The sequence below is a fragment of the Pseudorca crassidens genome, chromosome 15 (assembly GCF_039906515.1).
Source record: "Pseudorca crassidens isolate mPseCra1 chromosome 15, mPseCra1.hap1, whole genome shotgun sequence".
NCBI classification, from domain to species: Eukaryota; Metazoa; Chordata; class Mammalia; order Artiodactyla; family Delphinidae; genus Pseudorca; species Pseudorca crassidens.
Window position 1 is genome coordinate 65460684 of NC_090310.1, and position 59679 is coordinate 65520362.

At 42.7% G+C, this 59679-nt stretch overlaps 2 protein-coding genes across 7 annotated transcripts; one reads left to right on the forward strand and one right to left on the reverse strand.

The window, feature by feature from the left end:
• Positions 1–1469: 1469 nt before the first annotated feature.
• On the reverse strand, positions 1470–50456 carry EDEM2 (ER degradation enhancing alpha-mannosidase like protein 2). Of its 6 annotated transcripts, XM_067707926.1 has the most exons (14): positions 50312–50456; positions 33821–34032; positions 32132–32272; positions 28778–28986; positions 28433–28543; positions 26549–26588; positions 24448–24553; positions 19206–19331; positions 17027–17238; positions 14721–14862; positions 12957–13081; positions 7039–7183; positions 4121–4242; positions 1470–2036 (listed from the first exon to the last, which is right to left on the reverse strand). In XM_067707926.1, the coding sequence occupies exons 4-14, from the start codon at positions 28882–28884 to the stop codon at positions 1536–1538; spliced, it is 1737 nt and encodes a 578-aa protein (XP_067564027.1). In that variant the 5' UTR covers positions 28885–28986; positions 32132–32272; positions 33821–34032; positions 50312–50456; the 3' UTR covers positions 1470–1535. The 6 variants fall into 6 exon arrangements, with proteins under 6 accessions (XP_067564027.1, XP_067564029.1, XP_067564028.1 ...); XM_067707928.1 differs by lacking the exon at positions 19206–19331; XM_067707927.1 differs by lacking the exons at positions 28778–28986; positions 32132–32272; positions 33821–34032; positions 50312–50456 and adding an exon at positions 28638–28658.
• PROCR (protein C receptor) lies at positions 47686–52175 on the forward strand. The gene is made up of 5 exons (XM_067707932.1): positions 47686–47830; positions 47951–48101; positions 50301–50552; positions 50945–51223; positions 51478–52175. The coding sequence occupies exons 2-5, from the start codon at positions 48023–48025 to the stop codon at positions 51594–51596; spliced, it is 729 nt and encodes a 242-aa protein (XP_067564033.1). The 5' UTR covers positions 47686–47830; positions 47951–48022; the 3' UTR covers positions 51597–52175.
• The last annotated feature ends 7504 nt before the right edge of the window (positions 52176–59679 follow it).

Here is a 59679-nt window from a genome sequence, read left to right on the forward strand (position 1 = left end):
AATAGACATTTTTCTAAAGAAGACATACAGATAACCAACAAACACATGAAAAGATGCTCACCATCACTGATCATCAGGAAATGCAAATCAAAACACAATGAGATATTACCTCACACCTGTCAGAATGGCTATCATCAAAAAGACAACAAATAACAAGTGTGGGCGAGGATGTGGAGAAAAGGGATCCCCTGTGCACTGTTGGTGGGAATGTAAATTGATGCAGCCACTGTGGAAAACAGTATGGAGATTCCTCAAAAAAATAAAAATAGAACTACCATAAGATCCAGCGATTCCATTTCTGGCATTTATTTGAAATAAACAAAAACACTAATTTGAAAAGATTATGCATGCCTATGTTCATTGCAGCATTACTTACAATAGTCAAGATATGAAAGCAACCTAAATGTCCACCAATAGATGAATGGATAAAGATGTGGTTTGGACGAAGTGAGAGAGTGGCATGGACATATATACACTACCAAATGTAGAATGGATGGCTGGTGGGAAGCAGCTGCATAGCACAGGGAGATCAGCTTGGTGCTTTGTGACCACCTAGAGGGGAGGGATAGGGAGGGTGGGAGGGAGACCCAAGAGGGAGGGGATATGGGAATATGTGTATACGTATGGCTGATTCACTTTGTTGTACAGCAGAAGCTAACGCACCACTGTAGAGCAATTATACTCCAATAAAGATGTTGAAAATAAAAAAGATGTGGTTTGTGTACACACACACACACACACACACACACACGTGTGCACACGCAGTGGAATATTTACTCAGCCACAAAAAAGAATGAAATCTTGCCCTCTGTAAAAATATGGATGGACCTAGATGATATTATGTTAAGGGAAGAAAGTCAGAGAAAGACAAATACCATATGATTTCACTTATGTGAAACATAAAAAAACAAAACAAATGAACAAACATAACAAAACAGAAACAAACTCAAACTGGTGGTTGCCAGAGGGGTGGTGGGGTGGGGGGAAGAATGAAATACGTGAGGGAGATTAAGAGGTACAAAATTCCAGTTATAAAATAAATAAGTCACAGGGATGTAATGTACAGCACAGGGAATATAGTCAGTAATACTGTAATAACTTTGTATGGTGACAGATGGTAGCTAGACTTATCGTGGTGATCATTTTGTAATGTATAAAAATATCTAATCACTATGTTGTACACCTGGAACTTATGTAATTTTGTAAGTCAACTATACTTCAAATAAAAGTAAAAAATGAAAATCCCTCCCCCCCAGAAAAGAACTAACAAATACATTTATAACACCCTCCAGAAAATGGGAACTTTGAAAGGAAGGGAGATTCAATTATCAACCCCTGGAGTCTTTTATGTTTAGCTGTTTCTCCAACTGTATGAGAAAAACAAACTAGATTCGCAATTGTTTTTAGCCATGAACCCTTTCTTTGAATGAAATCTCATGAAATGATCCAATATGTAAAATAGAAAACCATGATCATCAAAAGCAGATTTATTGTTATAGTTTAGTTTCAAAAACAAACAAAGTATCATCCAGTGGTTATGAGGAATCTAGGAAAACCTGTCCCAGTAATGCCAACTTTGAGGTAAAGGGCTGACTAGGGCAGCTAAGAAGTGGGATTTTCTGCTTGGTGGGCTTCTTCTCCCTTGCCCGGTCATAGTTTTCAGGGGAGGACAATGTCCCTGGCCCTGTTGGGGGTTCCCATGGCCCTGAGCTCATAGTTTTTTTCTGAAATCTCGACCTATTCCGTTTGAGAGAGTAGAATTCCCTCATCAGATCTTCTACTTCCCACTGCTCTTCCTTCAGCCTCCGGCAACAGTGCAGGGCGGCGGGGTCAATGGGGTGTGCTTCAGTGTTGAAGATGTAACCCCCGGCCCCCAGGATGCACTCCCCGTAGGGGGTTACCACCACATCGAAGGTGGAGCCATTGTTGTGGATGAAGTTGGTCGGGTCAAAGAGCAGGTAGAGGTATTTCACGGTCTCGGCCAGGAAGAAGGACTCCATGCGGTTGTCAAGCTTGTGGTCTCGCAGATCTTTGATCTGCCACGTGGGGGAGGGAAGCAAGTCAGACCAGCATCACAGTACAGCAGAAAGGGTCAGGGGACCCTGTCAGGCATTCCTGCTCTGCCACTAGGTGACTGCAGGCCTTTGGGCAAATCACTTAACTTTCCAGAACTTTGTCCCTAAAGTATATTTATATCATAAATCTTACCTGTCACTCCTTCACGGAAAACCCTCTGTTGACATCCCATTGCCCACAGACTAAAATCAAAGTCCTTATCGTGGCCTAACAGGTCCTTGGTGATCTGGCTTCTGCTCCCTCCCTGACCTCATCTCTTCCTGCTCTCTCCCTGGTTCTCGCAGGTCCAGCCACATGGCCTTTCTGTCTGTGAACAAGCACATGCCCAGCCCAGTTCTTTTCATTGGTGTCCTCGCAACCTGGAACACTCCTCCTTCAGATGCCCTCCCACTCTTTCACTTCCTTCAGGTCTCTGCTCAAATGCTACCTCATCAGAATGGTCTTCCCTGGCCCCCCTACATGATACAACAATCTCCTAACCCCTTTACCTTACCCTTTTGTGACTCTAAACATTGATCTAATCATTCCCTTCTTAATGATGCAAAAATGTAGCATCATTTACTTAGCTAATCCTCCCTTGACAGACATTAAGGAGGTTACCAAGTTTTTTGCTCTTATAAACAACTAATTAGGAGTCTTTATGAAGAGAAATTCATACTGAGTTTACAGTCAGGGATGAGTAAGTTTACTTGCTACAAATATTTATTTTAGCTTCTCAGAATTAGCAATACATTTTCTTAAACGAAACTAATTCTCAGTAGACATCTATTTTACACCAAAAAAATGTGACTAAAACATGGACTTGATGTACCAAGAATTATTATTCTCTTGCCCTGTTTGCCAAAGGCCAAGGAGTCAGTTGCCTGTTCCCATCATTCGCCTTGGAAGGGCTCCAAAAGACTTCATTTTCATGGAAATAAGTCAAGAGTTCCTAAGGGCCCAACGGGCTCATCCACTTTGGCTTTTCATAAAATACAACATATTAGAAACTAAAACATATCATTGCTGTATATTTCTCCTACACATATAGGTCTTTTCTTTAAAAACATGTATCTATGTTTTACTTATAGAATATAATCACATTACAACTTTTTGAAAAAGAAGGTTTTTGTTTGTTTTTAATTCCTTACCCTAAAAAAAACCTCTGCAGGCTTTTTGGCAAATAGGCTTCCAGGCTATTTGCTTACACATTTGGTTTTTACATGTCTGTAACCACTGTTTATTTCTGTCTTGCCTGCCTGGGTCCTCTCAGGATGTGACATGGCTCTCATCCTTAACCCTTTCAGTCCATTCCCCACAGAGCAGCCAGAGTGCTCTTTCTAAAATACAAATCAGAGCACGTCACTGCTCTGCTGAAAATGCTCCCAAGGCTTATCATTCCAAGCAGAACAAAAGCCAAACTCTTCCCCACGACTTATACAAAGCCCTGCACAATCTAGCCGCTGCCTACTTCTGGGGCTGTATCTCCTCCCACTTTCCTCCCTGCTCACGCCCTCCAGCCACACTGGCCTTCTTTCTGTCTTCCAGATACACATTCTTTATTTTTTCTACTAAAATGTCAGCTCAGGGGCTTGGTCTTTCTTCATTGCTATAACCCTCAGCCTAGCACAGTGCCTGGCCCGTGAAAGACGCTCAGTAAATATCTGTGAGATCAGTACAGCTGTTCCATTAAGGATCCCTGGGTTTGCAAATAAGGCTATGGGACTCTGTAATTCCCTTCTAGAATCCATTTTACAAGCCTTTTCGCAAAATGTTTCACAATACTCACCCTTGCCAAGTAGCCTATTCTGACAGCTAAAGGATCTATGAAGCAGGGAGAACGCCAAGGGCATGGAGTCAAGACCCCTGGGAACTAATCCTAGCTCCACCTCTACTAGCTCTGTGACCTTTAGCAAGGCTCTCAGCTTCTGCTCCTCAGTCTCCCCATCTATAAAATAAAGGCATTGCTTATATCTCTAAGGTTCCTTCCAGTGCTAATATTCCAGAGGCTCTTTAGCAGCAGGGGGAGACATTTCCCAATTCTTGGGCCCGTGGAAACACTTACTGTGGCAAATCCACATTCCACCTTGCTGATTTTTTCGATGGATTCCACAGCATCTCTTCCGAGTTCTAAGAGGGTGGGGTCCCCCGTGGCACGGTAGAGGTACATGGCGCTCTCAATGAGTTCTGCAAAGTTCAAAGTAGACCTTCCTTCACCCAGTGGCTGGGCAGAGAAGGCTTGGGGACTGCCTGGGCCAGTGAGAGATTCCTTCTCTCCACACCATGTCCACAGGGTCCAACTAGGGGGAACATGGGACAACTCACTCAATACTGAATCTTCAGAGCCAATATACCCAGTCTGAAGCTTAGTGGACTTAGTGGACCATGGAATCCCATCCCAAGGGAGAGACAGGCAGCCAGGTTCTGGGATAGGGAAGGTGGCAGAGGCGGCTGCCTATCTCCCAATATCTGTTCCCTCCTTCTTCCTTAGTAACAGAAGAGCTAACTTTATCCAAGCACATGGACGCCTAGACTAACAACTATTCCCAGCAGGCAGGTGTGGGATTAAGGTCCCTGCCACCAAAGACAGTCATGTAAGACCAGAGAAATAAATTTCTATTTTATCTAAGCTACTACTTTGTGTCTGTCACTTACAGCCTAACCTAATCCTAAAACTTAAAAGAGTATGAGCCTGTCATTACAAGGCCCTTTCCAAGATGGGATAGGCCAAAAGATAAAGGTTAAGATACTCAAGAATCAACTTTCAATCTAACAAAGATGCAGCCATCAGTTCTCTGTGCCCAGAACAAGGCAACAGTCTTGCCCTGTTCTACACCACAACTGGAATTTGACGTTCACACATGGGCCCCATCATAAGATGAATATTCGCCAACTAGTCAACAGGAATTGGACCAGATGGGAATATTTATCCCAGAGAAAAGAAAACTTAGCAAAATGTGTTTGTTGCTTTCAGATATCTAGAGAGCTGTTATGGAAAAGATTTGATTTCTAGGGTGGGCCCAGTAGGCAAAAGCTACAGCTCAACAGACTTTCCTACTTCTTCACCTCTTTTTTCTCAGAGAGGAAAGAACACCTCTCCCCTCCCTATACCAACGTCTCCTCCTGATGTTCTACATCCCGTTTCCTCCTAGCCCTTGATCAGTACTTTTCCCCCTTTTGATTTTTTACTGCAAACTCCATTACTTATTTTTGGAGAAAAGATCGCTGCCTATCTCTCCAGTTTTCTCCTACTTCTCTCTCTGTTTACCCCACAGGCCTCTAGACACTGGCTAATCTAATCACTCGTATTCTAAGCAAAGATTGGGGCACATTTACTGGTAGATGAACACACTGTGTGTGTTCAAAGACAGAAAAGATGGTGTCCTCATGGGAAGCCTCTCCTTATGCTTCTCACAGCTGGCTGACTCAGTATACTCAGTAAACAAGATACTCAAGTATCTTGTTTCTTGTTTTCTCTTCCTCACACATGGGCCTGTGTATGCTAGTAAATGCTTTAATTTCCTGTATATCTAGCCAACTCTCTAGAAGAGGGTGACAGCCCAAGGTTTAGATTTGGACTTAGGTGGAGGTTAAGCCCTTCAGAGGCTTTTAGGCTAGGTTCTGTGCTCCAGCACTGCTGATCGGATACATGCACCAGAGCGTCAGGGACTGGCCAATCTAATCATAGAATAGTACCTTATCTCCCATTTGCTATTGTTTTGGGATAGGAAGGGTGACTGGTCTAAGACATTTCTGGATTCCTGGCTGTGGTACCTTGCTTTCCACTGAGCATTCCTGCAAACAAAACATGTTGCCTCCTTAAGTAGTGAGCCCCCTGTCACTGGTGGTAATCAAACAAAGATGAGATAACCACTTGACAGGGCTATTGCAGGGGGATTTCGATTAGAAGACCTCTCAGGTTCCCTCTAACCTTGAGAATGCACATGTCTAAGTCTTACATTTAGTCCCAATCTCTGTCTTCATTTTATCTATTGGTAACATGGGATCCAATACCATCTGAGTATTTTCTCTTTAAAAAAAAAAAAATGCCATGAGAATAAATGCATGAGAAATACTAAAAACAGCAGCCTCTAAGGAGTCAAAAGTGACTAATTTGCTGCTTCCAGTTGCTGCTTTACTCCCGCTTCTGGTCCCCCTCCAAGACTCCTACAGCAATCACTTAGAGGACTACAGGGTTAGAGGAGGAAGGAAGTGGAGCCGAGGATGGCAGGATGGGCAGAACCCATTAGAAGGCCCATCCCACAGCTAAAAGGCATTCAGGTAGGAAGAGTCTAAAACAATGGGAATGTAACCTATTTTAGGGGGGAGGGGAGATGACTGTGTGCTGACTCAGCTTCCTTCCTCTGTCCCCCTTTCCCTTCCTCTCCTCACAATGTTTAACTTTCCTTCAGTGAGTCATAAGATCGGAGCTGGAAAGGAACTTAGAAGAGTTCTCAAGTGTGTTGTCCCTTTCTTCTCTACATCTTGACTGCTGACCTGCAAGTGAGGAGGTGGACGAGAAGAGATGATTCACTCCTAAAGTCCATTCCAAAGTTCTAACGTTCCATAGATGCACAACTTATCTGACCTGACCCACTGACTTAACAAAGTGTGCCTCCACATCTGAAATCCCAATGGCAAGAACTCAAAAGGCGTCAGCCTGGCTTTTTCCATCTCACTTGCTTGTCTGGGTTTGAAAGAGCATAAGATGTAATTAGGAGACCTGGGTTCCAGTCCTAGCTCCTATACTTAACAGCCTTGGGCAAGCCATTTCAACCCACTAGGCTTCCGTCTCCTTCTCTGAAAATAAGGGGGATAAATAATTCCTAGAAGGAAAACCATCCAGAGCCACTGGAAGAAGCAGATGGGAAAAAAATGGAGCTGTGAGCACTTGTGAGGCATGGAGCCTCATAGATATGCGAGGGGTTGGGATTCTGAGAATCAGAGCCTGTGGGCTGGCAGTAGGCCAGAGATGCTGCTTACCCGGTCGAAGCGGGTAACCCTCTCGCTTCTCCACTGTATATCCCTGAGGAATGTTGTAGAATTCCGGGAGCCCCCCAAACTGCTTCCAGACGGTGTAGTAGTTGAGGAAGGTCCTCATGGCATTGTCAATGTCCCCAATGAGGGTCTGTCGGAGAGAAGTGGTTGTCAGGCAAGCAGCCACCAGGCAGGAAACCCACATACAAAACCCCACACACGGGCTTCCCTGGTGGCGCAGTGGTTGAGAGTCCGCCTGCCGATGCAGGGGACGCGGGTTCGTGCCCCAGTCCGGGAAGATCCCACATGCCACGGAGCGGCTGGGCCCGTGAGCCATGGCCGCTGAGCCTGCGCGTCAGGAACCTGTGCTCCGCAACGGGAGAGGCCACAACAGTGAGAGGCCCGCGTACCGCAAATAAAAAAACAAAACAAAAACAAAAAAAAAAACCCACACACAACCTCAGGGAAAAGAGGAAGCGAAGGCTTTGGAGCCAAAAAGACCTGTGATCAAACCCAGAGTCGGCCATTTACTCAGTGTGCTGCCTCAAACCAGACACTTAACTTCTCTGAGCCTCGTCTCTAACATGCAAAATACAACGTATATTTTACATTGTTGTGAGGGACAGAGGCTGTATACAATGTCCCTGCCTACCAGTACGTGCTCAGTCAATACTGGCTACTAACTGCTTTTAAGTAGGTAAGTCAGCCATCTGATTCAAAATTCTAAGAATAAGAAAAAGATTGATTGTACTTAATCTCACTCACACCCTACCCCCCAGCAAATAACCATTTTGCATTAGTTTGTAAACATAAGCAAAGATGCATGAGTATGTATTATTTCCCCCACATTAAATACGTCTTATTAAATATACTTTTCTGTAGCTTCCTTTATTCATTTAACAATACATCTCAATTTTTCCATGTAAGTACATAAAGCACTCCCTCCTCCTATTTATACAGTTGCATAGTATTCCATTGCTTGGACCACAATTTAATTAGTTCCCTATTGATAGCTAGTTGGCTTGGTTCCAATTTTTTGCTATTTGCTACAATAATCAATGCTGCAATAAATAACCCCATACATATGTCACCTCAAACATATGTGAAGCGTGTCTGTAAGACACATTTCCAGAGTTGGGATTGCTGAATCTGAGACTATATGCACTTGTAATTTTACTAGGTGCTTCTATGTAGCTATTCGTATTACTGTAAGCTCACAGGGAAACAGCTGACCTTCCTGACATCTCCACTGGATGTCTCAAGGATAGAACAAACTTGACAGTTTCCAAACAAAACTATCGGTCCCTTCACTCTCCCGCAAAGCTGCCTCCCTCCTCTCACCTCTCTCCCTTTTCAGTAAACGGCACCACCTTCCACTGATTCCACTCTGGCCAGATACCTGCTGGCCATCCTTGACTCCTCCCTCTTCCCCCACTCCCACATCCATTCCATCAGCAACTCCTATCAATTCTCTCTCTCTAAAACATCAAGAGTTTTCTCTTTATCTCCAGAGCCACCACCTGTTCACCTGCATCTTGCACTGGGATGACCTCAAAGGCCTCCTCACTGGTCCTACCACTTGTCTTCTCCAGTCCACTCTTCCCAAGGCAGCCAGAGTAACTGTCTTACTCAGTGGCTTTCCACGGGCTCAGCTTAAGGTCAAGACACCTCACCACGGCCCTCAAGGCCCTGAGCAATCTGGCCACTGCTGACTTTCCATTGACTGATCTTTCCCTTCCCTGGACTGTGGCCATGCTGCTTTTGTCTTTGATAAACACCCAACTCTTTCCTGCCTCGGGACCTTCACACATCATGTTTCCTCTGCCTGGAACATCGTCCCCCACCCCAGTTCTTCACATATCAGCTTGAGCATCACCACTTCTGAGAGGCCTTCTTATCTAAAGTAAGTCCCCATCCAATAGTCTCTCTTTTAGCCTCTAATTTGTTTCCTTCATTGCAACTTATTATTTTATGAATATGTCTAAGTTTTTCTTTGTGTCTCACCCTCTATAAAGTTCACGAGGACAGGGCCTGGAATACAGCAGGCACTCAAATATTTGTTGAGTAAATGAACAAATTTAATGTCTATAAGCCTCCTTTCTTCATCTATGAAACATCGTTTACCTCGGCGTGTTGTGATGATTCTGTGTAAAATGCCCAGCACATAAATCATTCTTTCATAAATATTTATCACCTCTATGTGCCAGACAGACTGTCAGCTAAATGTTAGTTATTAGTGTTATTATAAACTCATAGAGAAATAACCCCAGGACCCGTTCTTAAAGCAGGAAAAGTGCCACACACAAAGCACACAAATCCTATACAAAGACGGCAAAGTGTGGTATATACATACAAAGGAATATTATTCAGCCTTAAAAAAGAAGGAAATTCTGACACATGCTACAAGCATGAACCTTGAGGGACATTATGCTAAATGAAATAAGCCAGCCACAAGAAAACAAATACTGTATGATTCCACTGATATGAGATACCTGGAGCAGTCAAAATCATAAAGACACAAAACATAATGGTGGTATGACCCAGCAATCCCACTGCTGGGCACATACCCTGAGAAAACCATAATTCAAAATGAGTCATGTACCACAATGTTCACTGCAGCACTATTTACAATAGCCAGGACATGGAAGCAACCTGTCCATCCACAGACGAATGGATAAAGAAGATGTGGCACATATATACAATGGAATATTACTCAGCCATAAAAAGAAACGAAATTGAGTTATGTGTAATGAGGTGGATGGACCTAGAGACTGTCATACAGAGCGAAGTAAGTCAGAAAGAGAAAAACAAATACCATATGCTAACACATATGTGGAATCTAAAAAAAAAAGGTTCTGAAGAACCCAGGGGCAGGACAGGAATAAAGACGCAGACGTAGAGAATGGACTTGAGGACGTGGGGAGGGGGAAGGGTAAGCTGGGACGAAGTGAGAGAGTGGCGTGGACATATGTACACTACCAAATGTAAAACAGATAGCTAGTGGGAAGCTGCTGCATAGCACAGGGAGATCAGCTCGGTGCTTTGTGACCACCTAGAGGGGTGGGATAGGGAGGGTGGGAGGCAGACGCAAGAGGGAGGGGATATGGGGATATATGTATATATATAACTGATTCACTTTGTTATAAAGCAGAAACTAACACACCATTGTAAAGCAATTATACTCCAATAAAGATGTTAAACAAAATAATAATGATGGTTGTCAGGGGCTAGGAGAGGACAGAATGGGGAGTTATTGTTTCAAAGGTATAGAATTTCAGTCTTACAAGGTGAAGAGAGTTATGGGGATGGATGGTGGTGATAGCTGCACAACATGAATATAAATACCACTGAACTGTACACTCAAAATGGTTAACACGGTAAATTTTATGTTATGTGTATTTTACCACAATTTAAAAAAAGAAAAAAATACAATCATTTATTTTTTCTTCCATTACTGGGCATTTGGACCATTTCTAGTTTTTCTTTGTCATGAACTTTGCTGCTGGGAATATCCATGTACAGGTTGCATCTTTCCCTGGTCAATTATTTTCTTGAGGAACATGCATAGAAACAGAATCATGCAAAGTCAAAGGGTGTGATCAGTTGTATGGCTGGGTGGTACAAGCAGGTTTTCCAAGAGGAATGTAGTCACAAATAGTTGTAAGGAAATAGATTTCCTGATCCTTAATTTTCCTAAAATGGATCTGCCTGAAAAGATGCTTACAACACAAAGGCAGGCTACCCATTCTATCTCTTCCACAACTGTCCTACCATCTTATAAAAGCAAGGTGTACCCACCAACAATCTCCAGCCTTACTGCGGAACATTGTCCTTGGATATAAAAATGTCCTGAGCACTGAACTAGGTTAAATTTAAAATATTAGTGTAGGTGTTGAGAAAAATGAATGGCTCTAACCACTGGGTAACAAATCCTTCTGCAAATCAGACGGCTTTCAATTCTTTGCCTTCAAAAAATTGAAAGAGGAACTGGTCAAGTTGTCAGCAGCGACATCATTAAAAATAATTTTTGATGACAGATCATTTGTGATTTTTTTTAACCATATAAAGAGTGAACCATAAAATACTGCCACATTTGCAGGTCAAAAATGGTTGATGCTGGCAATTTTATATGGTTCAATCTATTAACTCAATGATTTCAAAGAACTGAATGATATTACAATATCAAACTCCTTCCATCTCCATCTACTTATTTATGTGCATAGGCTCCGCGGCACTTACATCTAAAAAAATGAAAAGCAGGAATAAAACTGATGCTTAACAGTGCTCTGTTTTAGCAACATGTATTATTCATGCACAAATACATGAACTACTTAAAAACTTTAAAAAGCCCCAAAAATCTCATTAAGAAATGCACTTCCAATAAATTACTTCCAGGTTTATAATCATCCAAAATTGTAAGCTATAAATGTTGTTTTAATCAGTTACATACTAATGATAACTAAATCCAGAAGAAAACAAATGTAATACTCAGAGCTTATGATCATGGGAAATTTAAAAACATTTTAAATTTCTATGTATGAACAAATTTTGTCACAGAGAAATATGATACGGTGAACAATAAAATGCTTTCAGCATAAAATATAATAACTAGGATAAAATCCTGTTGGAGTGGTAGAATGGAAATATGAGTTGGAGGAGAAAAAGGAATGGTATGCAACTATTTAAACTCATAAGATTAAAAACATGCATGGGGCTCTATAATTTTTCAAAATTCTTTTAGGGGACACTCAGCTAAATTTGAAGATCTTAGAAGAGTTGAACCAATATTTAATGTTATCAACAAGTTCTCTCTGAGCTTCTTTCCCCATCTATAAAATGAGAGGGTTGGCTAAAAGTATATAATGGGGAACAACTTAAATGAATGACAATATATCTATTCCATGGAATATATGCAACTGTTTAAAAAAGTAAAATTGATCTTTATGCATCAATAAAGAATGATCTCCAAGATACATTCAGTGAAAAAGAATAAAAATGTTCCTATTTACTTAAAGAAAAAAGGGTGCTATAAATACGCATATACCTATGTACATGGATTTCTGGAAAGAGGTACAGAAAACTGACAACAAGGGCTGGATTGGGGAGAGAATCTGAGGGTGGGGGCTTGAGACTTATCATTGTATTCCTTGTTGTGCTTTAAAAATTTACCACCAGGCTTCCCTGGTGGCGCAGTGGCTGAGAGTCCGCCTGCCGATGCAGGGGACACGGGTTCGTGCCCCGGTCCGGGAGGATCCCACATGCCGCGGAGCGGCTGGGCCCGTGAGCCATGGCTGCTGAGCCTGCACGTCTGGAGCCTGTGCTCCGCAACGGGGGAGGCCACGGCAGTGAGAGGCCCGCGTACCGCAAAAAAAAAAAGAAAGAAAAGAAAAATTTACCACCATCTACATGTTACTGCCTTTTCTTAATTTCTTAAGATTAAAAAGAAGTTGTTTATAAAAATATTAAAAATATTTTAGGACACATAGGGGCTGGATTAGATGGGCTCTAAGATCCCTTCCAGCTGCAACTCTATCAGACCACGTAATGGACACACATAATGATGGCAGACAGAGCAGTCCCAGATGCTGTCACGCCCTTTCCTAGGCCCGCTGTCAAGAATGAGGATACGTGACAGAAATGTCCAGTGGAGAAATGGTCATTGCCAATGGCTATTACCGCCCTGTCTACTTTAAGTGGTACAACATTCCACAGCAAGCTGGAAGTTCAGTTCCTGACACCTTAAAGGTCCCCTTGGAAAATTCAGTTTGGCAGAACTTTAAATCTGTCTCACTCTAAGCCCCTCTCCCATCCCCAATCCACCCCTCCAAAAAAAAGTGCTCAAGCACTTTTTTGACTCATACATTAGAATGAGCTTGCTTTGCCGGTTCCATAGAAAAAGGACCACCCTCTCTGATCGTTCCTACCTGAAGACCAGGCCAGTAGGCCTCCAGAGACTGGAAGACTGGCATGGACACAGTCCCCTTGTACATCTGCACCCACAGGTACCAGTCATCGAAGCGGGTGTAATTCCGAATGGCTTTGTTATATTCTGCAGAGGAGATAAGATGATGGACACATCAGTGATGAGGGACACAAAAAGCAGGCTTTGGCAACAGAAGGATGGACTTAAACATTTGCAAGACCCTAGGGTGGCCCAGCCTCAAAGCAGACTAGGATGCAAGGAGGCACAGAGGAAGGAGCATGGGTTCTGGAGGCAAACTTCCAGGCTCAAATTCCAGCTCCAGCTTTACCACTTGTTAGCTGTGACCTCGGGCAAGTTTTTTCCTCGTAAGCCTCAGTCTTATTATCTGTAAAGTGAGGAGAGTAATGTTATATACCTCATGGGACTGTGCAGTCATTTATTCACTCAACAATATTCACTGAGTGCCTACCGGGTGCCAGGCACCTGGGGGGTGGCAAATAAGACAAAGTCCAGCCCTCAGGGAGCTGGCGTTCTAGTGGGAACTTGAACTTATAACTCCCCCTAGACTGTAAATCTATGAGAGCTAGGACTTTGTTTTGTTGATTGCAGAATCCCCAACAGGAAGATAGTACATAATAAATATGCACAATAAGCATTATCTGAATGAACAAAGTACCAAAAACATGCAAATAAATAAGACAATCTCAAACAGTGTTGTACGGATGAAACGAAATAGTCCATGTTCAGTGCTTGGCACAAAACTTAACACATCAATGGTACTCAGTAAATATTTGCTGAATAAATGAATGGTAGCTATAATTATTATTAGGTGCCCAACAATTCCTCAGTATCATTACTACTAGTGTCTAAGGGCCTGAAGGGTAAACTGCTTTTATTCAACAGGCATTAATCTACAGCTACCGCCTGCAAAGCACTGTGGGGAGTACAGAAGTATAAGGCCTGGATGCTGCACTCAGTTAGAAGAGCTGTAACTGTGATGATAGCTGACTGCAAAAATGATGCCGGGCTTCCCTGGTGGCGCAGTGGCTAAGAATCCGCCTGCCAATGCAGGGGACACGGGTTCGAGCTCTGGTCTGGGAAGATCCCACATGCCGCGGAGCAACTAAGCTCATGCACCACAACTACTGAGCCTGCGCTCTAGAGCCCGCGAGCCACAACTACTGAGCCCACGTGCCACAACTACTGAAGCACGCATGCCTAGAGCCCGTGCTCCGCAACAAGAGAAGCCACTGCAATGAGAAGCCCGTGCACCGCAACGAATAGTAGCCCCGGCTCGTCACAACTAGGGAAAGCCTGCGCGAAGCAACGAAAACCCAACGTGGCCAAAATAAATGAATAAATTTATATATTAAAAAAAAAAAAAGATTCTGAAGGCCCTAAATTCTGAGGAAGAATCAAGCTATTTTCTGGGCAAAGTGACATTTAAGCTGGGCCTTAACGGGTGGACAGAATTTGGACACATAAAGGCAGGAAAAAAGGTATTTTAGGCAAAGGAAACACCATGTGCAATGGCCAGGAAATAAAAATCCAGGGCTGCATGTAGAGAAGCCAGCATGGTTCAGTTGGCTCTTGCAGGAAGGCATGAAAAGGTGTAGCGGGCCTCAAGTGGGCAGTGTAAGTCCATGGTGCTTTTGAATGCAGAGCTGATTCTGTAGGCACTTGGGAGCAACTGAAAGTTTATAAATAAACTACATGTCAATAGGGAAAACCATGGGGAAAAGCCCCCTTACCCTGCCCTTTTTACCTAGGAACATGGCCATGAGCTTCTTATCCTGAAGCAGGATGGCTCCTTTTACCAGGTACTCAAAGTAGGAGTCCACGCCAGCCCCAATGCCCGCGTCCTGGGCCACCCACTTGCCAGTGAGCACATCGATGTGGTTGCCGACCTAGGAGAGAGACATTTGGTGTCAAAGGAGGGCCCAAGACCAAACAAGGATGTCCCCACACCCCTGACTGTCCCGTGAGATACAAGGCAGGCACCCCAGTGCTTCTTGGGAGACATGCAGGCTATCGGGGTACAGGGTTGGGGGGCAAGGCTGGATCATGGCCAGCTCTCTTGCATATATGTACAGTGGAGACACATCTCATGCACGTTTAGGAGGACTTAATTATACACACTGGTCAAAAATTGAAAAAAGAACAATGACTTGGAGTGTTCATGCCCTGTCTAGAGTGAGTGTGAGCTGGGAGATGAGAACGTGCTGTTCCCACAATCTGTCTCAGACTTCTCAGCCTGAGAATCTGCATGCGATTCCAGTGTCTAAAGACATAAGATATACTTTCCGTATTTCCATAAATCAACTTGGGAAGGACATCCAAGAAACTGATAGAGTAGTTGCTTGTAAGGAGAGGAACTGGGTAGCTGGAGGACGGGTCACAGATGTCACTGCGTACTTTTTTGTATCCTTTGACTTGTGAACCATTTAAAAATAAATTTTAAAGATTTAAATGAAGAGATATGTTGTCCATATAACTTAGACCCCGATGGAAGCTGATAACTTCACTTGGTACTCATTCAAAGAAACAGCTAATTGTCCTGTGTTAGTTTGGGCAGAGCCCCAGCAAGGAAGCCAGGAAGTAGTTGATTTGGACGGTGAGTCCCTGGAAACTCTGGAAGAGGAGGGGAAAAGTGAGGCAGGGCAGGGAGGCAGCCCTAAAGGGTGTGCTGTCAGGCAAGTTACCACCATGGGAAACGGAGCTCCATCCCACCGGGCAGCTCTGGGAGTCAGTGTAGAGCACGAGCCTCAGCATGGTCCCACCCGAGGGCCGGGGAACAAGGGTGATTGTCCATAAACTCCCATCAGTATCAGCCACTGGTTGAGAACTGCTCTGGGGTAGCATTTAAGACCTGGCGTTTCCAGCCAAGTGCAAGCAGAGCAGGATCCAGGCACCAGAAAAGGCCCGTAGCCAAAAAGACATGGGTGACGGCAACTGGAAGACAGGCCAGTGTGCACGGAAATGATAAAGGGCTGAGAGGATGTGGGCAGGGTGGTCACGGAGTCACTATGGCTCCCGAGCTGGAGAAAAAACTGCCTGTGTTGGACACTAAGGGGGTTACTCTAGTTCTCCAGAGTGGCACCTTCTTAAGGGACTGTCAAGGAGTCCTCACACAAGTTTCACTTTTCAAGCTGACTTAGAACCAGACTTTGCATAAAACGTGCCTCCACCTGAATCACTTTCGGACAACACAGTCTTTATAAGTCATAATGACTCAGCAAGGAGGTATTAATCCATCCATATTATTGCTGAAGTAACTGTGGATCAGAAAGGTTGAGTGACTTGGCCAGGGTCACACAGTTTCAACATAGTAAGGCTGGGGCTCAGTCTCAGTTCTGACTAAATCTAGTGCTATTTCCTGGACAGCTTTGGCTCAATTACTGTTAGTTTCACTGGATCATCTAGTTTAGGAGCCGAAACCGACCTTAAATTTCCATAGGTGAGTAGGTTTGTAGGGGAAAGAAAAACTCTGGGGTCAAATAAGTTTGTGAAACGTTGAGTTAAGCAAAGTTAAATAGATGAATTTATCATAGGATTTGATAACCTTTAACCTGCTCGTGTTCATTATGACTCTCCAAAAAAAGGATACTATTTATAGTGTTGCCCAAGTTTAATTGACCAGTAATCATTTCCTCATGGAACAGCCATTCAACATCTCTCAAATCTTTTGGTTCTAAGAAACACAGTTTTACAAACAAAAATATGTAAAAATGAGGGCCAGACAGGCTGACGATCTAAGGTCACCGAGTGAGTCAGGGGCATGAAGCATATGACCCGCTCCCTAGATCAGAGAAGCTCAAGGAGCCAGAGCTTATCATGGCCCCTTTTCCTGCCAGAGGATGTGCTCTCATGCTCTCCTCCCCTCTGTGCCAAAGCATGAACTGGAGGCTTGGTCTACTTTTGGTGTCGTGAGCCTAAGCCTTGGATCACTCCTGAGGTCACCCTTAGTTTCCTTCGGCTGGACCGCAACTTGTTGCTCAGAGCCCTGAGCCTCATAAGCAGGGGCCAAGGTGGCCAACTTGAGCTAGACAGGAAGAGTGGCAGCGGACCTACCAGCCCAATATCTGACCGGCTCTCCCAGAGGCGCATCAGGGCCACTCTGGCCACGTCTTCGAACACAGGGTCACCGGTGAGGCTGCTCAGGGTGGCAAATTCCACGATGAAGGTCCCGATCCCTGCTGTGCAGGTGACAGGAGTCTCTCCTGGGTTCACGCCATGAAGCAGGTTCACCGTTCCATACGGCATGCCAGTGGGGGTCTGAAAGGCTGAACAATCGCAAAATTAAGAACCCAGATAGGAGCGGGGAGGTGGGCATGGGTGGACACAGGATCAAAGCCTGAGGCCTTGGCCAGCACTTCCCTTTTGTCTCCTGGGTGACCTGCTAGAGACTGAGCCAGAGAAGGATAAATGTCACAACTGGAGGGCCCTCAGTGGCCACCTAACCCAGATGCTGTCAAACACTGCTCCTCATGCCTTGGGCTCTTGCCTGTGGTGAGCAGGGAAGCAGCAGGCTGTGCTCTGGGGTATCACACTCCACACATGCTCACTTTAGCTAGAGCAGCTCTACTTTTACTTATTTTATATTATGCCTCAGAGCCCAGGCAAGTAACTGAGTGTGAAGCAGGCAGGGCTTAAGCCACAGGCAGTGGGGGAGCTGGTGGCACAATGAAAAAGCCATTCATCTACTTCTTAAAACACCATTCTGACCAAATGAAACACAACTGAAGACTGTAAACAGTCCCAGAGCAGCCAGTTTAAGATCCCTGCTCTAAATAAAGAGTTTCAGGGGCTACGTTATATTCTTTAAAAAGGATATAAACCACAAAACTGCCAATGTGGTCCAACCCTCAATTCACAGGTAGGAAAGCTCAGGCTTGTGAAGAAGTGACTCAGAGATCACAGAGAGAGCCAAACGGAGCTGGGATGGGAATGACTATCACGTGCCCACTCCCCTTCCCCCCGCAATGGGCCCAGAGCCCTGTCCACCTCACCCCAGTGCCTTCCAATTCAAGGCAAGGAACTAAGACAGCAAGTCAGAGGCAGAGATTTCCTCTCCAGGCTGAAAGGTCAAACAACCCCAAAGCAGCCTGTGCGTCACCAAACTGTGAACAAAGTTGTCAAAACTTCCAAGAACCACAAGGTCCAGCAACTTTACTGTAAGAAGAGAAACTTGCTATCTGGCAGACATGAGTGGTAAGCAAGGAGGATTCAAGTCACAAGCAAGAAGGGCCCAAAGGGATAGTTCAGAGAAGTCAGGCAGTATTAAAAAGGGGGTGGGGAGGTGACAAAATCCTGTTTCTCAGCGTGACTGCACTTTTCAATATGTATATTTCTCAATACAAAAAAAAGAAGGGAGCAACCAGACAGTTTCCCTCCAGGGATGAGTCACACAGGACATGACGTTTGTAAGGAGACATTCAGGCCGTGAGTGAGACCTGAACCCAGTTCGCTCACTCTCCTCAGCTCTTCCCCAAGGATGAGAGGCAAGTCCTGGGTGAAGGGGAGAAGTGAGACGGCCAAGAGGTTGGTGGAAAGCACAGTGTAACGTGTTTGGGTGTGAACAGCTCTCAGAGCCTCCACCACACCCTGAAGAGAACACAGCGTCCCGCTGATGCTGCCGAGCCCAGCTACTGCCCCTCTGGACAAACACTGCAGCTTGGCCTGCAGCCCTGGACATGGCTCAGCTACAAAACAAGTCCCTCTCATGTCTCAGTGGTGTTTGAGGTTCTCCAAGAACTTTCTCCTCTCTGACCTCATTTTACGTCTCCCCAGAGGGAGGCAGGAATTATGACTCCCATTTGATAGACGGGGAAATTGAACCAAGGAGAGGAAGAGCGGCTTGGTCAAGCTATTGGTTGTCAGAGCCGAGTCTAGAACCAGAGGTTCCGAATGCTCAGACCAAGGCTCTTCTCTGGAACCCTTTCATTCCAGTGGCGTGTGGGCCTGGGAGGGGGCAAAAGCACTCACTCAAATAAGGGCAAGAGCCTTCCAGCCACCAGGCTAGCCTTCAGCGCTCCTCGCAGACATTAATGAGGTCAGCTCATCCATCCTAGCCTAGCCGTCAAAATGCCAAGGACTCTCCTGTTTTCCATGGTGGGCGCCAAGAGGTAGAAATACCAAGTGTTTGGGTGAGCAACACGAGCAAATAATTCTGCACAGCCACTCTCTTCTCCAGCAGGAGCAGCAGGACCTACCGGACTTCATCTCTGCCCCATCTCCATGTGGGTCTTACCTGGGAGGAGTTTCCGGGCTGCCTCCTCAGCCATCCTCAGGAGAGGTCCCGAGCAGGGCCATCCAGCCTCCACTTCTACCCCAGCCCTCTTTGATAGCAGGTGAGCAGACAGAAGTCCTCCTACTACTACAGATGGTACAAAAAGCAAGTGTCAGAATCCTAAGGACCAGTCTTTCCCTTGTACAAATTAAACTTAATGCTCTGTTCAGTGGCTCACTGGGAAGGGGCTGGAGCCATGTAGCAAAAGAAGAGTCCTTAACCCCACACACTGGTACAGTGTTAAGTTCATGAAGTTTTTTTTTCTCTTGGTGGGTCACAAAAATAATGGTTATCGGGCTTCCCTGGCGGCGCAGTGGTTGAGAGTCAGCCTGCTGATGCAGGGGACACGGGTTTGTGCCCCGGTCCGGGAAGATCCCACATGCCGTGCAGCGTCTGGGCCCGTGAGCCATGGCCGCTGAGCCAGCGCGTCTGGAGCCTGTGCTCCGCCACGGGAGAGGCCGCAACAGTGAGAGGCCCGTGTACCACAAAAAAAAAAAAAAAAAAAAGGTTATCATTTTTTTGCAGTCCCTACTGTATACCAAGCACTAGGTACTACTGTGCCCTCTTCAGACGGAGATACTGTGGTTCAGAGAGGTAAACTGACTTGCCCAGGGTCATCCATCTAGTAGGTGGTAGGGCCAGGTCTGTCTGACTCCAAAGTCCACGCTCGTTGCACTTGGTCACTGTCTCCCCATCACCCCAAGACCAAGGGAGGATACTTATTACCTTCACTTTATTCATTTATCTATTTCAATTTATTACATAGTATTTAGGACTTATAAAAAGATACAAAGGTTATCTGGAAATATGGCTAAACAGATATCCTGAATGGCCCTCCCACTGAAAAAACTGGTGACCTTGAGCTTCAGTTTTCCCCTCCTCCTGGCAGACCAGGAATAAGAGACAAAGGCAGGACCTACCCAGAGTGGGAAGTCTGATAGAAGATCCCTCCATGAAGTTGGGATCTGGAAGAATTATATCCCCTGTGTAAAGATGAATTAAAAATAACCCCTACACACCTCCCCTAGCATAGAGTAAGGAAAACTGTATACCTCAAATCTCAATGCCAAGTAAAGTGAAGAAAAAAAAAATCTCTCCTAAGAATTAATAACCACAAACTGGTACCCACTAAGTTTTACAGACTGAATTCACACTAACTGTGTAGTCTAGAAAACCTCAAATCTTTAGCCTAAGGTGGTTTTAGCAGATAATGCCTCCAGCCACATGGCAAGAGTAAACAAAAAATATATCTGGAAAAACCCACATTCAACCCGGGCCTCAAAGAATCCCACAGGTAAAACCTAGGCAATAAGTGTTCATTAAAAAATAAATAGGGACATTTAGAGAAGAGCTAACGCCTATCCTTCTCAAACTCTTCCAAAATATAGCAGAGGGAGGAACACTCTCCAACTCATTCTACAAGGCCACCATCACCCTGATACCAAAACCAGACAAAGATGTCACAAAGAATGAAAACTACAGGCCAATATCACTGATGAACATAGATAAAAAATCCTCAACAAAATACCAGCAAACAGAATATAACAGCACATTAAAACGATCATACACAATGATCAAGTGGGGTTTATTCCAGGAATGCAAGGATTCTTCAATATATGCAAATCAATCAACGTGATACACCACATTAACAAATTGAAGGAGAAAAACCATATGATCATCTCAATAGATGCAGAGAAAGCTTTCGACAAAATTCAACACCCATTTATGATAAAAACCCTGCAGAAAGAGGCATAGAGGGAACTTTCCTCAACATAATAAAGGCCATATATGACAAAACCACAGCCAACATCGTCCTCAATGGTGAAAAACTGAAACCATTTCCACTAAGATCAGGAACAAGACAAGGTTGCCCACTCTCACCACTATTATTCAACATAGTTTTGGAAGTTTTAGCCACAGCAAACAGAGAAGAAAAAGAAATAAAAGGAATCCAAATCGGAAAAGAAGAAGTAAAGCTGTCACTGTTTGCAGATGACATGATACTATATATAGAGAATCCTAAAGATGATACCAGAAAACTACTAGAGCTAATCAATGAATTTGGTAAAGTAGCAGGATACAAAATTAATGCACAGAAATCTCTTGCATTCCTATACACTAATGATGAAAAATCTGAAAGTGAAATTAAGAAAACACTCCCATTTACCATTGCAACAAAAAGAATAAAATATCTAGGAATAAACCTACCTAAGGAGACAAAAGACCTGTATGCAGAAAATTATAAGACACTGATGAAAGAAATTAAAGATGATACAAACAGATGGAGAGATATACCATGTTCTTCAATTGGAAGAATCAACATTGTGAAAATGACTCTACTACCCAAAGCAATCTACAGATTCAATGCAATCCCTATCAAACTACCACTGGCATTTTTCACAGAACTAGAACAAAAAATTTCACAATTTCTATGGAAATACAAAAGACCCCAAATAGCCAAAGCAATCTTGAGAACAAAAAATGGAGCTGGAGGAATCAGGCTCCCTGACTTCAGACTACACTACAAAGCTACAGTAATCAAGACAGTATGGTACTGGCACAAAAACAGACATATAGATCAATGGAACAGGACAGAAAGCCCAGAGATAAACCCACGCACATATGGTCACCTTATCTTTGATAAAGGAGGCAAGAATATACAGTGGGGAAAAGACAGCCTCTTCAATAAGTGGTGCTGGGAAAACTGGACAGGTACATGTAAAAGTATGAAATTAGAACACTCCCTAACACCATACACAAAAATAACCTCAAAATGGATAAAAGACCTAAATGTAAGGCCAGACACTATAAAAACTCTTAGAGGAAAACATAGGCAGAACACTCTATGACATAAATCACAGCATGATCCTTTTTGGCCCACCTCCTAGAGAAATGGAAATAAAAATAAACAAACGGAACCTAATGAAACTTCAAAGCTTTTGCACAGCAAAGGAAACCATAAACAAGACCAAAAGACAACCCTCAGAATGGGAGAAAATATTTGCAAATGAAGCAACTGACAAAGGATTAACCTCCAAAATTTACAAGCAGCTCATGCAGATCAATAACAAAAAAACAAACAACCCAATCCAAAAATGGGCAGAAGACCTAAATAGACATTTCTCCAAAGAAGATATACAGATTGCCAACAAACACATGAAAGAATGCTCAATATCATTAATCATTAGAGAAATGCAAATCAAAACTACAATGAGATATCACCTCACACCGGTCAGAATGGCCATTATCAAAAAATCTAGAAACAATAAATGCTGGAGAGGGTATGGAGAAAAGGGAACACTCTTGCACTGTTGGTGGGAATGTAAATTGATACAGCCACTATGGAGAACAGTACGGAGGTTCCTTAAAAAACTAAAAATAGAACTACCATACGACCCAGCAATCCCACTACTGGGCATATACCCTGAGAAAACCATAATTCAAAAAGAGTCATGTACCAAAATGTTCATTGCAGCTCTATTTACAATAGCCAGGACAAGGAAGCAACCTAAGTGTCCATCATCGGATGAATGGATAAAGAAGATGTGGCACATATATACAATGGAATATTACTCAGCCATAAAAGGAAATGAAATTGAGTTATTTGTAGTGAGGTGGATGGACCTAGAGTCTGTCATACAGAGTGAAGTAAGTCAGAAAGAGAAAAACAAATACAGTATGCTAACACATATATGTGGAATCTAAGGGAAAAAAAAAAGAAAAAAAGGGTCATGAAGAACCCAGGGGTAAGACGGGAATAAAGACACAGACCTACTAGAGAATGGACTTGAGGATATGGGGAGGGGGAAGGGTAAGCTGTGACAAAGTGAGAGAGTGGCATGGACATATATACACTACCAAATGTAAAATAGATAGCTAGTGGGAAGCAGCCGCATAGCACAGGGAGATCAGCTCAGTGGTTTGTGACCACCTAGAGGGGTGGGATAGGGAGGGTGGGAGGGAGGGAGACGCAAGAGGGAAGAGATATGGGAACATATGTATATGTATAACTGATTCACTTTGTTATAAAGCAGAAACTAACACACCATTGTAAAGCAATTATACTCCAATAAAGATGTTTAAAAATAAATAAATAAATAAATAAGGGACTTCCCCGGTGGCTCAGTGGTTAAGAACCCGTCTACCAATGCAGGGGATACGGGTTCGAACCCTGGTGCAGGAAGATCCCACATGCCGCGGAGCAGCTAAGCCTGCGAGTCACTATTACTGAAGCCCACGTGCACAGAGCCCATGCTCTGCAACAAAGAGAAGCCACTGCAATGAGAAGCCCATGCACTGCAACGAAGAGTAGTCCCCACTCGCCACAACTAGAAAAAGCCCACCCGCAGCAACAAAGACCCAACGCAGCCAAAAAAAATAAAGTTAGTTAATTAATTTAAAAAAAAAGAATCACTGGGTCAAAATTCATTGAAATGTGTAGATCTGTGCATTTCAGTATATGTAAATTTACCTTAATAAAATGAATGATTCATTAAAAAAAAAAAAAGATTCATTGGGAACCTGCTAAAAATACTGACTGTAGGACCCAACCCAGAGATCCCAATTCATTAGATTTAGAGTGGAGTCTACACAGCTGAACTTTTTAAAATGTCCCAAATGCTTCTGATGGGCAGCCAGGTTTGGAAACTAATACCCTAGCCTTGCACTATGTAACACAGTAATTAGTAACCACATGTCACTATTTAAATTTAAATCCATTAAAAGTAAATGAAATTTAAAATTCAGTTCTTCAGTTGCAGTAGCCACCTTTCAAAATGTTCAATAGCCACATGTAGCTAGTGGCTACTGGACTGGACAACACAGATATAAAACATTTCCATCAACAATGCAGAAAGTTCTAACAAACTTTCAATAGGCAATAAGCTACAAGAAGGCAAGGATTACATCTTTCTTGCTCTTGGCTGAAAGCCTGGTACCAAATATATGTTAAATATGTGAGTAATCCTGGCATATTTCTTTTCAGTCTTTTCTCTGTCCCCTGCTCACTTTCATGTCTGAAACTGATGAGGGATCCCGAGACCTCCCTACCCAACCCTACAGGAGGGAAGACTGTCAATCTGGCTTGAGTCAAGTGCCCTGGCAAGGCTGGTGCTTAAGATCCTGTTTATCACCTCTTGGTTTACACAGAAGCCAAAATTTCACATTCTCCTTTCTTCCAAGTGCCCTAGAAGGCAGCCCTCACCTCGGATGTTGGTTTCAAACACAGAGGCGTTCACATCAATATCAAAGTCCACGTTGTCCTGGAGCACTTCAACCACTCTTTGGAATTCTGAGACATTCCCCAAAATCTGAAGGAAAGAGAGACCTGACTGTGAGGCTCTCAGGCTTGTGGGCACTGAAGATGCTAGATTCAGAGTCTAGGATCCTATGCTGGTGTGAATCCTACTTATTCAACTTCAGACCTACAGTTTCTGTTCTAGGACTGCTGGTAACAGGAGAAAACACTGAGAGCTGGAAATCACACAGACCCAGTATCAAGAGACTGGTAAAGTAAATTCTTTGGTACCAATTTAAGAATTTTTATGTACTCATTTAAATGAAACCAATATAAAGACTGTAGACCACATAAGGAAATCTTAGCTTGACATTTACGGTGGATATTTATTGTTTTAAACCTTGTCACATTCAGCCTTACAGAAAATACTGCAGGTTGGTTGGCCCAACATTGATTCTCAATCTTCTTTACCCTTGTAGCTCCCAGCCATAGAGGCTAGAAATCCACATATTTGCTTTCTCAGTCTCATTTGCTACTGGGTGATTGTGTTACCCAGTCAATTCTGAGCTTTGTAAAGTCTACTAGGGGCACTTCTCAGAAAGCTCCTGTTTTCCTAACAGAAAGGGACAAGACACAGTTGGCATGGCTTTTACTCTTTTTCTTTCTGCTTTGAAAGCAGACTTGATTTCTGGAGCTGTGGCAGCCATCTTAGGCCATGAGGTACTAAGCATGAGAATGAAAGTCAGTATACTAATGATGGTAGAATGGAAGGATACAAACAGCATGGGGTCTCTGATGGCGCAGTTGAGCACCTGATCCAATGCTAGAAATTACCTTCATTCAGATTTTCTTATACTTGAGAAAATTAAACTCTTCTGTTTAAACCATCAGTCAAATGCAATCCTGATGCCTTTTATTCTGATATCAGTGTTCCAATTTTCCCTTGAGGAATCACCCTTCTTCCACAGTCACTCCTGTAATTTGAAGAAGCTAACTCCATCCCTTCAGCTGCAAGAATGGGCACTTCACCTGGACCAGCCAACGTACTATACCCCTTGGCCAACTGATTGATTCAAGGATAGATGTGTAACCCAAGCCAGATCAGTGAGACTCAGTCCACGGAATTAATGGAAAAGGACTAATTCTCTCCACACACAGGTTACTAAATGAGTGGGATGTGCGTCTGGAGTTACCATTGGCTACCCTGCCAGCTTAAGGAGAGCCTGAGAATACAGCCAGCAAGGAAAGCAGAAATAAGAGATGGAGAAAGAGATTCCTAATGACGTTATTTAAATGTCTGGAACCAGCTGGGTTTGAGGTCAGTCTTTACCTGGACTTTTTAGTTATCTGACTCAGTAAATTTCCTTCCTGTCTAAATCAGTTTGATCGCTTGCAGCTGAAACAATCCTGACTATCTCAGCATTCAAAGCCCTCTATGATTTAGACCTAATCTATCCTTCTAACCATGTCTCTCACTGTTCTTCTGTCGACTTCAGTACCCACTATTCCCTGATTTTCTGCCCTCAGACATGCTGTTCCCTCTACCAGAAATCTCACTCTGTGTCTTCCCATTTCCAAATCCAACCTATCTTCGATTATCTAAATGTCACCTTCTCTAGGAATCCTTCGATTCCTCCAGCTGAAATTAACCTCTTCCTCCTTTAAAAGACTCCAGCAAGTTTATCCCCACAACTCTCAGGGCATCTATTTCTTTCCACATTACGAGAATCTTTGCATAGGCAGGAGCCTCCCTCATTCCTGCACTCCCCCAGAGGGCTGAGCACAGTGCATGAAGCAATTACTCACAAAATGTTTGTTAAATGATGACATGAATCTGTCTCCACATTGTAGCCAGTGATCTTCTCAAAACAGGAATCTCATTTCCTACCCTCTTCTTGAAAAAAATTCCACTGGCTTTCCACTGCCCCCAAATTAAAGATCAAAATGAAAGATGAAAATAAAAAGCCCAGGTGAAGAATTCATTTTTCACCCACAGTCAAGCTACCAAAAGAAGAAGGATATTGGTCATGCAATGTTGGAGAGGAAAAGGAATAGATGAGACACTTACCAACAAGGTGTCCAGAGCATCAATAAGAGTCAGAGAAAAACTGTAAAAGGACAAAAACCCCAGCTGCTTAGTAAGAAAATCAAACAAACACCAGTTATTAAGGCTGCCCCAGATCAGAGACCCCAAAAACTAATAAGTGAAGCACAGCGATGCCTCTGCCAGTCCCACCTGAAATCACAACAGAGAAGCCATTGTGAAAATCGCCAGGAACCTCTGACCCATTTAACGTACCTGGGAGGTGGGCTGATGTATAACATCTCATGCAAATAGCTCGACTGTAGTTAAACACATTGCCTATATTCTCTGGCATTCTTCTCCACCATAGGGAGGCAGTATAAGATTGTATCTCAGAGCGCAGGCTTTCCACATCTAAGAATTTATCTCGCAGTGCACAGAACTGTAGCCTTGAGAATGCTCATGGCAATATTGTTTTTAGAACAGCAAAAAGCTAGAAATAACCCAAATGTATACCAGTTGAAAAGTGATTAACCAAACTGTAATACATTCAAACAATGCGAAACTATGAGGTGGTCAAAAAGATTGTTATCAAGAGTTCTATGGGCTAAGGGGAAGACATTCAAATTATATAGTTAAATGAAAAAGACAAGGTACAGAATAGGCACTGTCGTGTGTCGTATTCTAACTGCATTTTTCAAAAAGAGACAATATAGACAGAAAGCAGATTAGCGGTTTTTTGGGCCAGTGGTGGTGGAGGGATTAACTATAAAGGGCCACCAGGGAACTTTCCAGTGTGACAGAAATGTTCTCTATCCTGTGATGGTGCTCACTACACACTTAAAATGGGTGCATTTTATATAAGTTACACCTTTAAAAGGTTATTTTAAAAGATACACATATACATACCTATATGATGGTATAAACCAAAAATATTTCTGGAAGGATACACAAGAAGGTTAACAGTGGTTGGAGTCCTAGGGTATGGGAGATATTTATTTTATTATATGATATTGGACTGCTTGAATTTGCCATTTACTTGTATTACTTTTTTCAACTAAAAAACGAAAACCAGCACAATTTGTGTTGAGCTTAATTTCTCCAGTCCCTAGCATATTCATTTGTAAAACAGAGATAACAGCAATTAACTCCTAGCGGTGTTAACTAAATGAGATGACACAAGTAAAATGCTTCGCACAGTGTTTAATCAAGGTTAGCTTCAGCTAAATGCAATGATTCTTCACTTACTCAGCAAGGAACAAGACAGAGAATTCCATCTCTCACAGATTTTTCTTCTAGTGGAAGTGAGAAAGACAAACTAACACATAAGTGAAAATGACAGTATAAGAGTGAGAAGTGCTACGAAGAAAATAAAAAGGGTGGTTTGTGAGAGTGACCTGTTGGGGTGGGTATTTAGGGGAACTGATGCTAAGGTGACAGTTTGAGCTGAGATCTCAAGAAGCAGTCAGGGATGTGAGGGTAATGGGGGAAGTGGGTTTCAGTTACACTAACAACAAAGGCTCTGAAATTTCATGTTTAGGAGAGTTACATCCCCTCCTAGGCCTGTTTGCCCACTTATAACATGAAGGGGTTGGGTCTTCTGACTTTTTGAAGCCCTTCCACATATCCTAAGCCTCCAGAGATTTGCCCAAGTCCTAACAGCTGGTGTCTGTCACTGCTGTGGCCAGAGCCCGGAGGTCCAGACCACCAGGCTAACCCAGCCTTTTTCCACTATGGGAATCCAACTTTCCAGGAGGCTGGGTGGATCCTGGTGGTGCTGGCCTGAATTAGGGGGAACGCGACCCCACGCTAGCTAGGAGGTTTTTCTGGAACCGGTGAGATCATGAAGCCACCAGCTCCAGCATACCCGCCCGCCTAGGACCGGACTGCCAGACCCAGGCCGCCCCCTTGCTCCTCCGCTCGCACTACCTGCCCCAGGTGTCGTGCCCGTCACAGGTGAGAGGTCGCAGCTCGTCGTAGGGAAAGGCATTCTCCAGGTAGCTGTCGTAGGCGTGGTAGAACATGGCCTTGACTCGCGCCCTGGTGCGGGGTACGAGAAATAAGTCAGAGGACCACCAAACGAAACCAGGCAGAGGAAAGGACAAGAATTAGGGCGGAAAATGGTCATCACCACCTGATTTCTGCGAGGAGCCCAGTGGCGGGGTCCCAGCAGGTCGGGGGGGGGTGGTCTGGGATGGAGGGAATGGGGAAGGGACCAGGTCTGGGATTCCCATTCCCCAACTATGGAAGGGCAGGGAGCCTGACCCCCTTCACCTGTAGTGGGCGGGGTCGGGCGCGGTGCCATCCGGGCCGGGCGCACCATGGTGCAGGGGTAGCAGCGCACACAGGAGGCCAAACGGGACGAGCAGCCGGAAAGGCATAGAGCGCGTGCCCTGTCAGCGCCGCCGCTGCAGCAGCAGCCGCAGCCACCCGCACATCCTGCGACCCTCTGCTGGTTCTTCCGGGAATTAGGAGCAGTGCGCCTGCGGGCCGATGAGTCATCCATTCACTTCCGGACTACAAGCCCCAGAATACAATGGGCGGTGAAACCCAAGCAAAGAGCATCTTGGGACATGTAGTCTCTGAAGCGGAGATCAACGTGTCTTAAAAGACAGTGGCTAGTACAGCTACTATTATTAATTAATGTTTTAGCAACAGCATTTTTAAAATATTTCTTAAATTTAATTATTTTTATTTAAGTATAGTTGATGTGCAATATTATATAAGTTACAGGTGTACAGTATAGTGATTCACAATCTATAAAGTTTATAACTCCATTTATAGTTATTATAAAATATTGGCTATATTCCCTGTGCTATACAATATATCCTTGTAGCTTATTTGATACGTAATAGTTTGTACCTCTTAATCCCCTACACTTATGTTGCCCCTCCCCCCTTCCCTCGCCCCACTGGTAACCACTAGTTTGTTCTCTATATCTGAGTCTGTTTCTTTTTTCTTATAGTCACTAGTTTATTGGTTTTTTTAGATACCACATATAAGTGATATCATACAGTGTTTGTCCTTCTTTGTCTGACTTATTTGACTTAGCATAATGCCCTCCAAGTCCATCGAAGTTGTTGCAAATGGCAAAAGTTTCATTCTTTTTTATGACTGAGTAGTATTCCATTGAATACATATACCACATCTTCTTTATCCAGTCATCTGTGATGGACACTTAGCTTGCTTCCATAACTTGGCAAATGCAAATAATACTGCTATGAACATTGGGGTGCGTGTATCTTTTTGAATTAGTGTTTTTGTTTTTTTCAGATATATACCCAGAAGTGGAATTGCTGGGTCATTTGGTCGTTCTATTTTTGTTTTTTTTGAGAAACCTCCATACTGTTTTCACAGTGGCTGTACCAATTTACATTCCTACCAACAGTTTACAGAGGTTCCTTTTTTTCCACATCCTTGCCAACATTTGTTATTTGTGGTCTTTTTGATGATAGCCATTCCTTCAGGTGTGAGGTAATATCTCACTGTGGTTTTCATTTGCATTTCCCTGATGATTAGCATTGTTGAGCATCTTTCCATGTGCCTGTTGGCAATCTGCATGTCCTCTTTGGAGAAATGTCTATTCAGATCTTCTGCCCATTTTTTAACTGGGTTTTGTTTTTTTTTTTATATTGAGTTGTATGAGCTGTTTATATATTTTGGATATTAACTGCTTATTGGTCATATCATTGGCAAATATTTTCTTCCATTCAGTAGGTTGTCTTTTTGCTTTCTCGATGGTTTCCTTTGCTATGCAAAAGCTTTTAAGTTTGATTAAGTCCTATTTGTTAATTTTTGGTTTTATTTCCTTTGCTATAGGAGACTGATCCAAAAAAACATTGCTATGATTTATGTCAAAGAATGTTCTGCCTATGATTTATTCTAGGAGTGTTATGGTTTCAGGTCTTACATTTATGTTTTTAATCCATTTTGAGTTTATTTTTGTATGTGGTGTTAGAGAATGTTCTAATTTCATTCTTTTACATGTAAGTGTCCAGTTTTCCCAGCACCACTTACTAAAGAAACTGCCTTTTCTCCATTGTATATTCTTGCCTCCTTTGTCATAGATTAATTGACCATAAGTGTGTGGGTTTATTCTGGGCTCTCTATTCTGTCCCATGGATCTATGTCTCTGTTTTTATGCCAGTAGCATACTATTTTGATTACTGTCTTTGTAGTATTATCTGAAGTCAGAGCAAATGGTTCCTCCAGCTCTGTTCTTCTTTCTCAAGATTGTTTTGGTTATCCAGGGTCTTTCGTGTTTCCATACAATTTTTTAAGATTATTTGCTCTCGTTCTGTGAAAAATGCCATTGGTAGATTGATAGGGATTGCACTGAATCTATAGGTTGCCTGGGGTAGTATGGCCATTTAAAAATATTAATTCTTCCGGGCTTCCCTGGTGGCGCAGTGGTTGAGAGTCCGCCTGCCGATGCAGGGGACACGGGTTCGTGCCCCGGTCTGGGAAGATCCCACATGCTGCGGAGCGGCTGGGCCCGTGAGCCATGGCCGCTGAGCCTGCGTGTCCGGAGCCTGTGCTCCGCAACGAGAGAGGCCACAACAGTGAGAGGCCCACGTACCACAAAATATATATATATATATATATATATATATATATATATATATATATATATAAATTCTTCCAATTCAAGAACATAGTGTCTCTTTCCATCTGTTTGTGACATCTTCAATTTCTTTCTTAGCAACAGCATTTTAAAGGACTTGTGTACTAAGACTGTATGAGTACTTTAAATATATTATCTTTTTTTAAAACCACCTTATTAAGCATGAAGGCAGAGACCAGTGGGGCCTCAATATTTATTAGTGGATGTATTTAAAGATGGATGAAGAATGTTCAGCCTTTATCATAATTAGAATTTTATTGAGTTTCCCAAACGAGTTCCTTGCTAATCATGTAAGAGACAACTTACTTCCAAAGCTGCTACTCTCAAGATTTTCAGAAATCCCTTCAGTTCTAGGAATTCATGAAATCTTGACATTCCTTTCCTCCCATTTGGGACATGGTCACATCATCATGGTCTCTTCAGTCTCCATCCCAATGCAGAAGCTACCCCCTCCCAATCCCCTGGACCATCTCAGCCCTGCACCTCAGGGCTGCAGCCCTGTAGGTTACCCCATGTGAGAATGAAGACCTGGGACACTATAGCTTTGAGAAGGTTGTGACCCATTTTTCCATTTTCCTTCTTGCAAGTTCCCAGAGTTTTGTCAGCCCTTTGGACCATAGCAACACACATGACTTTGGGCAGTGTGATGTGCAGTAGAATCAACCCTAGATTTGAAGTGCGACCAGGACTTCAATCCCAACTTTATCACTTAAAGCCTCTATATGTGACCCTAGGCAGGGCCCTCCCCTTTTGTGAGCCCAGCTTCTTCATATGTAAAATGAGGAATTTGAACAAATGGATCTCTGAGGTCCTTTTAACCTGAGCTTTCTGTGATGCTAGGATTGGCCATCCTCTGCTCTTTGCTAAAAAATGGCAGCTCAGTGCCTTGAGCTGCAATGAAGGCATGTTTGGTCTCCTTTGGTCCAAAGTCCTTGAAAATATCCCTCAGATATATATATCCTGAAATTTCGCCAGTAGATACGAGAATTAAAACCTTGACTTACCCCAGAGATCTTGAGGTAGTACAGTACAGAAGTTAAAAGTGTGGGCTTTAGATTTGAGCAGACCTGAGTTGGAATACTAGCTCCATCACCTGTTAGGAGTGTGGCCCCACCAGCTTTTCTTCTGAGCCTCATTTTACTCATCTGTAAAATAGGAATAATATTAGTATTATATTCACCTAATAGGATTATGAGGGTTCAGTGAGCTACTGCATATAAAGTGCTTGTCACAGTGCCTTTCAGAAGAGACAAACAAAAGATATTAGGATGCTTTTGGAAACTCTTCTTGGAAGTGCCAGATGGAAGGGAAAGGAGATGACAGTAAATTGAGACTTGGATACCAACACAGGGGCACGGTGTTAGTTTTCTGTGACTATGCTAACAAATTATAATTACCACAAACTTGGTGTTTTAAAGCAACAGAAATGTATTCTCTCACAGTTCTGGAGGCCAGAAGTCTGAAATTAGTTTCACTGGGCCAAAATCAAGATATTGGCAGGCCCGGAGCCTCTAGGGAAGAATCTGCTCCTTGCCTCTCCAGCTTCCCAGGGAAAAGAGAATGTTACTGACATGCCTTGGCCTGTGGCCGTGTCACTCCAATCTCTGCTTCCATGTTCACATCACCTCCTCCTCTGTGGATTAGTATCATATCTCCCTCTGCCTCTCTAAGGACACTTGTGACTGCATTTGGGCCCTACCTAGATAATACAGGATAATCTCCCATCTCAAGATCCTTAACTTGATCACATCGGCAAAGACCCTTTTTCCAAACAGGGTACACTTAAAGATTCCAGGAACTAGGACCTAATTGTCTTTAGGGGGCCGTTTTTTTTCAGCCTAGCATAATAGGTACTAAGCATTTTTTGGGTCTGGGCCCTTCCATGCTATGAAACTCAGCCAGGCCTAAGTGTCCTTCTCTACATAAGTCCTGTCACTTATCTTCTTGTCTCCATTCAAAACTCTCATGTGGATTAAATGTTTGCAGGGAGAGTGGGGCCAGGTTGCCTGGATTGGGTAATGATCAGTCTCTTTTGATGAGCAAGATTGAAATACTCATAATTTTTCTTTGTTTTCTGTTTCTAGCTTGATAAAAATGTGCATTTCCACACTGTCACAGAGCAAATACAATCATGACTTATATTTTCACAATTTATATGGTTGATTTCGTCGTTTTTCACGAGAAAAACTCTTTTTTTTTTTAACCTTTTGGAATGTATTAGGTCTCTTCCTTCTTGGCTTTACCTCTCACTCTGTGATTATAATACTAGATTCTAAAAGGTTGTGGTCCATCAGAGAAATGTCAATCTTGAATATTTACTCATGAAGACTCAGAGTAACCTTAATTTCCTGATTCAAAATCTGGAAATCGACAATGCTACAAAGGGTGTCTGGGGATTAAATGGGATAGTGGTGAAAATTCTAGCACAGTGACTAGAACGTATTAATTTCTTAATAAATATTCTCTTCCCTGCGCCCCATTCCTCTTTTTTAAAAAGTGGGGGTATGTTAATTAGTTCCATTTATTGGGCATCTGTCCCTAATAATCCCAGCTGTTATAGGCAATAATTTCTTCCCTCAAGAACTTGAAGCACAGTGCTGGGTATACAACGAAGATTACAAGTCAAGCCACCGAACTTTCCCTTGAAATGCCTGAAATTTTGCTAGAAAGGAAAGACATCTTTTGGAGAATACCTGGAATCATAGAGTGTTCAAGTTTTCCTGTGCATGTTTGGAGGATGGGCAGAGTGTATTAATACCCCAGGTCAGTATTCTTGAACTCTGTGTCGAGTGGAGCAAGCCGTGGACTCGTGGTCAGAAGTCCTTCGTTCTATTACTGGTTTAGTCATTGTCTCTGTGTGATCTTGGGCAAGTCACTTTCCCTTTTGGGGATTCAGTTTCCAAATCTGGAAAATGAGAGAATGAGACTACCTTTCATACAACGAAAATGTTAACAGATTCATAGAGTTATTGCAAAAAATCAAGAAGCAGAATTCAATACACATTAACTGCAGAAATTTTCCCCCAGAAACAATTAAGAAGCAGAATAAAACTGTAGGATGACACTCCAAATAAAATTTGATTATTTCCCAACTGAATAATAATAATAATAAAGAAGAGGAGAAGGAGAAGGCCAAAATGTCTAGATAATAGCAAGAATTTATATAGCAGTTACTATGTCCCAGGCTCTGTTCTTGGGACGTTCGTCCTCACCACGATCCTCTGACACAATACTATTATTATTACCATTTTAAAGATTTTAAAAATTGAGACACAGATTTTAAAAATTGAAGAGAGGTTTAGTAATAATCAACGTCTCACACTGAATAAGTTGTAGAGCCAAGATTCAGACCTAGTCTATATTCTACTACATTGATGAAATTAATGACAATTGTATAAATAAAAGTCCAAAACAGAATTAAAACGTGGGGATCTGGGCTTCCCTGGTGGCGCAGTGGTTGAGAGTCTGCCTGCTGATGCGGGGGATGCAGGTTTGTGCCCCGGTCCGGGAAGATCCCACATGCCGCGGAGCGGCTGGGCCTGTGAGCCAGGGCCGCTGAGCCTGCGCGTCCGGAGCCTGTGCTCCGCAACGGGAGAAGGCCACAACAGTGAGAGGCCCGCGTACTGCAAAACAAAACAAAACAAAACAAAAAGTATGAAAATTTGTGACTTACAAAAATAAAATGAAGAAAGGAAACAGAGGCAATTTGATTCCAAGTCTAATTAGTCAATATCACTGTCTTTAAGTATTTAAATAAATGTTTAAAAAAAAAAAAGTGGGGATCTGATTGACTTCGGCAGTATCCTCTAACTTTAGCTTCATGCGATTCTACATTCACCATTCCCTTCCTTTTTGCTGGAAAGTCAGAATAAAAGGTTCAATTCCCTGAAGCTGGAAGCCCAGGCATTTTAGTTTTCCTTTGACCCAGTACTCTTAACTACTTTTAGCAGGGAAGTATCTGGAAGTTCCTTTTCTAGCATCTGGAGGTCATATGGTTCAAGCAGATTCTCTCAACTCCCAGAGCAGAGCTTGCATACTACATACTTTTGGACTGCCAAGAGATAGCTAGTTTGTTCCTGGGAAATTTCCCATCTGTTGCTTTGTAGAAATGCTCGAATTTCCCGTCCCCAGTATATACAAAATCTAGAGCACGTCAGAGCCCTAGAACACGTTTTTTTTGTTTGTTTGTTTGTTTGTTTTGCGGTACACGGGCCTCTCACTGTTGTGCCCTCTCCCGTTGCGGAGTACAGGCTCCGGACGCGCAGGCTCAGTGGCCATGGCTCACGGGCCCAGCCGCTCCGCGGCATGTGGGATCTTCCCGGACCGGGGCACGAACCCGTGTCCCCTGCATCGGCAGGCGGACTCTCAACCACTGCACCACCAGGGAAGCCCTAGAACACGTTTTTAATGCTCATATTCCATGTAAACATTCTCTAGGCTAAATCTGCCTAGAGAAACTTAGTCATCCTGGTTATATTTAGGCAAAAGTACAAAATCAAGAAATGACCACCCACAGATGTTCTCATAGTCTGGTTAGTCCCAGGCCCTGAGCCAGATTATAATCTTTGAGATCTCAAGCCTTGAAAATGGTATCCATCCCTCATATGCAATTCAAAACAAAAATAATCTTATTCTATAAAATAAAGGGAGGTGATAGCCAAAAGATGGAAGCAATGCAAGCATCCATCAATGGATAACAGGATAAACAAAATGTGATATAAATACAATGGAATATTATTCAGTGTTAAACAGGAAGGAAATTCTGACACGTGGTACAACTTGGATGAACCTTGAGGACATGATGCTAAGTGAAATAAGCCAGCCACAAGAGAACAAATGTTGTATGACACCATCTATATGAGGTACCTAGAGTAGTCAAATGCATAGAGACAGAAAGTAGAGGGTGGTTGCCAGGGGCTGGGGGAAAGGCAATGTGTTACTGTTTAATAGGTACAGACTTTCAGTTTTGCAAGATGAAAAGAGTTCTGCAGATGGATGGTGGTGATCGTTGCACAACAATGTGACTGTACTTAATGCCATTGAACTGTACACTTAAAATGGTTAGGACGGTAAATTTTATGTTATATGTATTTTACCACAATTTTCTAAATTGAAAAATTGAAAAAAAATAAATGGATAGTGGTCCCCAAAATTTCTGATTTTTTTCCATGTTGCCTACTGCACTGCCTTTTTGGAAATATCCAGTTCTTTCAAAAATATATATACATGTTCTTACGGAGGGGAGAGATATGTGCCTGCTTTGCTGATGCCCAAAGCAGATACTTCTTCTGCCTATTTAATGAGACAGAATTGGCATTACAACACCCCAGGCTGAAGGAAGGAAGAGCATAGGGTCCTGCAGGGTTCCCCACTCAGTCTACCAGTTCTATAGGTCCCAACTCTGATGCTGGGGAGAAGGAAAAAAGCCTAACAGAATGAAAATCCTTTCAGCAAATATTTATTGAGAGCCTTATAATAATAACCGTATCTACTAAACTAAACTTACCAGTGTTAAGAAAAACTAACTAAAACATGTTACTAAAGTAAAAAGATGATTATGTGACCTTTTGATGTCACAATAAAGCACTGATCAGCAAGTCTACTTAAGAGTCATCTGCCTCTGAAGAGCAATTTAACATTATTTACACAACTGATTAGGGCCCAGACATTTCACAATTCTGTTAAGTAATAGGACGGGATGATTTCCTTTTCTGTCTAGTAGAGAAGATAATCCTTAAGGTTATGGTTTTATTACCCTGTAGGACCTTAATCCATTTGAATATAATTTAGCAATATCATTTCAATATTTTTCTTTCCAGTGACTATAAAACCCCCAGTTTTCGGGAGAGGGAGGTGGCCGTGGTGGGATGAACTGGGAGATTGGGACTGACATGTATACACTAATATGTATAAAATAGATAACTAATAAGAACCTGCTGTATAAAAAAATAAAATAAAATTTAAAAAAAAACAGTTTTTATATTCTGTTTTGAGCTAGCTTTGTCATCCTGCTAGCCCCCTTACTAATGAGTTAAATGAAATTTTGACCCATGCTCACTGTTTGTATGAGAATTATGTGTTTAACATGCTGAGAATTAGCCTTTACACTAAATGTCAGATCCTAGGTTAAGCAATTCACAGACCCATGATACCCCTTTGAGGTAGTTTCTATTTTTATTCCCATTTTCCAGATGATGAAGCTGACGCACAATAAAAGATTAAATACTTTTCTAAGGGCCAATTATGTGCCAGGCATTTTACTGGTCACAATTTTCTCTCCTTCCCTAGATGTTCTATTTATTTGTTCATTCATCCAATAAATATCTATTGAGCACTTACCATGTGCCAGGTACTCTACTAGCCTTGTGTTACAGAAACGTTAAAACCCATTCCCTGCCCTCTTACAGCTTTTGGTATGAAGGAGAGATGATGCTTAAACAGATAATTATCATGGAAAGAAGTTAGCTGTGACGAGGGGAGAGGGCTACGGTAGAACAGAGGGAATATCCAACACAGATTTGCGTGACATCAGGGAAGGCTTCCTGGAGTAAGAGACACCTACTCTAATAGGTATTAGGTGCGCCAAAAAGGGGGTGAGAATTATCTGAAGATAAAGTCTCCATTCCTTAGTATAGTATGACAGACTCTTCATCGGACTCCTACTTACCTCTTCATATCACTTTGCCCTCCCCGCTGCCCACCTATTCCGTTTTGGCCACACTTAAGTACTACTAATTTCTAAAGCATGTTATATTCTTTCTCCTCTCATATTACATTCTTTTGCACCTTCTTCTCCCTCTATCTGAAAGAACTCTTCCCCACACCTTCTGCCCTTCCCCCACTGCCATCCTTCATTTGCCCTGCAGGACCACCTTAGGCATCACCTCTTCCAAGAAGACTTCTCTGACTCCCAGGCTAAGTTAGAGGACTCTACTCTCATAAGCGCGATCCCCCTCATGCTCCCCAACCCCAGTCCTCTACGTGCTATAGACTAAGATAGCAAAAATACCACGTGCCCGGATCTGTACTAAGTGGTTCACTTATATCATTTCATTCTCACCACAACTCTATGAGACAGGTATTATTATTCTTCCTATTTAACTGATGGGCTCAGGGAGGCCAGGTGGCATGCCCTATATCCCACAGCTAGCAAGTGGCCAAGCTGAGATGTGAGCCCAGGCAGCTTCACCCCAGAGCCCATGGCCTCATCCTTGGTGTTACACTCAATACCACCTCTGCTCTGGGTCCTGGGAGGAGGAAGCAGGCTGAGAAGAGAACACAAAGATGCCTTCCAGGGGGTTACAGTCCAGGAGAGAAGGGGATAGAAGGTGACAATATAGCTACAATGAAGCTACCAGGGGAGGCAATGTTCCATTGGTTTTGTGAGTAGAGTGAGAAGTCAAATATAGCTGGGGTCATCCTGCAAGGCTTTCAAAAGGAAGTGGTATCCCAGCAGGGCTTTGAAGGAATGGAGAGGACATGGAGAAGTCTAGAGAAAAACAGCAGGAGAGTAAAATATATATAACAAGGATAATACCTCATGAAGAATTGTCTTCAACAGCGCAAGGTTAGTTTAACACTAGAAACAATGCATTTGCCAGATTAACAAATTAAAGATGGAAAATCATATGATCATTTCATTAGATGATGATAAAGGATTTAAAAAACTCGAAACATTTATGTTAAAAGCTCAGCAAACTGGGAATAAAAATAATCTTCCTAAAGAAAAAAAGATTCTTCCTTACTCCAATAAACGGTATCTGGTTTTTTTTCAATATAGCAAACATCATAAAAGCTTTCCTTTTTTTTTTTTTTTTTATTCGGGACGCGGGCCTCTCACTGTTGTGGCCTCTCCCGCTGCGGAGCACAGGCTCCGGACGCGCAGGCCCAGCGGCCATGGCTCACGGGCCCAGCCGCTCCGCGGCACGCGGGATCCTCCCGAACCGGGGCACAAACCCGCGTCCCCTGCATCGGCAGGCAGACTCTCAACCACTGCGCCACCAGGGAAGCCCAAAGCTTTCCTTTTTAAGCCAGGAAAATGAAAAGAATACTCACTTATATTTTCTATCATTTCTATTCAACATTGTACTAGAGATCAGAGCCAGAACAATAAGTTAAGAAAAAGAAACTATAAAAACGAAAGGAAGGAATAAAACTATCACTATCTACTAATGATGTGACTATGCATATAGAAAATCGAAAGAATCTACAAATAATTACTGAAATAAATAAAATAGTTAAGGTTTCTAGATACAAAATCAATGCAATAAAATTATCAGTATCTCTATATACCAGCAATAAACAGAACATGAAATTTCTTGTAATTACCATTGTCAATAACATTTTAAAATATGAAGGACCTAGGGAAAAAAATCTAACAAAGGATGGGCAAGATGTCTAGAAAGAAACTCATGTAACTCTGGGAGACACCAGAGGAGATAGAAATAGAAATAAATGAAGAGATATACTCTATCATGCGTTGGACAATTCAATATTGTAAAGATGTCAATTTTCCCCAAAGCCATTAACACATTAAATGCAATACCAACTGAAATCCCAACAACTTGACAAAATGATTCTAAAATTTATGTATAGAAATTCAAGACTCAAAAATAGCCAAGACACGGGAATTCCCTGGTGGCCCAGTGGTTAGGACTCCTGCTTTCACTGCCGAGGGCCCAGATTTGATCCCTGGTCGGGGAACTAGAATTCCGCAGGCTGTGTGGTGTGGCAAAAAACAAAAAACAAGACACTATTGAAGAACAAGGTGGGAAGACTTGATCTGCAAGAAATGAAGATATATTATAAGTCTATACTAATTGAGAGACTGTGACATTGGTGCAGGGAGAGAAGAATAGGCCACTGAAACAAAAGAAACACATTTACTATAAGTCAGAGATGTCACTGCAGATCAGTAAGGAAGGGCAGACTTTCAAGAAGTGGTGCTGGGACAATGGGCTATCCACATAAGGGAAACTAATCTTTTCTTTTTTTTTTAATTTAATTTATTTATTTTTATATAGCAGGTTCTTACTAGTTATCTATTTATACATATTAGTGTATATATGTCAATCCCAATCTCCCAATTCATCCCAACACCACCACCACCCCACTTTCACCCCTTGGTGTCCAAACATTTGTTCTCTACATCTGCGTCTCTATTTCTGCCTTGCAAACTGGTTCGTCTGTACCATTCTTCTAGATTCCACATATATGCGTTAATATACAATATTTGTTTTTCTCTTTCTGACTTACTTCACTCTGTATGACAGTCTCTAGGTCCATCCATGTCTCTACAAATGACCCAATTTCGTTCCTTTTTATGGCTGAGTAATAGTCCATTGTATATATATACCACAACTTCTTTATCCATTCGCCTGTTGATGGACATTTAGGTTGCTTACATGACCTGGCTATTTTAAATAGTGCTGCAATGAACATTGGGGTACATGTGTCTTTTTTGAATAATGGATTTCTCTGGGTATATGCCCAGTAGTGGGATTGCTGGGTCATATGGTAATTCTATTTTTAGTTTTTTGAGGAACCTCCACACTGTTCTCCATAGTGGCTGCATCAATTTACATTCCCACCAACAGTGCAAGAGGGTTCCCTTTTCTCCACACCCTCTCCAGCATTTGTTGTTTGTAGATTTTCTGATGATAGCCATTCTAACTGGTGTGAGGTGATACCTCATTGTAGTTTTGATTTGCATTTCTCTAATAACTAGTGATATTGAGCAACTTTTCATGTGCTCCTCGACCATCTGTATGTCTTCTTTGGAGAAATGTCTATTTAGGTCTTCTGCCCATTTTTGGATTGGGTTGTTTGTTTAATATTGAGCTGCATGAGCTGTTTATATATTTTGGAGATTAATCCTTTGTCTATTGATTAGTTCACAAATATTTTCTCCCATTCTGAGGGTTGACTTTTCATCTTGTTTATGGGTTCCTTTGCTCTGCAAAAGCTTTGAAGTTTCATTAGGTCCCATTTGTTTACTTTTGGTTTTATTTCAATTACTCTAGGAGGTGGGTCAAAAAAGATCTTGCTGTGATTTATGTCAAAGAGTGTTCTGCCTATGTTTTCCTCTAAGAGTTTTATAGTCTCCGGTCTTACATTTAGGTCTTTAAACCATTTGGAGTTTATTTTTGTGTATGGTGTTAGGGAGTGTTCTAATTTCATTCTTTTACATGTAGCTGTCCAGTTTTCCCAGCACCACTTATTGAAGAGACTTTTCTCCATTGTATATCCTTGCCTCCTTTGTCATAGATTAGTTGACCATAGGTGTATCGGTTTATCTCTGGGCTTTCTATCCTGTTCCATTGATCTATATTTTGGTTTTTGTGCCAGTACCATATTGTCTTGATTACTGTAGCTTTGTAGTATAGTCTGAAGTCAGGGAGTCTGATTCCTCCAGCTCCATTTTTTTCCCTCAAGATTGCTTTGGCTTGGGCTTCCCTGGTGGCGCAATGGTTGAGAATCTGCCTGCCAATGCAGGGGACACGAGTTCGATCCCTGGTCTGGGAAGATCCCACATGCTGCAGAGCAACTAAGCCTGTGCACCACAACTATGGAGGCTGCGTGCCGCAGCTACTGAAACCCATGTACCTAGAGCCCCTGCTCTGCTACAAGAGAAGCCACCACAATGAGAAGCCCATGCACCGCAACAAAGAGTAGCCTCCACTCACCGCAACTAGAGAAAGCCCGCACGCAGCAACAAAGACCCAACCCAGCCAAAAATAAATAAATAAAATAAATACATTAAAAAAAAAGGGCTTCCCTGGTGGCGCAGTGGTTGAGAGTCCGCCTGCCGATGCAGGGGACACGGGTTCGTGCCCCGGTCCGGGAAGATCCCACATGCCGCGGAGCGGCTGGGCCCGTGAGCCACGGCCGCTGAGTCTGCGCGTCCGGAGCCTGTGCTCCGCAACGGGAGAGGCCACAACAGTGAGAGGCCCGCGTATCGCAAAAAACAAACAAACAAAGATTGCTTTGGCTATTCAGGGTCTTTTGTGTCTCCATACAAATTTTAAGATTTTTTTTGTTCTAGCTCTGTAAAAAATGCCATTGGTAATTTGATAGGAATTGCACTGAATCTATAGATTGTTTTGGGGGTATAGTCATTTTCACAATATTGATTCTTCCAATCCAAGAACATGGTATATCTCTCCATTTGTTTGTGTCATCTTTGATTTCTTTCATCAGTGTTTTATAGTTTTCTGAGTATAGGTCTTTTACCTCCTTAGGTAGGTTTATTCCTAGGTATTTTATTCTTTTTGTTGCAGTAGTGAATGGGAGTTTCCTTAATTTCTCTTTCTGATCTTTTGTTGTTAGCGTATAGGAATACAAGAGATTTCTGTGCATTAATTTTGTATCCTGCAACTTTACCAAATTCATTGATGAGCTCTAGTAGTTTTCTGGTGGCATCTTTAGGATTGTCTATGTATTGTATCATGTCATCTGCAAACAGTGACAGTTTTACTTCTTCTTTTACAATTTGTATTCCTTTTATTTCTTTTTCTTCCCTGATTGCCACAGCTAGGACTTCCAAAACTATGTTGAATAATAGTGGTGAGAGTGGACATCTTTGTCTTGTTCCTAATCTTAGAGGAAAGGCTTTCAGTTTTTCACCATTGAGAATGATGTTTGCTGTGGGTTTGCCGTATATGGCCTTTATTATGTTGAGGTAGAAGGAAACTAATCTTGACCTCTATTTCCCACCATACACCTAAAGGTGAAAGACAAAAGTATAAAGCTTTTGAAAATAAATAGGAGAATATCTTCGTGATCCCAGAGTAGGGAAGGATTTCTCAAACAAGGAACAAATAGCATGAACTAACAGAAAAGACGATAAAGTTGACCATCTTAAAATTAGGAATTTCTGTTTATCTAAAGATAAGATAAAGAAAGTGAAAAGATAACATTTGTGTGCTCTGTGTTCAGGAAACCAGAAGGAGCAGGTTTGGCTGAGACTGGAATACTTGGAAAGATAAGGCTGGAAAGATAAACAGGTACCAAGCCAGGAATGCCAGGCTCCCACCACTTGCTAGGCAGGCAGGAGCTGGAATCATCCTACTTTAGGGGCTTCTTTTGGGGTGTGTGAGTGTGTACAGGGGAAAATCTTTTTTTTTTTTTAACGTCTTTATTGGGGTATAATTGCTTTACGATGGTGTGTTAGTTTCTGCTTTATAACAAAGTGAATCAGTTGTACATATACATATGTTCCCACATCTCTTCCCTCTTGCGTCTCCCTCCCTCCCACCCTCCCTATCCCACCCCTCCAGGCGGTCACAAAGCACTGAGCCGATATCCCTGTGCCATGCGGCTGCTTCCCACTAGCTATCTACCCCACGCTGGTCAGTGTATATATGTCCATGACTCTCTCTCGCCCTGTCACAGCTCACCCTTCCCCTTCCTACAGGGGGAAATCTTGAGGAAGATTCATATCTATTCCTTTGCCTCTCCTTCAGGAAATCCTACTTAATGTCTGCCCTCCATTCTTCCTGTGGCACAGTCAGTTCTGTTTGCTGCCCCCAAAGCCAAGTTTCTTTCTTCTCTCTCCCACCTATTGAATACGTACTGTGTTCTGGCACTTTGTACGAGTCATCTCATTTACTCTTTCAGGATGGCCTGATAGTTAAGAAAACATATTTGGGATACAAGTCACTTGGATTTGAGATCTGTCTTTACTAGTTGGGTGTCTTCCAGCAGGTCAAGTAACTGTTCTATGCCTCTGTGTCCTCAACTGTAAAACGGGAGTAATGGCTATGTCTTCCTACTTTTCATAGGGCACTAGTGAGAATAAAACACAAGTACTCTGCTGACTTAATACCATGCTTAGCACATTGTAAGCTCTCAATACATGTTATTGTTATTGCTTCACATCCTAAGGGGTAGGTGATCTCTGAAGGGACCACACTCCGCTGTTATCTGTTGTTATCCGAGTTGGGCCTGGTTGCTTCAACTGCCTCTCTTCAGTAGCTAACAGGGAGGGAGAGGGCTGGTCCTGTGAAGTCCCGCCGGGCACTCTGCCAGTCCCCAGCTCAGCCTAGCTCCTACGGACCTGGCAGGGCCTCTCCTCACCTACTGGGGCTGCACCGGCACTGGCCCCTGCTCAGCTTCCTGTCTCCCTTATCTACCCCCCACATGTGCGCTCTGCAGTGGGAAATGCTACCACTTGCTTCCTTTACTCAACAGGACCTTCATTCTTTAGGCCGTAGTCAAATCCCAGCAGCTGGCCCTGTGCCCACTCTGCTCAGTGGTTTTCTGCCCCTCAGCCACCCAGGCCAGATGCAGCAGAGGCTCTGCCTCCAACCCTCACCCCTGGCTTTAGAAAGGGAATGGGGACACCCCTTAAGCTGCCCCCACTTACCAGCTTCCCCAGCCCCGGTACTCTCTTTGTTCTCCCTGTACCCAACCCCATACACCCATCCTCTTTGAGTTCCAATCTCTGCTCTGAACTTCTCAACTCTGTGACCCTGGGCACGTTAATTACACCTTCTGTCCTTTAATTATCCAATCAGTCACATGGAGACAACGAGCCTGGTGCTATCTGCCCCAGAGGAAGCGATAAGGTGTAGCACTTAGCATAAATTTTTGGCACATTTTATATTATACATAAATATTCAAGCATGTTGGAAGTATGTGTTCAAAAATATACTGATGGAGAGTTATCTCCTCAAATTTTTGAGATACTATGTGGTGGTTAAATTCACAAACTTTGGCATCAGAGAGATGTGAGTTCAGATTTTAGCTTTTGCTCTATGACCTTAGGTAAGTCACTTACCCTCTCAAAGCCTCAGTTTCATTAGTAAAATGATGTTAATGAAACCCACCTGGTAGGGCTGGCATATGAATGTGAGATTATTTGTGTAAAGAGCTTAACGCTGTTCCTAGCCACGATAAATGTTACCTATAATAATTGTTGTCTCTCCTATTTAATTTTCAGGACACTGGTGTGTGAGGAGGGTGCTTGGGAAACAGCTGTAGCTGCTGCCACTTCTGTCCATGACAGATCTTAGCTTGGTGGGAAAGATCTCTCTGTAATTAGCTCTGTGCATATTGGTGTGGATCCACCTTAACCCCAGTGACCCAGGCCCTATCTGCTTAGATCAAAGACTCACAGCTCTCAGTTGGTTCAATCATATGCTTTATTACCCTCCATCCCAAAGTACCCTTCTAAGCCCCCAAGGGAGAAAAAAGGCAAAGCAAAAATGCACAAACTCACCAGGAATCAGATAAAGCAAAGTAAAACCAAAACAAAGTGCCATTTTACATCCAACCATCTGACGTCAATGGCTAGCAAGGAAGTAGAGCTGGGGAACTCTCACACACTGCTGGGGTGTAAATTGGCCCAACCTTTTTGTAAATCAGTGTGGCAATATCTAGTAAAATTGAAGGTATGCATATACCCTATGACTCAGCAATGCTACTCCCAGGTTTGCACCTACAAAAACTCTCCCACCCATGCACAAGAAAATGTTTATAAGAACATTCATACCAGCACTGTTTATAACAGCAAAAACCTGGAAAAAAGACTGTAATGTCTAACAACAGGAGAATGGATAAATAAATTGTGGTATAGTCATAAGATGGCATATTACAGAGCAGTGGAAATTAATGGACCTACACAGGGCAACGTGAATGAATCATTAATATGTCAGGTAAAAAAAGCACTTCAATACTATTTCTATAAAGCTCAACTTATGCAAAATACCACTATATATTACTTAAGGATATATGCATATATTGTGCAAGTATACAGAAATGTAAGGATATAAAAAACAGCAAATTCTGATTAGTGGTTACTTTGGTGGTGGGGCACGGGGGAGAGAGATGCAGTTGGGGAGGAGTACAGAGGGGGCTGCAATTATATTGGTAATATTGTATTTCTTGTGCCGAGTAGTGGGGCCTTGTATGTTTGTAATAAAATTCAAGCGTGAATTAATTCTTCAAATATGAATTATTTCATAATATTTTTTTTACAAAAGGCAAGACAATATAATTGGCAGTGATTTAAGTCCTTTTGCTTTCCTGAGTCCCAGTCCAGGAAAACAAGGCCCCCATTCTCCTTCTAACTAGACCACTTTGACGAACTGGAAAAAACTTTGTTATTTCTATGCTGGTTTATAACAACTGAGAGGTAAGTATGGACACTCTTGTATATTTTCAGCTCAGAGACTGGGAGTCTGGTATGTGCCTAGGGTTTGCCCCAATTCTACTACGACATCTACTCTCCCTCCAAGAAACAGTGTATAAAATAAAAAGTTAAAGTCCCCCCTCAGCCCTTTATCTAATCCCATTCCCCAGAGGTAATCTCTACTGACAGTACCCTTCCAGGCATTTTCCCTATGCATATATAAATACATAGATACACAAATAAAGTTTTTTTTAAATATAAGAATGGAATTAAATATGGATTACTTGGACAGAAGTAAAAATTTTAAACTAAAAATAGATGGAATTTTACTATATGTATCGTTTACTATATAAATCGTTCTGCAGTTCCTTTTTTCATTTATCAGTGTCTCATGTCAACACATCAGTTCATAATGTGTCTTCTACCACAATCTGTTACTTAAACTTCTAGTTTTAATCCAACAAGAGATATATGATCACATTCTAGATGCAAAATTTTCAAACAATACAGATAGAGTGATAAAATCCTTCACAAAATAGAGAAAGCCTTTCACAAGATTGTCACCCCTAACGCATACACCAAACACACACACACACACACACACACACACACACACACACACTTACTCTCAGGCCCCTCCCTGGAGATGAACTACTGCTATATTTGGTGTACATCTTTCCAGATTCCTTTACTCGCATAAAGAAATAGGTTGTTTAGTTGTTGTGTGCGTGGCTGGCACATAAACGGTTCTAAACTGTACATAATATTCTGTAACTTACTCTTGGTGATTTAGGCATATAATCACTATCTCACTGAGTCATCCATTAGCTGACATTTATTATTTATTATGCTATTATTTATGATGTGCACTGTTCCAGGCACAGTAGCAAATAAGATGGACAGCCTCTATCCTCATGGAGCTTACATCCTGATGGGACATTCAGACAATAAACATGTAAATGAATAAGTAAAATCATTTCAGGTAGTGCTAAGTAATATGATGAAAACAGAGTGGGCATTGGGCAGAAAGGGGTTTTTTTTAACAACTGCATAGTATCCCACAGTATAGATTAACATAGTTTGGGAGAGTGACTTTCAAATTTTTCTACTTGCTTCCTAGAGTAAGAAATAAACTTCACACTGCTACCCAATATCCACCATAGAAATATACACACACAGAACCAACACACACACATATACAACTGAACAAATATTTCATGAAATAATGTTTACCCTTATTAAGGGTGATGCACTGAAAACTTTTATACTGTTCTATGTCATTCTTTTATTTTTTTTTTAATTCCTTACATCTCTCTGGGCCTCAGTTTCCCCACCAGGAACATGCTGATCTCAACATCCTAGAATCTGCTCTAAGTTGATGCCCCACCCCCTGACTCAGCGAAGGCAGGACTTCTCTCTGGCCCTTCTCCCCCTTTTCCGCTCCCTGTTCCTCAGAAGTTGCCCAGGGAAAAGGGAAAAGGCAGGTCCCTGCAGGCAGGAGAGTGTGATTCAGGGTGGGGCAGAGGGAGGGAAAGAGAGAGGCCCGCCTCCTAGTAGGAAATGTGACTGGGTAAGAATAACAGTTTATAAGCCTGCCGACCTCTTTCTCTTCCCATGCCCTGGCCACCTTCCAGCCTCCTCCGTCCAGTCTCCTCCCCTCCCAGACAGTCCTCACTTCTTTTTCCCCTAGGCTGCAGTCAGCCGGAGCCCCCAGCCTGCCAGAGCCAAGAGCCCAGGTGGGGTCGAGAACCTCAGCTACAGGATGTTGACAACACTGCTGCCCCTGCTGCCACTACTGCTCCTGCCCTGCTGGGCCCTCTGTAGCCAGGAAGCCTCAGATGGTGAGTCGAGGGCACATCTCGTGCCCCGGGATGGTTCTGGAGACTCTCAGCCTGTCTGGGTACACAGGCAAGACCAGAGGGGAGCTTATCCCACAGTGTCTGTGTCTGCAGCCGGCTGGATCTCTCCAGCAGGCAGGCAGGTCCTGGGGACTGGTTCGTGTCCCAAAGCCAAGGTGAGGAAGCATAGTTCAGCCCCTGGGAAGGGGGAGATGCAGGAGGCTGGGGGGAAACAAGACTGGAAAAATGGGAAAGGGGCTTGTAGAAAGGGTGAGAGAATTAGCCATGGGGAGAGAGGAAAGATGGGGCGAAGTCTGAAGAGGGAGGTCTGAGGGTGATGGTGGATGGAGGTGAGTTTAGGGAAGATGGGAAGAGACTTAGGGATGAGACAAGAGATGGAAGGAATGAGAGACACTGGGAGAACTGACGGGAGACTTGGGGAAAGACTGGGGCTGAGACCTGTGAGGCAGAAGAGGAGACTAGATAAGGTGGAGGAAGACTGGGGGCAGGCTGGTGAGGGGAAATCCGGGGGAGAGACAAGCTGCGGTTGATGGGAGAACTTGTGAAGGATCAGGCTGCCACAGTGGCTCCATTTAAGCAGGGAAGGGGAGTTACTGCCTTGCACTGTAATTGCACAGGGGCCTCGTCTCCCCTCTCCCACAGCCTCTGTAGCTTCAGTCTCCCCCTCAGAGAGAGAGCAAATAATAACCAGTATTCAATCAGTGCTCACTATGCTTAACACGTGTATTGACTCATTTCACTCCCACAAAATCTTTACAAGGTGGGTGATATTATTATCTCCATTTTACAAAGGAGGAGACTGGTCAAAGCAGTTAAGAACCTTGTCTGGGGGTGACCCACACAGAAATACTCGTTCACATCTGCAGACACAGAGCACAACTTCTCAGATGCAAACGTGGACAAGACACACGTCCCCAAGGAGATTTACATCGCCAGGCTCATTCCCCCCTCAGACATTCTCTGGGCACCAACTCCATGCCAGGCCCTTAGTGGGTGTAGGAGGCAGAGATAACCAGACATGATTCCATAGCCTAGAGGAATGGAAGCCTGTGTGTTTGGAGACAGTTATGCAGAATATGGGATCGCTGAAACTGACCCACTGTATCTGAGAGGGTAAAGAGAAGCATTAGGAAAACTTCTTCAAGGAGAGGGCAACAGCTGGGTCTTAAAGCATGAACAGAAGTTTGCCAGGAGGCACAGCAACCCTGGCATGCTATTCACATGTCACCTGAAAGGCAGCATGACGGACTCCAAATACTTTGAGGTACTATCTAAGCACAGGGAAGAGGACAAAAAAGGCAGGTGGGGCCCAGTCTCCGGCAGCCTTGAATGTCAGGCTAAAGACTTTGGACTTGATTCTACGGACAGATATCCTATTTGGAGACAGTATAGTTGAGTGGCTAAGAGTGCTGGGCTCAGACTGCCTGCATGCTAACCTTGACTCTGCTATGCCACTTTCACCTGTTTTCCACATGGACTGGGGTTAGTAATAGTAGCGACTACATCAAGTTAATGGAAGGAAAGCACAAATAGGATAATGATGCATGTAAAGTACAGTGCCCAGGTCATAATAAGCACTTAATGGCTATTACTATTGTTGTTGTTGATAGGGGACTGTGTCCCTGGAGGATTTTTAAGCAGAAGGACATAATCTTATTTCTGGGCCAGGTGGAGGGCAGATTAGAAGGGGTGACACTGAAAGATGAGTGGAGGGGGGGATGAGGAAGGAAGTTACTACTCCAGGACAGATGAGAACCACTGAGGCCTGAAGTGGGGCAGTGGCAGAGGAGACAGAGAACAGGAGATGGAATTGGGACTTCACTGTAGGTCAGGATTTGTTAACCAACCGGAAATGGGGGGGTGGGGAGGAAGGGGTGAGAGAGAGAAAGCAGACCAGAGTGGCTCTTCCACTGACCGTCTGGATTATCCTGGGGCAAGTGGCTCCTGCACTTCTAGCCTCAGTTTCCTCATCTGTAAAAACAAAGATAATAACCCCTGTCCTGCCTTCCTGGCAGGGTTCCTGAGAGCGTCAAATGGAAGGAAGGGTGGGAGGGCACTTTATGGTTTAGGAAGGGCCAAGAAGGTGGGCGGCCGACCTCTGGGTGGGGAGTTATTATCTCGGGTTACACGCCGACCCCTCCCACGCCGGCCTGGGCCCGACGCGCTGACTCCTGCCCCCAGGCCCGCGGTACCTCCACATGATCCAGGTCTCCTACTTCCGCAACCCCTCTCAAGTGTGGCACCGGGGCAACGCGACGCTCGGGGGGGTCCTGACGCACGTTCTGGAAGGCCCGGGCAACAACGTCTCGATCCAACAGCTGCAGCCCTTGCAGGAGCCCGAGAGCTGGGCTCTCACAAAGAACAGTGTGAATCGCTACCTGCAGGAGTTCCTGGGCCTGGTGCAGGTGGTGCACCACGAGCGGGGCGTGGCCTGTGAGTGACGCACGCAGGGGCGGGGGCTGGCGAGGGTGGGCCCTTGAGGTGGGAGGCGCGGCCTATGGGCGGGACCTAACTGGGGGGAGGGTCTGTGGAAGAACCGGGCGGGGCCAAGTTCTGGGATGGGTGTCCTCGCCGGGCGTGGTCTTTTTGCCTTTGCTGATTGCTGGGTGGGAGATGGAGGCTGGAGAAGAGTGGGTGTCCTAGCTGACGTACTGTACTGTCCGTCAGGCCCTCTTCCTGCTGGCATGACCTCGGGGTAGCCCCTGTTAAGAGGCCCTGTCCCTGATCCACCCTGCACCCTGAAAGCTCACTTCCCCCTGGCGGACATGCCCCGACACCTGACACCCTTCCACATAGCCCCCTGACCCTGAATCCCCCATCTACAGTTCCTCTGACCATTCGCTGCTTCCTGGGATGTGAGCTGCCTCCTGAGGACTTGAAAGCCCGTGTCTTCTTCGAAGTGGCTGTGAATGGGAGCTCCTTTATGAGTTTTCAACCGAAGACAGCCTCATGGACGGCAGGGCCTCAGGCATCTTCCAGTGTGGTCACCTACGCCCTGGAGCAGCTCAACAAGTACAATCGTACTCGGTACGAACTGAGGGAATTTCTGCAGGACACCTGTGTGCAGTACGTGCAGAAACACATCACCGGGAACAGCTCGAAAGGTATGGTGGGATCGGGGAGGGTCCTGTGTGTTGGGTGGGTTCCAGGCAAATGCGTGGACCTGAAGGATGGATACCTTGAGCAACAGAAGGCCCAAGGCTGGCGGTTTGGGACAGAGTACACACACCTTCCGTAAATTGGTGAACTAGCCCTCCCCGCCCCGCTTCCTTTGGGGAAGGAATCCCTTGGGGTTTGATTCAAACCATGGACTCCTTGGGGGTATGTTCTTCAAGCTAACTCTCCGCGTGTTCTGCAGGAAGCCAAGTAGGCCGCTCCTACACTTCGCTGGTCCTGGGCATCCTGGTGGGCTGTTTCATCATCACTGGAGTGGCTGTAGGCATCTTCTTGTGCACAGGTGGACGGCAGCGGTGTTAATTACTCTCCAGCCCTCTCTGAAAAAGAGCTAGACTGATGGGGCCTGGCAAAGGAAGATCTCAGCTCACTGCAAAACTGTACAGATTCCCCATCTGGGACATTATACTCCAGAAGATTTAGAATGGCAGCTCATTTCTTCTCCAAGACCCGCCCACCAAGAATTTGAGGGAGGGGAGGGGAGGAGCCTAGGCAGACAGGGTAGTTGGTTTGCTAAGAACCTAAGAACTGGCACCTTTGCTGAACTGGTCTGCGAAGTGAATGCTTATCTATGTTTGTGGAAAACAGATGACGGAGTTGGGGCAACGGAGGTGGTCTGTGGCCCACCCATCTTCCAAAGACAGAATCACCTGAGGCGTTCAAAACACATAACCAAATAAAACAAATCATCCACAACCCAAACAACCAACATTCAGTGCTTCCGGGTATGTTAGACTTGGGAAGGGACACTGGTATTATACAATAGAGGTAGAAATAACCAGAGAAATGATGGAAGTGTGCAATCGAAGTAATATGGGAGCAAGGAATTATTAATTAATCAATTAATAACATTAATAAAATTCCTTACTTGTGTATACAGCATTATTATTTCCTCTACTTTGCAAAACTTTGGGGAAAGTAGCCTATACCCTTTGCTTCTACTTCCTCACCACCCATTCTCTCTTCAACCCACTGCAATCTGACTTCTCTGTAAACTGGTCTAAGATAATCAATGACCTCTAATTGTGAAACCTTCATCTTCCATGATATCTGCAACATTTCACTTTGTGGACTAGGGCTCTCTTTTTACCCCAACTTCTGAGATAGCATACTTCTCATCTTTAAAAAGTGTTTTGGCTGCTCAATCAATCCCTTTGCCTATGTCATCTTCCTCAATTCACCTTTGAAATGTTGACTTCCTTAGAATTCCTTTTTTTGGCTCCTTTTGTTCCCCTTTAAACTGTACCCTTTCTGGTGACCTACTAACTTCCATGACTTCAAATACTGTCTCTATGTGGTGGTTTCCATGGGGAAACAATGTCATGGTGTCTTTGAGAGCATGTGTTTTGTCATAAGACAGGCTCGAGTTTTACCTCTATGAGCCAGGCATTTAACTTCTTCAAGTCTTAGTTTCTTCATAAACAAAAGGTATAATAAAATATACTAAAAGGGTATAATAAAAACAATACCTATCTCATAGAGGCATTATGAGTATTAAATGAGATAATATAAGGTAATATATATATATATACTCAATAAATATAGCCTTTGCTGCTGACCTCCAGACCCCCCCATTTGCCTTGCTTCTTGAAAATCATCTGTACCTTAATATTTTGCAGACATTTCAGAGTCAACATGTTCAAAATGAAATGCCATATCTGTCTCCCCAAACCTGGTCTCCCTATTCTGATTACTCTCAGTTAAACAGAATTACCATCAAATCACATCAATATAGAGACCTCACTGTTAACCTTTATTTACTCCCTTTTTATCCCAACCTATAAAATACAATATCTGTAGAATCGTCTCCCTCCTTTCCACTCTATTGCTTTTGTTCAAGATGTCATAATTCATCTCTTTCTCTCTGGTAGGCACAGAGGTGTACCACCCAGTTCTGCCTTCCAAAGGAAAGACGTGCTATTCAGCTACAGGAAGTATAGTCAGCAGATAGCCTCTAGCTGCTTCAGTTCCTTCAGGGTCTGCCTCACCCACAGAGAACAGTCCTGCACAAGGTCATGCTCATCCTGGGGCTGTCTTCATCCAGTGCCTGAACGAAGCAGGGGGTATACAGGTTCAGCCATTCTGACCCACTGTATTTCTGATGAGCTGTGTTCATTCCAGAGCTCCTCACCAGGTTGGCTGGGTCTTTGTTGGATCTACACTACAGTCTGATTTCTTCCTCTATTCCATCCTGCTTCCTCCCCCTAGTTAATAATATCTTGCACCTCAAACCCTGTCTTGGCATCTGCTTCCAGAAAGCCCAACCTGTGATTGACAATCTCTCTCTCTGTCTGTCTCCAAATTGAGAAAGTCTATCAGTCTTTTGACTGGACCATGGCAATAGCTCTTCCTCATTTTTCTCCTGGTCTCTAATTTCTCTAATCCTCTACATGGCAATAAACATATATAGTTCTGATCATGTCACTGTTCTGTTTTTCAAATTTCCCGTATTTATTGAGCTAAATTCAGAATCTGCAAAATGACTGTCAAGGCCTTGTAAAATCTGGCCCCATCTTACTTTTCAAATTTTTTTCCCTACCACTTCTCTTCACCCAACTGTGCTTTAGATTTACCAATCTTAAAAGCATATATTTTTTTTTAATTTTATTTATTTATTTTTTTATGGTACGTGGGCCTCTCACTGTTGTGGCCTCTCCCGCTGCGGAGCAGGCATGGCTCACGGGCCCAGCCGCTCTGCGGCATGTGGGATCCTCCCAGACCGGGGCACGAACCCATGTCCCCTGCATCGGCAGGCGGACTCTCAACCACTGCGCCACCAGGGAAGCCCACGATAAACAAATCTGACAAAACTTTAGCTAGACTTATCAAGAAAAAAAGAGAGAAGATCAAATTACAAATATCATTACAGAAATAAAAATGATTATAAGGAATACTACAAACAACTGTATGCCAACAAATCAGACAACGTTGATGAAACTGACAAATTCCTAGAGAAACACAAACAATTAACACAGACTAAGAAGAAATCGAAAATCTAAATAAACTTATAACAAGTAAAGATGTTGAATTAGTAATTTTTAACTTCCCACAAAGAAAAGCCCAGGCCCAAATTAATTCACTGGTGAATTCCACCACATTTAAAGAAGAATTAACATTAATCCTTGATAAACTCTTCCGAAAAACAGAAAAGGGAACACTCTCCAGGTCATTCTATGAGGCCAGTATTAATCTGAGACCAAAACCATATAGATAGATTATAAGACAACTACAAATATCTTATAGACACGAAAATCCTCAACAAATTCTAACAAATTGAATCCAACAACATATAAAAAGGATGATATACCGTGAACAAGGGAGATTTATACCAGGGATGCAAACTTGGCTCAATTATAAAAATCACTCAGTGTAATACACCATATCAATAAAATAAAGGACAAAATCAACATGATCATCTCAATAGATGCAGAAAAAGCATTTGTTATAATCCAATACCCTGTATGATAAAAACACTCAACAAACTAGAAACAGAAGGGAACTTATTCAACCTGATAAATGTTATCTACAGAAAAACCCACAGCTTACAGCATACTTAACCTTTTCCCTAAAATCAGAAACAAGACAAGAATTTCTGCTCTCCCTACTTTTTTTTCAACATTGTACTTGAGGTTCTAGCCTGAGCAATCAGGCAAGAGTAAAATCAGGCAAGATAAAAGGCACCTGTATTAGAAGGGAATAAATAAAAGTTTATCTATTCAGAAATGACATGATTTTATATATGGAAAATCCTAAAGAATGTACTAAAACAACAATTAGAGCTAATAAACAAGTTTAGCAATGTTGCAGGATACAAGATCAATATATAAAAACCAATTGTAGGGAAAAGAATCTGAAAAAGAATAGATACTATGTATATGTATAACTAAATCATTTTTCTGTACACCCAAAACTAACACAACATTGTAAATCAAATATACCCCAATATAAAATAAAATAATATTTTAAAAAATAAAATATTGATAAAAAACATTTGTATTTCTATGCACTAGCAATAAATCATCCAATAATGAAATTAAGAAATCTATTTATAATAGCATGAAAAAGAATAAAATACTTAAGAATAAATTTAACAAAAGGAGCATAAGATCTACACACTGAAAACTACAAATCCTTATTGAAAGAAATTAAAGAAGACCTAAATAAATTAACAAATCCTGCATTCCTTGGTCAGAGACTTAATATGTTAAGGCAGCAGTATTACCCAAACTAATCTACAGATTCAATGCAGTCCCTATTAAAATTCATATGGAAGTGCAAGGGACCCAAAATAGCTCCCAAGAATATCTTGAAAAAAGTTGAGGACTCACACTTCTTGACTTAAAAACTGACTACAAAGCTACAATCATCAACACAGTGTTCTACTGGCATAACAAGAGATATATAGATCAGTGGAAAAAGACTGAGACTCCAGAAATAAACCCTTATGTTGTGGTCAATTGATTTCCTACAATTTGCTAAAGTAATTCAATGGAGAAGGAATAATTTTTTCAACAAATGGTGCTGGGACAACTGTATATCAACATGCAAAAGAATGAAGTTGGGATCCCAACCTCACGCTCTAAACACAGATTAACTCAAAATGGATCAAAGTACTAAATATAAGATCTAAAGTCATAAAACTCTTAGAAGAAAACATAAGTGTAAATACTGCCCTTAGATTAGGCAATGGTTTCTTAGATATGATAAAAAAGTACAAGCAACAAAAGAAAAAAAATAGATAAATTGCAATTCTTCAAAATAAAATACTTTGGTGCTTCACAGGAAACTATCAAAGTGAAAACATATCCCACAGAATAGAAGAACATATTTGGAAATCATATATCTCATAAGAATCTAGTACTGAGAATATATAAAAAGTTCTTACAACACAAAAATAAAAAGACAGATAACCCAATTTAAAAACAGGCAAAGGATTTGAATAGGCATTTATTAAAGAATATATACCAGTAGTCAAAAGCACATGAAAAGAGGCTCAACACCATTAGTCATTAAGGAAATGTAAATCAAGACTATAATGAGATACCACTTCACACCATCAAAAATGGCTAAAATTAAAAACGATAGACAATAAACAAGTGTTGGTGAGGTCGTGGAGAAAGTGGAACCCTATGATATTGCTGGTGGAAATGTAAAACGGTACAGCCACTTCGGAAAACATTTGACAGTTCCCAAAAAGTTAAACGCAGATTTACCAATTGACTCAGCAATTCCATTCCTGGTATGTACTCAAGAGAACTGAAAACATGTCTACACAGATACTTGTACATGAATGTTCATAGCAGCGCTATTCATAACAGCCAAAGGGTGGAAACAATCCAAATACCTATCAATTGATGAATGGATAAACAAATTATGGTATATTTCTACAATAGAATACTCTGCAAGCATAAACATGAATGAAGTATTGATACATGCTACAACATGAATGAGCCTTTAAAACATTACAAAGAAGCCAGTCACAAAGAACCACATCTTGTATGATTCCATTTACATGAAATGTCCAGAATAGGAAATCCATAGATATAGAAAGTAGATTAGTGGTGCCTAGTGCTGGGAGGAGGAGGTGGTGATAGAAAGTGACTGCTAAAGGACACAGGGTTATTTTGGGGGTGATGAAAATATCCTAAACTTAGACTGTGATCATGGATGCACAATATAGTTAAAACATTGAACTGCATACTTTAAATGGATTAATTTTATGGTATGTGAATTATATCTCAATACAGGTGTACCTTGTTTTATTGTGTTTTGCTTTATTGCACCTCACAGATATTGCAGTTTTTACAAACTGAAGGTTTGTGGCAAACCTGCATTGATTAAGTCTATCAGAGCCATTTTTCCAATGGCGTTTGCTTACCTCCTGTCTCTGTGTCTCATTTTGGTACTTCTTACAGTATTTCAACTTTTTCATTATTATTACATCTATTATGGTGATCTGTGATCAGTGATCTTTGATGTTACTATTGTAATTGTTTGGGGACTTCATGAACTATATTCATATAAGATGGCGAACTTACTAAATGTTGTGTGTGTTCTGAATGCTCCACCAACTGACTGTTCCTCTGTCTCACACCCTCTCCTTGGGCCTCCCTATTCCCTGAGACACAACAACATTGAAATTAGGCCAATAATAATCCTACAGTGGATTCTAAGTGTTCTAACACTTCTAACTGTTCAAGTGAAAGGAAAAGTTGCATGTCTCTCACTTTAAATCAAAACCTAGAAATTAAGCTTAGTGAGGAAAGCATATTGAAAGCCAAAATAGGCTGAGAGCTAGACCTCTTGTACCAAACAGTTAGCTAAGTTGTGAATACAAAGGAAAAGTTCCTGAAGGAAATTAAAAGCACTACTCCAGTAGCACATGAACGATAAGGAAGTGAAACAGCCTTATTGCTGATATGGAGAAAGTTTGTTCTGGAGAGATGACCAAACCAGCCACAATGTTCCCTTGAGCCAAAGCCTCATCCAGAGTAAATCCCTAACTATCTTCAATTCTATGAAGGCTGAGAGAGGTGAGGAACTACAGAAGAAAAGTTTGAAGCTAGCAAATGTTAGTTCATGAGGTTGAGGAGGGAAGCCATCTCTGCAACATAAAAGTGCAAGTAAAGCTACCAGTGCTGATGTAGAAGCTGCAACAAGTTATCCAGAAGATGTAGCTAAGACAATTAATGAAGGTAGCTACACTAAACAACAGATTTTCCATGTTAGATGATACAACTTTATATTGGAAGATGCCGTCTAGGGCTGTCATAGCTAGAGGGGAGAAGTCAATGCTTGGCTTTAAAGCTTCAAAAGACAGGCTGACTCTCGTTAGGGCCTAATGCACCTGGTAATTTTATTTATTTATTTATTTTTGTTTGTTTGGTTTTTTGGGGGGGTTTTTGTTGTTGTTTTTTTTTGCGGTACGCGGGCCTCTCACTGTTGTGGCCTCTCCCATTGCGGAGCACAGGCTCCGGACGCACAGGCTCAGTGGCCATGGCTCACAGGCCCAGCCGCTCCATGGCATGTGAGATCTTCCCGGACCGGGGCACGAACCTGTGTCCCCTGCATTGGCAGGCGGATTTTTAACCACTGGGCCACCAGGGAAGCCCTACATCATATATTCTTGACCTGATGGTAAAATTGAATCTGGGAGAGACTAAGCTGCTTGTCCAAGGTTCCACAGTTATCTGGTGTAGCAACTAGCACTAGAACTTGGGACTTCTGACTTTTAACCCTGAGCTAATGCTGCTATACCATGCTGTGAAAGGTGGTGGGAGTCATAAGCTGTAGAAGTAATGGGATTACTTGCAGGGATTTTCTTAAAGTTCTTATTCACATTCCGAAGAAGGTGAGGTAAAGCGTCAGAAAAACAATGGGATCAGTAACTCTGACCTTCTACAGAGCCAATACGATCCTCATTTCTAGAAGGTTCTACACCGAATAGAGAATGAATGGAAGGTTCATTGCCTATGCTTACACATGTGAATATTTGTTCATAGCTGTGTGACCTTGGCTAAGTCAGTGCCTCTCTGAAAGGGAGCTTATACTTTCTAAGATACTTTCCAGCTCTGATAACTAGGATTCTAAGTTCCTAAGTCCAGACAGCTGGCCTTTGGGCAAATGTAAGAGTTCTAGAAGTCCCATTATTCTTCCCAGACAACTGCAGAATGTTTGGCTTATGCCTACCTGCCAATAGCCAGACTACTGGAGGCCAAATTTGAGTTTTCACAAGAAGAAAACAAATCTGGAATAAATGTAAACAAGTGACTCCCTAACGTATTCTAAAAGCCTCCTTCTGGGTAGCTTGGCTTACTGTCTTCCCCATCCTTTTTTTTTTCCCCATCCTTTTAATTCAGTTCAATATGTATGTTTTTATGATCAATGGAACAGAATAGAGAGCCCAGAAATAAACCCACTCACCTATGGTCAACTAATCTTTGCCAAAGCAGGCAAGAAGATACAATGGAGAAAAGGCAGTTTCTTCAGTAAGTGGTGTTGGGAAAGCTGGACAGCCACATGCAAATCAATGAAGTTAGAATACTCCTTCACACCATTCACAAAAATAAACTCAAAATGGCTTAAACACTTAAATATAAGACAGGATACCTTAAAACTTCTGTAAGAGAACATAGGCAAACATTCTCTGACCTAAGTCATAGCAACGTTTTCTTAGGTCAGTCTCCCAAAGCAACTGAAATAAAAGTGAAACTAAACAAATGGGACCTAATCAAACTTATAAGTTTTTGCTTAGGAAACCATAAACAAATGAAAAGACAGCAAAGGAAACCATAAACAAACGAAAAGACAACCTACAGACTGGGAGAAAATATCTGCAAAATGTGTGACTGACAAGGGCTTAGTTTCCAAAATATACAAACAGCTC

Excerpts from the sequence above, each read along its gene's own strand:
- EDEM2 (XM_067707926.1), bottom strand. The coding sequence starts at position 28,884 with ATGCCTTTCCGGCTGCTCGTCCCGTTTGGCCTCCTGTGTGCGCTGCTA. Across the intron at positions 19,332-24,447 it reads GTTTGAAACCAACATCCGAG|TAGTAGGAGGACTTCTGTCT; the intron begins GTGAGGGCTGCC and ends TACCATCTGTAG. Across the intron at positions 14,863-17,026 it reads GCCGGTCAGATATTGGGCTG|GTCGGCAACCACATCGATGT; the intron begins GTAGGTCCGCTG and ends TCTCTCTCCTAG.
- PROCR (XM_067707932.1), top strand. The coding sequence starts at position 48,023 with ATGTTGACAACACTGCTGCCCCTGCTGCCACTACTGCTCCTGCCCTGC. Across the intron at positions 48,102-50,300 it reads TAGCCAGGAAGCCTCAGATG|GCCCGCGGTACCTCCACATG; the intron begins GTGAGTCGAGGG and ends TCCTGCCCCCAG. Across the intron at positions 50,553-50,944 it reads CCACGAGCGGGGCGTGGCCT|TTCCTCTGACCATTCGCTGC; the intron begins GTGAGTGACGCA and ends CCCCATCTACAG.